A 72,089-nucleotide genomic window follows, 5' to 3' on the forward strand; every position below is an offset into this window, starting at 1 on the left:
AGTATCAGAGTTCAAATATCTTCATGAAAGAAAACTTGTAATAAAGACCTGTGTTATGAAAAATAGATATGGAATGGGGAATAGCTGACTGGGTGATAGTAGAGGATGAAGGATTGTAATGGGTGACAAGTCAGACATGAGGAAGCATTTTGGCTGTACTGTAAAAATGACAAGCTTCAAATCAGTAGAATTGTCACACACAATATACAGAGAAATTTTTAACAAGACTTTGGATGAAGAACTGCATCTAGTTTAGGCACAACACAACACAACATAACACAACACAACACAACACAACATAACACAACACAACACAACACAAGAAAGATATTGACAAATTAGAGTACTACGAAGAACAATAAGACTGATAACAAGTCTTAAAAACATGAACTTTAGGGAATGGTTGAAGTCTGTTTGTTTAGTCTAGAACAGACTGCGGGCAGATACAACAGTCTTCACAATGTGAGAGTCTTTTATAAACACGATAACTCTTCTCATTTGTAGGGAAAAGGAAAAATAAAAGGCATATATTCATGATAGTAATGAAGTAATAGGATCCATTACATAAGGACAGTCTCCTTCATTGCAGCTTTTTAAAAACAAGGTAGACAAATACATTTTTCTTTGATATTAGGTCTCCTGCTTGTAGGTATTTCTGTCTCAGGCCACAACATTTGCACTGGATCCCTAGAGATCCTTCTGATCCCTCACATATGCAGGCTTTCAGGATTTAATTTGACAAAACAGGAGAGCTTAAGCTATGAAGGGATCAAAAAACCTCCATCTGTAAATGTCCCAGAGCCTAATGGATATAAGCCAAAGAGGAGATGGTGATTCAGACTCTTTCATCTCTAGCTATCCAACCACTAAAAAGGTTTTCTTTCATTTAGTTGTGTTCCGTAGGGGCAAAGTATACTTACATCATTAAGGTCTGAGATAGGGGAATCCTGTTTTCTTTCATTTTTGTAAGGGTGTAGCTGTTTCTTTTGCACTGTCAGTGCTGATGTGATGTATGCCAAAGCTGTAAGCACACATGAGATTTAATTAGGCTGAAGAGTTCAGAAGAGATGTTGAATGGTGGTCATACCAAAACACTAGATAGATGCTTAGTAAGGAATCTCATATCCTACAGTGACTGAATGGGCTTTGGTGTACCAAAGCTAAACAATAAAACATCTTTTGAGAAGATTTAGCTTTTTCATTACATTATTCTTGTGCTCAGACAAGCTTAGTGCTTGTGAATGGAAGCAGATATGACAGTAAAAGAGATAGACACAATTTCTTTATCTGCACAGGCACAGCATGAAATACAGTGCTATGCTGATGCTAAAAGGCTTTCTCAGTTTATGGAAAGATAGTTTAGTCTTCAGTTTGACACAGAAACAATTACTTACTGAGACTAACGATTCTGATATGGGTGTCTCCCCAGTATGAAATGAGATTGAAAGAGAAGTTTAACCTAATGAACAGCTGTCACTAATGTCTTGGAATTTGAACCCATAATTTAGAACAGAAAAGTAACACCCATTGCATGTTACTGGTCTGTTCAAGCAATCCATTTCCACCATTTCCACTACTAAAACATTTTTTATAAGCAGAATTGGTTTACATACACAGTTTTATTTCAGCTGAATGTAATACTCCCTAATTTTAACTAAAAAAAAATGCATCTACTTCCAAATTTTTACAATATTTATCCAGAAGAATCAGATTCAATAGTGCACAATGTATGACATAATCTTTTCCAATAATTTTTCTTGTTATGTGTTTCTGCTGGCTTACATCTCTTTTCCATCTATCACTTGCAAAGAAAATACTTCAAAGTGCTATTGTGTGGCCTCGTCAGATGAAGGAATAAGTCAAATAAGACACCTGATTTCAATGCTCCAGTCCTCCAAACTCATGCTTATCAGCTAGCTAAAACAGTTTGAAGTCCATAGATGCTTATAATTTTGGCTACTGAATTCTCTTGAGTAGATAATCTTTCTGTGGTATAACCATAGTGTGTACACCATGAGTACCTCAAACTTCACATCTAAGTCTCATCAAGGTCTGCTAACAAGGCATTCCTTTGCTTATTTTGTTTTGACATTTCAATCCAGAAAACAGTTTCAAACTTGCTTAATCTATCGGTCTTTTAAAAAGAATAACTAACAAAGGTTGCTCTCTCTAGCCATCAGGCACTGTTAATTTTAGGAATGAGGTAATAGAAAAGGGAGGAAGTTCTACCAATATGTTCCTAATAAGCCAATAAGACTCTGAAACCACACAGCATCTCTGGTTTTGTGGCGTACCATAAACTAATGGATGCCACTAAGGTCCCAGATATTCATATATGGACTTTGTAGTTCCAAAACCAGGTTCTTTTTGGAAGAAGAGTGTTCTTTCAGAAGGCATAGCAATCAAATAGTAGGGCAAAGACCTTATGCCTACCTTTGCTGGATCTCAGCCCTATGAAAAGTACAACGATCCCAGTGTTGTAAAATTGACATTAAAGTTACACACTACACATTAAATCAGATTTGTTGATTGGCCTACATTGGCCTTTCAGCTTTGGACACTGTGGTTTGAAGTTGATGAAAACTCAGGCAAACACACCTGAAAGACTAAAAGACAGCTGCTTTTTTCAGTGACTACAGTATTACTCCAATACCACTGTGAGGTTTGCAAAGATATAAGCAACCATTCCATAATATCAAATCACTAATATAAGCAATAAATTATCTACACTGCTACATGCCAGCAAAAATCTAGACTAATGAGAGCTTTCTTGTGTTTAACTGGCAGAGTTCTTCCTACTGTACTAATTTTGCCAGCAGAGAAATTTGTTGTCATTAAGTTTGGTGTACTATTTCAGGTGTAAAGTGAGAAATATACCCTAGAAAGTACACCATTTTTAGCCACTGAGTTTATCACTTTCATTGCCAAGGAAAATATTTTCAAAATTGAAAAACATGCAGCCTTTATTTTCATACTTGTTGAAAAAAAATTTCCACTGCTACACAAATACAAACACACCCGTGAGCACAAATCCTCAGTGAGGTAATGGCAAAGCTCAGAAGCAAGTCTGCAAGAACTGAGACTTGCTTATGTGAACAAAAAAATATTAAATTTATAGGCTGGGTGGCTGGCTGCTGTCTTCCACAGGTGCCAGACATAATTTAGCAATTGATTTTTTTTAATTACTGCATTCAGGTTTTATTTCTGTTTGCTGGTATTTATAGAATGTACCTGTCAGAATCTTCCTTTGATCCTAATTACTATCTTCTAATTACTCTTACTGAGGTCCTTTAATTTTAATGGATATCTGTATTTGGGCTGGAGACTAGTGGATCAAAACAACAAACTCAGGCTACGGTTTGCAACCATCATGTTTGCCCTTATGTGGCATAAGGGGAAATGTGGTCCTGGTAGGACAAGGGGCAACAGGTACAAGCTGGAACATAAGAGGTTCCAAAGAAATAAAAGGAAAAACTTCACAAAGAGGGTGCTGTAGCCCTGGCACAGGTTGCCCAGATAGGTTGTGACATCTCCTCTCTGGAGGGATTCAAAACCCACCTGGACAAGTTCCTGTGTGACCTACTCTGGTCCTGCTCTGGCAGGGGGGGTTGGACTAGATCGTCTTTTGAGGTCCCTTCGAATCCTTAAGATTCTGTGGTTCTGTTATGGAGAACAGCCAGGTTATTACTGTAAGCAGTATGTTTCATCTGAAGTGACTTGGAAATATTTTTTTAATTAAAAATTACCTTTCTTTTCATGAAAAAGTTAACTGTATAAAATATTGGGGGGAGAAAGTTTTTAGTATAATTTTTACTTTTAGAAATGTGAAGGTTTTTTACCTTTCTATATAATTTGTGACGTAGTAAGCAAAGAGGAGCAAAGATCGAGAAATTATTTTCTTCTCTCTCCTATTTTCACTGAAAATGTACTCTTTATTAAGTTGTAACCTGAAAACCCAACAATTCCAAATGCACTCTCAGGCAAAATGGCTATTACCATGCATATAAAAAGAGACAGTTCCAAGAATATTTTGTCTGTGGTTTTCATGCAAACAGATTTCTGGGGACAATTTGATCCCTCTCCAAAGGAAAATTTCTGCGGACTTATGAGCCATTTTGAGTTACAAAATAATACCAGTGATGATTGTATTTGTCCATGGAAAAGCTTGACTTACCTAAGGGATAAGGAGCCTAATATGAAAAAATAGAGACTATACTGAAAACAGTTGCTTGATATTATTTAAAACTATGTATACAATAAAGAGATGGTAACAATTTAGCTGTCTATACCATGTCAGATAATTTCTAGGTCAAAACCAAAATGTAAGACCAAAATTCCTAATACAGCAAAATTCTTCATTTTGCTCCACTGTAACATGATAATTTTTGGAATTATTATTGCATAGAATGAATACTCTCCTATCTATTAGGGTTTCAAACTCATCACTGAAGAGGCTTTGAACCAATGCCAAATGGAAGCAGTGGAAAAGCTAGGACAGACTTGAGCGACTGTTCAAACAGTTTTCGGAGGAGGAAGCCTGTTGTGAACAAAGTTGCTTCCTTATGGTACGTCCTTCCTTAAATGGATGCATATTTCCACAATTAAAACTCTTTTCATTAGCAAGGTACATAAACTGCCATGGGCCTTAATGAAGCAGAGAAATCGACAGTCCTGCATTACCGTCTTTGTTTTATGGTATAAGTATGGTTGCTACATCTCAAGTAATCTACTCACAACTACCTGCAGGGAGGCTTTTTTACGATTCCTGAAGGAAACAAGAAGGTAACAAACATTTAGAATGAAAATGTATAACTTGAATATCAAACTAGGATATTGAAGAGAAAGCTAGCAAAAGTAACACAAATCTGATAGTGTTTTCTACAGCAGCGAGATCAGAAGAGTTCAAGGTCCTTAATTTCATACACATACACTGAAATAATTTTAGGTTCTTTCTGAAATTATGCTTTCTTCTGTCCTGCAATCCGGTTGGTATCATCAGTTTAGTACTGATGCAGTGGAGGAATTGATGACACAGGAGGATATTTGCCCAACCCAAACGAGTCTATGTAATCAATTTTTTAGCTAACACAGATTTTCCTGCTTCTCTGGTAATCCTTGCTATGCAGGATATGTTTCTTTCTTAAAGGAAGAGATATTCCTTAAGTTCAAAAAAACACAACCCTTTGAATGCAAATAAAATGACTAATGCTTCTTTAAGCTCAGAGTGGTTCCATGCAGTAACTTAAATGAGAGGCTATTAGTTCATCTGTGACTGAAAACCAAAACCAGATGGATTAGCTTGTTAGACTTCTCACAAAATATAGCTATGACTTATGGTCATGGTGGGGAACACATTTCTTTTTCAGTTGCCTTCTTCTAAGCTTCTCTTTCAGCTGTTTCATTATACTAGGCTTTCAGAAAAATGTTGCAGATAATCTCTTCTAAAAAGTCTTATTGAGTAAGAGGGAAGGAGCAGATGTTATTTTGAAATTTAAAATCTAGCTAAAGGATAAAACACAAAATTTCTAGGGAGAATTCATACCCATACATGTCCTACTACTCTTCTGTCAAAGAGAAGCCAAATATGAAATACAGTTACAAATACTGATCTCCTTTTAAAAGCATATTCTTTTTTTGAGTCTACATGAATTTAGGACTAGTGATTTAATGTGGTGGTACCTGGGCTCTGTGTGTACCTGAATATACCTAGTAAAAAAACCCATCTTATCAAAGGAATTTGGCATAAAGATACCAGGGCCTTTATCAGGAAACAGGCAGTTAGATACCCAGCTTGGTCGGGACAGTACAACTGTATGCATGCCAAGAAGCACAACTTTATGTGTGCAAAGAAGTTTTAACAGGAAAATGACATGTACTGCATTTCAACTCATAAATGCACTTTCTTGGTTGTAAAAAGCTTCTGCTCGTTCTGGCACCAGAAGTGTCCTTTTGAGACCCTCTCCTGTTCACTCTGGAGTCATTGGGAAGGCCTCCACTGCTGTTGGTGAGAGACTGAATTTGTTGGATCATTCAGCATGTTTTAAGAATGTTCTAGCCTCTCTCAAATTTCTTAGAATGCAATAAGCAGTGCAGATGCTCAGTCCCTCACAGAAATTACAGAACAAGTTCATCAGAACTCATGCTACCAACACCTTTCCACCACACAATATGCCTCAACTGCAACGGTTAGGGTAACTGCCATGTCTCAGCCCTCAGCTGATGGGATAACTGCCATTTCTATTTAGACTTTGCTTGGTCTACTGGTACTACTGAGTAATCTCCCATTACAGAACTTTGGAGCTGGCACATCAAACGTCAGTTATTGTATTATACAATCTGAGTCTCAGGTACAAATCTAGTATCAACTTCATTGGTTTTAGTGGGGAGGTAGACATCTATCTACAGGACTGAGATATCAAAGAGGCATTACATGAGAGTATGTTTTGATTCTGACTAGCTTCATTTTTACTTAAAAAGAAATAAAGCACTTCAGATAGTGTCAATTTGGAAGGCTGTTCAGTCTCCCAAGCTATTTATTACACATAGCTGAGCCGACTTTCATCAAAACCCATAAAAGACTTCCAGTGTCTTCTGTGAAAGATGAACTAAATCCTTTCCAAGCTCACAAATGCGTGTGATTCCTCTCATCTAATTTCAGGGACTGAATTTTACTGCTGAAGTATCAGTGCAGATTGTGATTTTTAACTTCTCAATATATTCAAGACATCTGGACAGGGCTGCCAGGAACAACAGGTCCTGTGAGAAAGATATGTGCCCTTTTGCTGACCAGAAGGGAATACCCTGGAGCAGCTCAAATGGCAGTAGATCTGTATGTGTGTGACTGAATTAAATCCAAAGTAGCTGAAATGTACATGTCTACCTGTAACTTGGATGTCCAGGCTAATCTTATCATCAATAGAGTTAATATATGAACAAAATACAGACAATTGATTGTCTAACCTGAAAGTAGGCACCCATATTTGATCAAATGAAGTACATTGATGATATTCATCAAATGAACGAAATGTTCTGCTCTTCTGTAACTCAAAGTCCATAACAGAAAAAATAGCTGAAGAGCCTTTGTTTTGTGATTGGCCACTGATCTTGTGCTGAAGTTTTCATTTCTCTGGCAGTGCCTCCAGACTGATACGTAAGGATTTTCTCTCCTCAGAGAACTGTTATGTATCTCCAGCTCATATAATTTTCATTCAAAAACCCATTTCAACCTGACACAAAACAGTATAAAATGATACGCCTAATTGTTGGGAAAGTTAGCTATGGATTGAAAAGGGGTTGATTTTACTTGACAAAATATATAATTTGAGTGAAGTTCATTGCATCCAAGTCAGACAACTAAACACACACAACAATTATCAATATAATGTAGGTTGATTTTAGAAATTACCTACTAGATAGGGTGTCACGGAAAGGGCTAGAAGGGAGATAGGTATTTTATAAACCCTGTCCCTGAAGTAATTATTTGGCATGATTAGACTGCTGAGCACAAATATTGTGTAGCATCAAAAGTCTAAGTATCTACAGAACTTTACTAGACTTATCCTGATGTTTTTACTATCCTAAACACTAGACAATAGAAACCATATCCCATCTAGACCCTTGTGTTTTTCTGGTCAGAGAAAATGGTGAGTGCTCGCAAAGACAATTGCCAATGGCTTGTTTCTTTTTTTTTAGAAGGTGAGATGCGAGTGGAAATTCCCTTTGGTGTGAATGGCCCACAATTCTGTTCCTCGCTCCTAGGATGAGTTCTCCAATTGGTATATTGCTGTGTAAAACAAGACCAAACATTCTTCTTCTCCAGTAGAACTTCTGAAGAGAAGAATTAATTAAATGTGCAGTCAAATTAGACACTTAGATGCCTAAGTGCAGAAACAATTTCAGTCCTGAATTTCTTTCCCTGCAATGATTGCCAGCCAGTAATGTCACATTTGGCATATTTCTAAAATTTTCAGCTACCTGTTTGTAAGGAATTCCACCTCCTCTCAGTTTCCCACGTCTTTGTGGCACTGTGTTATGCTGAGCAGCTTCTCTACCACCTTTGAAAACTGAAACTCACCCTAATCCTACTAAGAGAGCATTTGTGGGTTAGTGCAGTGCCTTCTTTCTTCTGTAAGAACTAGGAAGGACTGAGGAGAGAGGGAACATAAAGCTTTGAGACTGAGCTGACTGAGCAGCAGCTCAATAAGTTCATACCACCTGGGACCTGACTGGTTCACTGCTGCTCTTCCTGAATACCAAGAATTTGGCAGATCAATAAAAGAACCTGTCCTTCCAACTCACCCTGCCAAAAATTAAAATGTTTGTCTGTGAATATGCTTCATGACTCTGTACACTGCTATAGATGGATTTTTTTGAATCCTTGTTTTCCCTTGCAACAATGATCACGTTATTTAAGTTTCTTTTCAGATTTGACCTCAACTGCGAACACTGTTATATTCATCTTGTTCTCTTCCATATGTAGTCACTATTCTTTCCTAACAAGTCTGAAATGCAGCTGCTTCATGACAAGTAAAGGATGAGAAAACAGACATGCATGACTCCTTGACTAGTAAAATTTTCCAAAGACTGGGCCAGGAGCACACAGAAGTCCTGGGGACAGCAGTAAATATACATTCCCTTGGGTTCTTCGGAGTGGAGAGAGGATAAGTATCTCTTTTTCCTTCCTCAAATTAAAAATACCCCTTAAGATCTACACATTTCCAAATACATTTTATGCTCTGATTTCACTGTAGTAATATCATAAAGTAATTTAATTATACAAATTCCTCTAACTTAGAACACCTGATACTTACTCTTCTTTTATCCAGTCATCACCAAAAAAAACCCAGTTTTAAGCTATTTGGTTAAAGCACATTGATAAAAATAATTTGGTGAGAATGTTGATTAAACCAACATTTTTCAGCATGAGAAACTGCAGATTTCATATACAAGGCACTTATTGGCCCTGAATGGAAGAGGAGTGGGAAGGAGATGTGAAAGAGGTACAACACCCATCTGTCTTTCACTGTGGTTTCGATAATGACAGGCAGAATTTCAACAGGCATCTACGTAGAGTGGGTGGCAAGCAGAAAGCCTTGTCATGACTGCTAGTGAGTTTTCACAGTCATTTGTAGAGACAAACCAGAAAAATGTGATTAATGAGCTGGAATAACACGATCTTGAGTACTGTAGTTTGTGCTACAATGTTTCTTCACACTGCACACATCTGTCACAAACAGGCTGATGAAATCAGTTGCCATTCGCTTTATCTGCAGAAACATTCTTTGTGTGCTGACATCATCCAAAACGTGCCAGGGTAAGCAAATAAAACCCTATGGCAAATAACTTGGTCTAACAGTAACACCTGTCTTCTTAACTTGCTTTGGCCAATTATTTCACAGGGCTAAGCTGATAAAAATGCTTAAGGCTTGGATAAGAAGGTCCTAATGACCATCTTTGCAGTCTAGCGCTTTCACTCAAGTTAGCCTGTGTGCAGTTAGGCAGAGGATTCCAGGTTAAAATGTAGTAATGGTGACAGGACGTGAGAAAACTGCTGCTTCCAAGTCAGCATCACTGTCTAGCATGATAAGCTTCAGTTCAGACTTGCTCTATTCTCTCCAAGGATCTGGTTTAAGTCACCATAAATGAGGACACTAGTCCTTTGGGCTGATCTAGAAAGACTACACTTATGTTCTTATCTTCTCTGCATTTGATCCATTATTTCCTACCTTGTGGTTTCACTCATTCTGTCAACCTCCTTACACTTGGCTTTTGACTTCTACCATCATTCAGCCTTCACAAGGAAAATTCAGGCAGTGTTATAATTTTCCTCCCTATGTTGTCTTTTTCTTTAATTCCCCAGAAGCAGCTCTACTTACCTTTAAGTTCTAGGCCTATAACTCAAACAAAAATTTCTGACTCTTACAATTTTATGATAAATCTTAAAAATGTAGTGCTTTTCTTAAAAAAAATAACTACTGCAGTAAATTGAGAGTTTTCATTCCATGAAGGGAAGATCAAAAATGCAACTTCCAGGCTTATAAAAGGAAGACTAATACTAAAATTCATAATTAGAAGGCAGCTCAGGAGTTTGAAAACTTGTTGGCAAGACTCCTAGACCCACCTTTCTTGAGCAGTCTTCCTTTGTACTGGCTGTTTAATTAGATAAATTTGATGAGAAAAGCATCATCCACCCTAGGCAGGCACCATTTTTACAGTAAATCCCTTTACCATCTCCAAGTGAAATTGAACAGTTTTTCCTTTCATGGATTAAGTAGAATAAAGCTGTCTTAATGAATTTAAATGCTTTACTCTGATTTCTAGAATTAATTCTATATTTGTTTCTGCAATTAATTCTATAGCTCTGTTTCAGACTTCCAATCCTCATTGCTCTTGGCACCCACGGAAAGATTGGCTGATATCCAGAGACATCCACACCACCCTTCTACAGTGCCAAACCACCATAAAAAGATGCATAAAATCTGCAGGCCCCTGAACCTTGTTACTCTGCCAGCAAGGAAAAAAACAGTCACAGAAAATGGGATGGCATCAACAAGAAAAATTAGGGAAGAGATGGAAGACAGATGGAAGTTGATTTTGTGACGTTTTAGAGAAAAGCCGTAGTTATATACTGAATACCTAGTGATGCCAACAACAATAGTCCAAAGGAAGCAAGTTGGATTAATACATGGAAATTGCACATTTAAGAGAGTAACTCATTTACAAGTCTTTTCTTACTTGCCGAATAGAATTTAAAAGAATACCCTTGGTACATCTCTATCCTCAGTAAATTCTCCTCTTGGCAAGGTTCTCTAATCTTGCCAATCTTTCCAGGAGACAGCAGATGCCATCTGGAACAAATGATTTTCTTTTCCTCACCCTCCCATCTGTTATATATTTCTCTTTGATCTCTCCAACCTCAGCAATTTATCCTCTGATCATCCCTAGACCTCAAACTTTAGCTATGCAACCGTTTTCACTTTCAGTCTCACTGTATTTATATATGGATTTTGCCTTGTGGTTTTATCACCCTACTGAAACTGCTAGTCCGTAATAGTCTTAACTGAATCTTTCTTCATCTCTAGTTCTAATGCATCTCTTTCTTTTCTTTTGAAATTTTGAGTGAGCTTCCTAAATTCATTTTAAGACTTTCATTATCTGATGATATACTCTTTAATTAGGCAGATGGTCTGCATTATGGTCACAAAATCAGGAAAAAAAAGTAGGAAGAAAGTTCAAGATCATAGATTGGTAGGGTAGGGGTTGGAAGGGACCTTTAGAGATCATACAGTCCAACCCCCCCCCATCCTTGGGTAGATCCTACCTACCCAAGGCAGGAGTAGTTTTTTCTAGAGTAATTTCTGAACAATAACTACGCGAGCTCTCTTATAAAGGAGACTTTAAAAAACAAAGAGATTTCAGATTCTCTCCACAAAACTCAATTCCAGTGCTTTGCTATCTTTATATTTTAAAATATTAGTCCCTCTATATTTAAAAATATCTCTGTAGTATCAGTCCTAAAGTTCTCTAAGCAGCATTTTGAGTGTTTTTCTTCTTAAGCTCCCCCAGTGAACATGGAGAACAGTTCATTACTCTATTCTTTCAGCAACCTTTTACATATTTGTATACTCTTATCATGTCTCTTTTCTGTCTTCTTTGTTTTAGACTAAACAATTCACAATCTTTCAAGTTTAGTTTTAAGGCATATTTCGAAATCTCTAATGATTTTACACTCTGTGAATTCTCTCCAGTTGGTTTGTGTCTTTTTTGAAACAACAAATGCAAACCTAGGTACGGACCCTACCAGTAGTGAGGAAAGAGGAAATATGAGGCATGTTTTGGGTTTTTTTGGGGGTAAGATATACAAAGGTTCTATATATTGAACAAGGAAGAGAGGCTTGGGTGGTTTTGGTGTGTTTTTTCCTTCTCAATGTACAAGATGATAGTGTCTCATAAGCTTGAAAACTTGTACGTGGAACTGTATTGAACGAGTCAGTCCCTATTTCATTATTGGATTGCTCATTACTTGTGCCAAAGCATACTAGTTTGTACTTGTCCTCATCGAATTCCATCTTATTTACTAGAAACATTTCTCCTTTAAAGAAAAAAAAAAAATCAATTTTTCTATTCTTTTGTCTTGAAGTCAACTGCAATTGTAACTAAGAACAATGCTGGACCTAAGATATATCCCTATGGAAACACTTGACATAATTTCAGGTAGACTAGGAAGGATTGATGACTTTTTGGACACCGGAATTTCAAAAAAGTTATACATCAGGAAGCTTCACCCAGACCTTCATTTCACTGTTTGCTTATAAAAAAATATTACCAAAGAAAGTATTAAAAATATTAGTAATGGCAGTGTGTACTTATATGAAAGCCACAGCTTTTTTACTCAGTCTACAATCTCTATTATTCTATTACAGATGAAATTAGTTTTGTGAAACATAATACATTCTTAATCATAATGTCTGTTACATATTACCTTATGGTCTTCTCAAGGCTTATAAGCTGACTTTATTTTCACTCTACTGTATGGTTGCTTCTGACAGTTCATAATGAGCATACTAAGGCAAAATGTATTGGGCCTAGCTAAGTAGAAAACATCTAAAAATGGCTCTTTCCCTGTAACTCATTCATTTAAAAATCATTCCTCTTTCTTTAATGCATTGTATTCTTTCTTCATGTGGCAGGATCTTGCAGGATATGTATATTCACGGGGTCACATCAGCTGGGATGAAATTACTCAATATGCTAGGCAGTTGTTCAACAGCAAAGCAGAGCACAGAGCGGAGAGACCCAAAATCCCATTTACATTTGTATGGTTTTCTCCCATGCACTACAGTAATTTACTAGAAGAATAAGAGTTTCTATGACTCATGATCATTTCCAAATGACTATTGGTTCCACCACTTTGAACTACACACACAAATCTATGAGCTAGAGCAGATACAGTGTGGATCTGGAAACATCTTGCCTAAAGAACACTCAAAAGCATGATTTGAAAGGAAGCAAAATTCCCTTTCAGACAGCCCCACATATACAGAACTGATAGCAGTTGGTGTCACTGTATCTCTGTTTGGAGAGCTAATATGAGGTAAGGAGCAGTATAGAGACATATTTAGAGAACTACAAACTTAGGTATCCTACTGAGCAGTGCCTTGGCCTTATGTCTGCCTAGCCCATCTAATTGCTCCTAGCAGCTAGCTGAGCTTCCATGTTGCAGCTTCAGTCAGCTCTTGCCAAATGGCCTTTCACATAATGTTTGTGTCCTTTTAATGGAATGGCCCAGAAGTCCATTGAGGAGGGTGGGCTGCAAAGCAGGAAACCTGCATGTGACACTAGGTTTGCTATTTCTTGTTTTCTGCATCAAACCAAGGCTTCTAACACCATGTAAGAAACTGGATTCTTCCAGAGTAGATAGAATATTTACCTGCAACACCAAGATATCAAAGCCAAATCCGTGCTCTTGACCAGAAAGATCAGAGAATTAAATCTGAGTCTTCTACAACGCAGAAAATAAAAACCTGAAAGTTTGGCTCTTAGCTCTTCACAGAGGTCTTTTGTTCTTTCATTCCCCATTATTCCCTCTTCAGCGACACATTTTGACCAGATCTACCCTTGTCTTCATATACACCTCCTCACATATTAGACAGATCTTCCAAACACAAGTTGTCATGCTTTGTTCCTCCAGATACCTTTGTTTTTTATGAATCAGTATTTTTTAACAAAAAGCCTCTTTTTTTTGTTGTTGTTTCCAAAAATCTGTTGAAATACACACCTTATATTTAATGTCAAAGTTTGAGACACCATCCCCCCTCTACAGCTAGAAAAAGTCCTGTTAAGCCTGTGACAGAATTCGAAGCACACAATTTCTAGGCCCATTCTGTTATTAATGGTCTGAATCTCCTCCCTTGAAACATACCAACACAAACTGTTCTTCAGGCTAGAAAGGGAGTAAAGAGCAGAGCAAGCTGTGGCATTTCCTTCAAATCATCCTGTCTCTGTGCCAAAAGCCTACCTTTTTTTTCTCTTGCACCAAATGCAATGAGTTCAGAGGAGCTGTGTGTCATGTTAAAGGAGAAAAAGTTCTTGATTTTTCAATTTGCTTTTAGTATACTTTGAAAGTATCTATTAAATGTATATCTAGACTCATTAATGCATCCAAAAATATTTATTTGCATCAGTTTGAGCAGAACAGAGAGAAGAAAAATGTTCCCTGCTTTTCACCTATTGTTAGGGGGCAGGAGAAAAAGAAATAAATTGCCTTTAAAAGTTATTTCTAAGGTACAGCTTGCCTGGATTATGAAGGTAGCTGAGAAAGTTCTCGCTTTGTTTGAACTGATGTGTTTGTGAAAGTCTTATTTCTCCACTTACCTCTTCTTTTCTTCTGCAGTGTCCAGTCTTGAAAACAAACTGACAGATGTTCACTTGGATCAGCTTGTAAGACTTACAATGTCAGGAGTGCCAATGGACTTTAGCTGTTTAGGTCAGGAAATGAGATGCAGACAGTCTGATAAATAAATGGTGCTTAATACTCCAGTTTGAAGTGTGCTTTGGATTTCTTTTCAAAATACCCCTACAAGGAACTGAGGATGAATATTAAACATGTGCTCCTAATTTAGAGAACACAATGGCGAGGTCAGAGTGGTCTTTAACTTACACAGTTCGTACAGTGATGTTATAACAGAAGTGAATGTTTCTGAACTTTAACCATATTAAAGAAACAATTAAAAATATTTGGATTACATAGAATTTCATTCCAACTTGTAAGACTTATAAATATACAGAGATTAATTAGAATAACAGGATTTAGGACAGTGTCTGAATTACAATACTTTGATTTAAATTGAGAGACAGAGATTTAAATCAGCTGATACATCATTACTCAGTTTTGATTGGGACAAGACAGAGTGAAAAACATTCTTATGGTCAAGCAATTGAATATGCATTTTAATGGTCATGGGGTCATAAATTTAGATTTCGATATCATCAAAATGGCACACTCTTTACCAACAGCATATAGATCCCCAGTGCAGAACTAAGGCAGCATTTCACTATTAATGGTGTAGTGTCACGTGCCACCCTACTTCTCTGACATGGCTACATGGACTACACAGCACAGAAGAGACAAGGATCCATGACTCTGACCATATGTGTGTAGCCAGGCAGAAGTAAGACCAGCTAGCTACCTGCCCTGCATGTACACCAGGAGATGCAAACAAGCAGGTACAACACAACAATTACCTTCATAAAAAGTCAACAAGGACTTTTTTACCTATCATGAGAAAGGGAAGAAAAGAGTTTAGAATGTAGTATGTGACTTTTGGAGCTAACTCCTGATATTCTCCAAAGGGCAATTACATGCTTCACTGTCCTTTGGGACTTGCATAAAATCACAATTTGGCTCTCAAGAGAGAAGACAGATACCCACTGAGTCACCAGTAACATTTCCTGCATTGCTCTGGATTTGTCTTGAGGCATCTCCCTTCCAGCCATGCAGTAAGCCTCATTTCCACCAGACAGAGGTGATTCAGAACCCATGAAACGGTCATTTTTCCAAGTGATGGAGAACTGTTATTGAACAAGTTACCACTGAAATAGCTTTTAGTGCCACATTTGAATTCAAATCCTAGTGAAAGGCATTCAACAAGTAGCATTGGCCCATAAAACCTCTTACTCACTATTCCCAGGAGGAACGCCCTATACTTGTTGTGACTCTCATTTTTTCTCCTAGCCTTACTCTCTGGATTCTTTTATGTTTGTTTTGTTTTTTAAATATGAATTTTTAATTCATTCATCTGAATTTTGAAAATTCATTTTCAAATGAAGTCTGAAAGAAAAGAAATGCTTGCAGAGATATGAAGGTATCTCTTCTTGTTCTTGTTTATCTCCTATAATGAACTGGAGCCTGATCAGTAACCTCAGAATATAATTAATTCCCAATCCTAGCAGTGGCAAAACTATACATATACTATGTGAGAGAAATGATGCCATCTGCTTTATTTTGGCTATGAGACAACAGTCAGCAGGAAATACCTTTCAGATTCTTTTTTAATCTGAAATGAATGAGATGCAGACTGATAAATCAATTACGAGAGATTCTGTGAAATTCCTTATTCTCATCCTAGATTGCAAACTCTCCAGTCAAAGTTGCTATATGAACCTGTCCAGATTCACTGTTTTCCTGCATCCTATTTAGAGGGCTTCAAGTGTGACTATAGAAAGAGATAACTAGTAGGAACATCTACACAGCTATGAAAGTTTGTGTGGTCTAACAGCAGTAACTCACAGACTGTTACTTGTAATTTGAACCATTTTCCCCAACCTCTTCTTTTTAACAGTCACCATAAATAATGAAAATATTCATGTCACCTACACACAGTGTTCTTGTTTCATTCTGATCCATGTTTCAGACCTGACACTTTTCATTTTTATTAGTCTCCCGTTTCCTTAAAGGGCAAGTTTATATCAAAACACTGACATTTTGTGTATTTTAGATGTTGCTCTGTATTAGAGAAAGTTATTTAATAAATCTTACCTTTACAAAAGTGGCAAGATGCATTCTACAGCAAAATTTTAGTTTTCTTGTCAGAAGATACGTAGTGTCTTTAGCTGTCATGTACACCTTTTTTTTACATAAGTGAGACTGCAGCTGTTTGGAGAGGAAACAACAAAACACTAACTGAAGGGATTCTGGATGATACCTAGTGCATTCAAGAGGCTCTTAAAAAGCAGCATTCTAACTTCTCCTTCTTGTGATTTTATAGCTAAACGCAGCTGGTCAGTAAATTGTGCCTACTTAAACTTGGTTCATGGGATCCCATCAGGAGAAAGACTGAGGTAGTACCTTGCAGGATTGCATGAGTTTTATCTCTTGAAATTAAAAAAGACAGAAGAAGGAACTGCTGGCACAAGTCAAGGTTGAAAGTGCCATAAGCAGCAAGTAAGACTTGCCAAGTTTGGTATAGTGAGCTATGTCAGAGGTCTTTCTCCTGAAGTCAGATTAATTTTTGGGGAAGCAAGCTCAACTCATACCTAGATTAATTAGTTTGAAAGTTATGACTAGTTGCTACCTCAGAGCAAACGAGAGTGTTTTACTGATAAAGATGGCACGCATAGGTAAGGTTTACTCTGCATGTTATGAAGGCTGTGTGGGTGACTAGTTAAAAGAGCTCGACAGATGTTCTGTTCCATCTGTTAGTGTTACTGAATAACTTGTGATTAATAATAAAGAACACAAAACCTCAAGAATGAAGTCTTTGACAATACTTTCAAATACTACTATATAGATGCTACTAAATCTTTTCAGGAAGAAAATTATGATGAGGAGCCCCGTGGCTCCTCTTTGACTCTTGGAAAGTGTCTTGTACAAGTTGCCGTGAATGGGTGGCTACAAGGAGTATGTTTAGTTCCACATGCCTCTGCTTCAACACAAAAAAAGCGATTCATGTCTGAGTGCTGTTGTGTTTAATGACTGAGGTCCAACCTTAATTACCCTGTGGTGGCAGTGGTGGCAAATGTCCTGACAACGTTAAAGTCACGCACGAAGGAAGACAAATGACTGCCGGCTTTCCGCCCCCTGCACTCACAGAGGGCACAATAGCTCTCTTCACATACAGTCTCTTACATGTAACTACCTGCATGTTGTTTACCCACGGCGCGCACCCACACCCACAGCCAGTGGCGTCGAGAGGATCGCCCCTGGCCCGCTCCCGCTCTGGGTGGTGATTTACCAGCGGACGGCTGGCATCTACTCCGCGGCCCCTCAGCTGCGGGGAGCGCCCGCCCCCCTCCCCGCTCTGCCCGCCCAGCCCTGCCGGAGGGCTCCCCTCAGCCCGGCCCTCCGCGGCCCGCCGGCCCGCCCCCGGGGACCCGGCCCTCCCCGGCCGGGGTGGGGCCTGGCCGTCGTTGCCGCCGCGACGGTAGCGGGAGGCGGTGGCGGCCACGAGCACGTCCCACAAATAGGTCTGCCCGGCACCGGCCTCACAGCTTTCCGCGGCCGCTCGGGGACGGCGCTCACCTTGCGCGGCAGCTTGGCCATGGCTCGGCGCCTCAGCCCTGCCAGCTAGTCCCGGGAGCCGCTGAGCTGCCGCGCTTCGCACGGACTGAGCTGGCCTTGGCCCTGCCGCTTTATACTCCAGCCTCTTTCCTTCCACCCATCTGCTGCTCTTTCCCGCTCCGCCCGCAGCGACTCTGCTCAGGGCAGAAGACACTTTGCCGCCCCTGTGTGCATAAAGCCTGACTTTCCCTTCCCTCGCTGCACCGCGATCGCACCTTCCTCGCCTTCGCCCCTCGGGCCGGGCGAGCTCTCCCCCTTTCTCCGCCGCTTCCCCCGTCGGCCGCCCGCCGAGGATGCGGCTGTCGCTGCTAAGCCCGTTGATCCTGCTCTCCCTCAGCTGCAGCCCGGGCGCCGCGGACCTCTCGGCGGCCCGAGCCAAGTGCCCTACCCGCTGCGATGTCTCCAAGTGCCCTAGCCCAAGCTGCCCCAGCGGCTACGTCCCCGACCGCTGCAACTGCTGCCTCATCTGCGCCGCGGGCGAGGGGGAGTCCTGCGGCCGCAAGGAGGACCCGCCCTGCGGGGACAGCCTCGACTGCCGCTATCCCATGGGCAAGCGCTTCGCCAAGGGCGTCTGCCAGTGCAAGCTCAGCGCCCAGGTGTGCGGCAGCGACGGCCGGACCTACGACAACATCTGCCAGCTGAAGGCGGTGAGCCGCAAGGCTCTGCAGCACGGCCTGCCCGCCGTCGCCCAGGTCCAGAAGGGAGCCTGTGAATCGGGTAGGAGCATGGCGGGGCCTGCTCGTGGGGCAGAGGGTGGTGGGGAACAGCACAGGGATCTGCTGCCTTCCAGACTGTGACTTTTAGTAGGCTGGGAAGACTGGGGTGCCCCAGGAACCGTATAAGGCTACAAGGTCAACTCATCCCTATTGTGGCGTGGGAAAGGAGTGCTCAGGTCCTTTCTGAATGGCAAAAATCCTCCCTTCTCCATCCCCAGTGCAGGCTAGAGAGCTTGGCCTGGGGTTTGGGAAGGTGTCCCCTAGGTAGCAGGGCAGTGGATGTCTTGATGTTGTCAATGTTGCTCCTGCAGGTGTCCCATGAGCAGGAGGCAAACGCTTTTGACAGCATAGCAGTGAGCTCGAGGAAGGCATTACACTGTCAAGACAGGACTGTGGTTATTTCCTTGACTGTCACCCTGTCTCAGGGCAGGGCATGCTGGCGTGGCAGTGGTACAAGCTTGCTCTCATCCTGCCGACACTACATTCGTTTGATAATGTTGACACTCACTGCTGAGGCATTTCAGTGGTATCACTTGTGCAGGTTGCACTGCAGACCCATTACACGGTGGCATGCATAGAGGACCCAGGAATGCTTGTGCTCAGAGGCTTTCCCTGGCCCTGTATGAGAGGTTAACTGGACTAATCTGATGGACTTTTCTAGACAGCAGATAGCCCTTAAAGCCATGTAGCTCAAACAGAGCAGAAAAAGCAACAGGTAGTATGTAAAACACCTAAAACAGTCTTTTGACGATTTTGTTTTCTTTTCACAAGAAATTTTGCAGTCTTGTAGAGTCTAAAGGGGAAAAAAATACCTACTAACTTCCTTTGAAGTTTAAAATACTGACACTCAGGGTATTGAATGGTCTTCTGGCCTTTGCTCAGATCTGATATGCTATGGCAAGTTCAGGCTTGGTTTAATTTCAGAAAGTTTAATAGTCACTTAAGTTGGGGTGTTTTTTTAAGTATTAAAATGGATCACTTTATGGAAGCATTAATGCTGCTAATATCTTATCATATACTTACTGGTATGTTATTTTACAGGTGTACTTCTGCTACCTTTCTTAGTGTTCCTAGAAAGAAGTCATATGCATAATGGAGTTTTAAGTCATGCCTTAGTGTTTCCATTGCGTCAGGTGAACCAGTAATCATGCTCTTTATCCATAGATAGCAGAATTGCCAAAGTTATTGGGAGGGGTCAGAGGGAAAAGGGCTACTGTTGTAGACTTTCTGTGAATAGGGGAACTTTCATATATCCAGGTCTTGAGAGAAGGTGCAGAGAGGGAGAAGGTCAAATGATATTCCTGGAGTTCCTTTAGGAGTGTCATGTCAGAGCCAAGAATTGCTCTGGATGCCAGCCTGGAGCTGCAATGATCAGTCTCTCCAGTATTTTGTAGTTATAAATTGCCGTTTGCCTGTTCTTTTTCACATCAGCATCCATAGCTCTAATATTCCTAATACTTGTTTGGAACTTATCCATGTGAAATCAGCATTTTTGACCCTGATCCATGTGAAATAATCAGGATGTTCAGCTCAAATGAGTGAGATGGCCTTATCTAAGGGCTTGAGGTTTGGTATATAAGACATTCTCTTTGAAGAATTGTCCTGAATGTACTGTTAATAGGCTTAGGAATTTGGAGCCATGAGGTAGAAGTAACTTGTTCTTTTTCAAGCAACTATTTTAGCGTTCATTTTATTTTGGCTTTATTTTTTGTCCCAGAGAACTTCATCTTAGATGAAGCATCTGGTTCTCTGTAAAGTTGTTTTGTTTTTTTTTAATTCAATTCTACAGCTGCACAAACTGAAGCTCAAAGAAACCAAGTGTCTTGCCCAAGGTCAGACTGAGTTGGTGGTTGTCAGGAATAGAACTCAATTGTGGTATTTTTAAGTTTTGGGTTTTTTTAAACAATAACATGAAATGGCTATAATGAAAGGTTTAGAAGAAAGTTGTCAGTTTAAAATTACTGTTGAGTTTCTGTCTTTTCCATGTTTTTGAGAGAAATCTGGCCTCAGATGACTCAGAGTTTGAAGGGCTAAGATAACGAGGAAGTAAATCCAGTTTTACTAAACCATACATATATTAATCTAAAGTAACGGTAGCCTTACATAGTGTGACTTAGGTCATTTTCAGTACATGAAACAGCTCAGGGGAGCAGATTTTGAAATGTCTGTTCCGATCGATTTCAAGAAGCTTATGTTGATGCTAAGTTAGATTCTGACTCTGATAAACCAAGATAGGCTGAGAAAACTTAGCTGTGGTTTCCTAGTGATAGAAGTCTGGTGAAGGAGAAAGTAGTGATGGATAGTAAAGAATGAAGGAAGGAAGGGAGGAAAGAGATGCCCAGGGTGACTGAGTGGTAATTCCAAAATTGCCAGAATTTTAGTTCTTTTTTCTCTTGTTCTGGGTTAGCTTGAAGAACAGCAAGCCAAATTGCAAGTTCTAGATAGTGTACTAAAATAGGTGTGTACTTCATGGAGACAGAGGAACTCTATCACTGATGTTCTTCAGTACACCTATGCCCTGAAAACTTTCTCATACAGTTAGCCTCATGCATCTGAGCAGACCCATGGACTTTTCTGAGATACTAATAGGAACAGTCTGCAAAATGCCTACACAGATTTAAACTATATGCTACAAATGTTTTTATTTTTCCTCTTCAACACTATATACCTTAATGTATGGGAAGCTTCTGAAGGGGAAAGCATTTTCCTGCCTTCTGTCACCTACTGTGAGAATGACAAACCATTACAGACTGGTGTGTAAGTAATAGCGTAAATATTTATGGAAGACAGTCTCTGTAAGCAAAGACCTGTTTTTACAGAGACCTGTTTCTCCCTGCAGTTTATAACAATGCCATGTATCAACCTATTAAAGTGTCAAACTCTTCACTCAAAGGATGAAGACAACTGACCACCTGCAATCTGTCAGACTCTTTCTTACACAAAAGGCTGTTCATGATCTGTCAGTAAAACTTTCTTAGTACTGTTAATAATTTCCTGCAGTGTTATTTTGCTAATGGTTACTGTGAGGACAGCTCAGATGTCCAAAGATTTTTGTTTTGTCACCTAGGACGTGTAAGCAGAAATTTTTTGAGGAATAAGGGTGCTATTTTGTCAACAAGTGCAACAAGGAAAACTGAAAGACTGATCAGAAAACCTTTGAGTAAAAGATGTTCCAGAGAACAAATACATTGGCTTCGACACTGATCCCTTGCGGGTTTTTGCATGAGAATGTCCTCATCATTGTTTAACTGAAGTCACTTTCGTGTGGTCATGATGTAAAGCCTCATGTCAGTCAAATCTTTGCAAGATAGAAGTCTGAAAGTTCAGTTCCTTAAAAGAAATCTTTGAAATATAGTTAGTTAATGCATGAGCAGAGTCATTGCACGCAGCTGTATGTGAAGTGTTTGGAGTGTACCTGCATGTAACCTTGAAGATACAGAGTAATTACCAAGCGTATTGTCACTTACATTTCTGATAAATTGGCTGATTAAGAGTTACTGAAGTCTCCTACTGGTATTATTGTCACCAGACAAAGCCTTACAGCTGCTTCCAGCTGTATTTAGGGAAATGCACTGCAAGGTATTGCTGGAAACATAAACTCTAGTCACATTCCTTTACTGATTGTTTTCTGTATGTCTGAGTTTATTTTGAGTTCCTGTAGGTGACGACAAATATTGTACTGTGTTTGGTACATAATTTGAAGAGTAGCACCTCACTGCTTTGCATAGGATAGCTAACAGGAAGCGGATTTCTCATTGCTTCTCCTTGTGTCAGTTAGGAAGGAGAAGTAAGAAGCATCTGAAGTCAGTGAGGCAGGAAAGTGTCTGTGATGGAAGGCTTATGCCAGTCTTTCTCTGGCTGTTGTGATTGCTGCTCTGCACAAGAAAGGCACTTTGGTGTTGGTTCACCAAATTGTTTTCACCTGTGCAGGGTAGACATCCATTGTATAAACAAGTTGCCTGAACCATAATGTGGCATGAAACTCACCAAGGCTTTATGGTCAGTGCACAGCTATGCAACTTGATCTGAATGCTGAATTCATCAGAAAAGCTGCCCATGAACCTATGTTTCCAGCAGATGTTTCTGTTTTTTAAGCAGAGACATTATAATCTTTTATTTGTCTTTCATTTCTTTCCATGAAAGCACAGTAGGAACAGTGTTTATCCCTAGTGATCAGATCTGCCAGGTTGCAGTCTGCCCTTAGACATAATAATTTTGCTGAACACACAGATCTTTTTTGAAGCTGGTTTTAAAAGGGAGGTGGGGAAACAACCTTAGAAGAATGAGTTTCCCAGGCTCACAAATGCTTAATAAATATAAAATTGTGGATTTTGATACAATGTATCATCTTTAAGAAAGCACTGAATGTAATTTGATTTTATTCTACATGGAGTAAAGTTGGCAGAAATTCAGAAACTTTCAGTCTTTTGCAAATGTGAATTGGTCTAGCTTTATTGTCTTCACTGGGTTTATGATGACTTATTTCTGCTGAGTTTTTTTTCCAGCTCTCTTAATATCAGGTAATTTGTTGGAGTTGTTTCTGATTTACAGTGGTGTTAATAAGATTGGAACAGGTTTATTGTCTTGGCCAGAATGTAAATAAAACACTGTTAAAGGAACTGGTAACCTGTAGATAACACTGCTGTCCAGGAAAAGTCTTAAGCTGATAATAAAGATACACCTACAGGCCAGGGACTTAGCTTTAGGCATGTAAATCCAATGTAGTTGGAACCTGTAGAACTGGAAACTTTTACAAAATAGACTGAACATCCTTAACTTCAGTTTATGTACTTAGATCCAAGACTTGGATTTTGAGTCTTCTATTACAGAAGCTAGAGAGCTTCTGAAAATATAATCACTTAATTGAAATGTTAGGAGTTAAAGTCTGCTGAAAATCTCGTTGGTTTGTGGCTGTGTAGCAGATTGGGAAAATCTAGTTCTTTTTATTAAGAAATATATAGACGGCTAAAGACTCATACAGTATAAAATTGTTTCTGCTTCAACTACAACCTGGTTGCAGCATCTTTGATATCTTGGTTATACAACAGAGAATTAATTGGATTGCATGATGGCTTTTTGCCAAGGTAAATTAGCTTTGGTTAATATGAGGTGATTTTGAACATTCAGTAATCACATGGAAAATAATAGATATTGAGTGACCTTTGCAAAAATATGTGGCAAATCTCAGTGGGTCAGTAGGTCAAAATACACAAAGCTACTGTAAACTCAGAGCTTTTATGTTCACCGTCCAGCAGAGGTCTGAGAGCTGCACGAAAGTCTGCAAGACAGCAAGAGTATCTGAAGGGATGAGGAGAAAGAAAGAAAAAGACTTACATTTAATTCTTTGTTTCAGTGGGTGCTAATGCAAATGGGAGAGTGGTCTGCCGTAAAGCCTTGGTTCCACTACTACACTTACAACACTTGTTTTCAGGGTGACTGTATGCAACTTATACAGTGTTGGATGTTGCTTCCGTTTCTCAGGCTGCAATTCCTCCCTTTTAAGGTATAGTGAGAACTTCTAATGAAAACCAACAGTTTAATGATTATACACTAAAATATTATTAATAACCAGCATTTCAATTCCCTTAAATAGGGATGTATGTGTGAGAGTAAATGGTAGTTTGCAGTTACATTGTCTTAAGTCCGCAGTTTGAGTTCCTGGCATGTCATATAATGTGTTTAAAGGTTCTCATCACTCTCAGCTTGTAGAAAATTATTATAGAGAGGTCAATTTCTATGGAGGCATCTCACCATTGTAAGTCAATTTTCACCATTATTTAGTTCCCAACACACAATAAGAACAGCTTATCTCTAATCAGGCCATGAGATTTTCAGCTACTCATTTCTTACAAAGGTTTCATGTCTGTTATTCTTGATCCTCTTTGGTTTCAGATTTCCCTTTAATATATAATGCAGATTTGGATTTAAGCTTCAGGTATGAGTATTCATGTCTTCTGAGTCCAGCACAGAGGTTCTTAACTTCTGCTCAAACTGATAAATGCTTTTTATGGTATGGAAAGAAGACAAACTGTGCTAAGAAACTTTTAGTCTCTTCTCTGTATTGCTGCATTTTATCTTTCTTCGTCTCTTTCCATGTTTCCACTCATCTGCTACCTCCTTCAGAATTTACCTCTCTGCCTACCCCAAGTCTTACCAGGAAAGCTAGTGCCACCCATGATGTTTTTCTGGTGCAAAACTGAGTTCCTTGGCAGGCGTTCTCCTCTGGTTTTGGCCACGTGCAGTGCTGTGACAATTTGGCACAGGCTCAGCAGATGCAAAGGGACTTAATTGCTCTGACTCACAGGGAGCTATGCTGATTTATACCAACTGAAAGCCTGCATTCACCATGCTTTTCCCCCTCAATTCTCTGCTAGTTCATCAGCTGAGGGACTAGCCAACTGTCTCTCATAGGCACATAGCTCATTTCTATTAAGATAAATGTGATGATGATGTTATATCCCGTCAGTGAACACTGCTGTGTATGCAAGCATTCAAAGTCATGTTAGTAGACTTCAAAGGGCATACTGCATCATCTGGCAAGCTGCTTGTGATCTGAAGGTAAGATAAATCTTCAGTGACCCAGTAAGCAAAATAAATAACAGTCCATTGTGATTACATTTGACCATCCTTTGTGATTTCTATTTGCAGTGTCTGTCTTAAACTAAGCACTGAAACAAGCATATTCAATTGGTTAGAGAGGTTTTTCAGAGTGTGTGAGAATGTACATTGTAGACTGAACCTAGTCCTGCCAAGTTGTTTCTTCTGTTTATACCGTATCATATAAATTTAGCTTGCTAAATGCAAGCATGCTTTCTTCCCCTTCAGAAGTATATCCCATGCCCATTAACATGAAAACGAACTCAAGAACTGCTAAGGAGAAAAACCCTAATTGTTTTGATCTGGTTTCTTCAATGCATTCTTCCTTGGTACCAGTGTTCAGTCTATTTCATAAGTTCCTGGCCTTGCTTCTGGTCTTTTAGATACTGTAAGGCTACTCACTTTCTGACTTTGTAGGTCCTTTGACACTTTATTGTGAAAGCTTTCTGAGGGACTGTAGGAACTACAGGAACTACTAGTTCTTTGTCACACAGTATCTTAATAGAACAGGCAGATCGGTGAGACATCTTTTTTTTTTTTAAATAGCTTATGCTCCATTGTGCTGTAATCTTTATATTCATCACATGTAATTTTCAAGTTATAAGGTTTAATGGTAAAATACCTGTAGATAAGAATTGGTGAAAATTATCTTTGAATTAAGAACTACACAGAATACTAAAGTGCATGAGAACTCTCTTAAACTACTCCTTTTGTTTCTGTGTCTTTCCTTTTTGTGTGATGCCTCCTATCTCCTTTCCTTTTAAAGACAGACAAAGGGCAGATGATGAAAGAAAAATACATACTTTCAAAAGACAGAATCTGTATCTATTACTGTGTTATGTAATCTAGAAATAGGCAAATGAAGAACCCTTAGGACCAGGTGTTGTCTTGGTGCATGAGTGCTACTGTGGATTCTGTAGCTTGAGTTGAACTTAGAGCAAATTGATGGCACAAAGCATCACTTCTGAGGAGTTGACATTGTTTAGAAATTAAAGCCTGTCCCTCTTGACTAAATGACAGAAAAAGATTTGTATCTCCTGGAGTAAACAGTGTACTGTTGCACTAAGTTTGAAAAAAGCTGAAAACGGTTTTCTTTATCTGATTATAACTCATTTACTCCCTTCCCTAGATCTGATGGTTATGAACATGAAAGATTGTTATTTGAGTGTGGTGGGTGATACGTCCCTTAGCATATATTTAACATGTCCTTTATCAAACATATTACACGTGTTTGTAGCATATTAAATATGTGTTTAATATGTCCCCCTGTATTAGGGACTGTTGAATGTACAACATTCTAGCACAAGCAGTATTACTACTTTGTGATGTTGTGATGGTAGAATCCAGATTGTTGTAACATTAAAAGCCAGGATACTGAGGGCATTTTTCCCTCTTGAAAATCTTTGTTCCAGAGAATTATATTCAGTATTCATAAATGCTATGTGTAGTGCTCTTCAACATAGTACCACACTGGCTTTTATCAGAATGCTTAGGATTTCGTAACCTGTTGCTATGCCCAGCTACCTGTGACAGCTTAAATGCAAATTTGCAAAACCTTTTAGGTGCAAAGGTTAGCATTTGCAGCAGGTTTGTAGTGTGTCTATTTCGAGAACTCCTGACTTGGGTTGTAAATGTGGATTCCAAATGCTACAGCTGTACTACTCAGTACTTGTTAGACCATGTCTAGAGTACTGAATCCAGTTTTGGAGCCCTCAGTACAAGACAGGCATTGGCAAACATTGAGTGAATTCAGGAGAAGATCGCAAGTATGAGTGCAAGGGTGGACATACCTCATGTGAGAAGGGGCTAAAGGAACTGAGCTTATTCAGCCTGGAGAAGAGAAAGCTTCAGGGGAGCCTAAGAACAGCCTTTCTGTACTCATAAGGAAGTTATCAGGAAGATGGAGCCAAGCTCTTTACAGTGGTGCATAATGGGAGACAATAGGCATGAGCTGAAACACAAATCTCAACAAGAGACGTTCAGACTAAGTGTAGGAAAAACTTTTACCTCATGACGGACAGCGAAGCAGTGGGACAAGTTAATTGCCTGGAGAGCTTCTGGAGTCTCTGTCACTGGAGGTTTGCATGTCTCAACTGGACAGAGCCTTTGAGCATCATTATCTGCCTTTGTAACTGACTCAGCTTTGAGCAGGAGGTTGAACTAGAGACCTCCTGAGATTTCTTTCTGACTTATCCTGTGATCCTATGTGTTTCAGATAATAGTTAGTAGATGTCCTGAGAAAAATAGTCCAGACAAAGCTTGTTGATTTATAGGAAAATAAAAGAACTTTTAGCCAAGTGATAGTGATGTTTAATTTTCTCAGGATCGAGCAAAATTCTGAACAATTTTGATAACTTTGATTTCTTTTCCAATAGCTGTTTGGAAGCTATCCCAGTAGGAGAAACAGCCAATCCAAAGCATATTTATCCCACCTACTTGGTTAAAAAAAAAAAAAAGAGTATTGTCCTTTTAATGTCTCCAATTCTTTCTGCTAGTATAGGTCACCTACAGTCCAGCAGCCCAAGATATAAATTCAACTTCATAGCAGATGTGGTGGAGAAGATTGCACCTGCAGTTGTGCACATTGAACTTTTCCTCAGGTAACACTTTCAGTTATTTGTGCTTTAATTGTGTTGTTTAAAGTTTCATTTTGAATGAAACTAACATTACATTACAGCACATTACAGCAAACCTCTTTATCAGAGAACCATGTATTTGTGTGTTTTGTTACTGTTTAGTAGACTTATTTTATTGGTCTGGCTGTCTTTACAGTACTTCACAATATACATTGCCTGGCATAAAACAAGTCTATCTTGTCTTTGGAAGTCTCTTCAGCCTCCACTAAAATGTGTTTCTTGTTGATTTATGTGTATTATCTTAGTTTACAAAACAAGTCCAGACAGTAAGCTAGAAAAGCAAAGCTCCTTGTTTTTATTCTGCTTCCAATGAGAGGTGATTTTATTTTGTCAGAGAAAACGTTGAGAGGTAGTGTGTTGACCAGAGGTAACCTATCTAAACACAGAAGTTATTTCTGTTAGGAAAAAAATGTACTAAATTTGCTGACCAAAACATACCAGTATTCAGTGTACTGAAGCTAGAGCTGAGGCAGCAATTTTAACATTGAGAGTTCAGAACAACCTGGAAGGCAAGTTTAACAGTGAATGCTCAAACCAGCCTACTCTCAGAACAAATTACTGCAAATTTATCTGTACTCTGTTGCCTGAATTTCTGCTTGGAGTACTCTAATTTTGTGTAGGTTTAAGAACTGGATAATTTTTAGAGGCTGTTTTTAACAAGCAAAATCAAGGTAATCGGATTTTCTGAGGCATAGCTTTGTGCACATGGTGATTGGTCTTTTGAGAGAGTGTTATAGTTGAAGATGTTTAACATCTTTGCAAATGTAGTTAAGGTTGATTGTTCTTTCCCTACAAGTAAATATTTGTCCAATGGCCTGCTGGGCACTAATTCTGATACTGCCTTCTGTTTGGAATTGGCTCCAGTTCTTTACTGCTGAATAGCCCAGAACTTTTCAAACAACTTCCTAATAAGGACCACAACTGGGAGGAAAGAAGAATTTGTGGACCTTTTCTCATCTTTTGCTGCCCAACACTTTCTGTTCCCCTAACAAATCTAGGGTCATTACAGCAATTGTTCTTAGAGAAAAGTCACAATACTTCAAACAGTTTATAAAGTCTCTGAAGTGTCTATACTGCAACAAATGTTGTTTCCCACCCATGTTTCACCCTTTCTTAGTGTTTTTCATTGCTTTTCTTTCACATTCCTAGTCCTTTCAATTTCCAAACATGCTTTTTCTTGCCAGTCTACACTTGGGCTTCATGATTCTCTGCAACACCACCTGTTACATTACTCCTGTCTCCAGCTATAGGGGTCCATCTTCTTCCCTTTTTCCCATTAGAGGTTCAATCCGTATGTCAGCCCTACTATTTCCTGTTGTTATTTTCTTCCTATATGGAAGTAGCAGCTGGTGGAATTACATGGGATTATAGAAGACTATACAGATAGAATTGGAAACCGAAGGAAAATGGACCCTATGGGTTGTCTGAAAACTTCAGTTTTTTTTCTCTCTGGCTGACAAAGCAGTCACAATTTTCAGCAAAGGATCTTTTCTTTGTCCTTTTTTTTTTCAAATGTAATTTTTGCAAGGGTTGTAACATGTCTTCAAGTGCTTTGTTGTTTCTCAAGGTAAAAGGTGGTAAATGATTTCTAGTGAGTTATAATTACTTGCTTTTTGTACAGGCACCCTCTCTTTGGTCGAAATGTCCCACTTTCCAGTGGCTCTGGGTTTATTATGTCTGATTCTGGTTTAATTGTAACTAATGCCCACGTGGTGTCAAGCACCAATGCTATATCAGGGAGACAACAATTGAAAGTGCAGCTACAGAATGGAGATACTTATGAAGCAACCATCAAAGACATTGACAAGAAATCTGACATTGCAACAATAAAGATTCACCCTAAGGTGAGAGGCATAAATGGATGAAGAGATTAATTTGGGGACCCTATTTAAATTTCATTTCGCACGGAGTGATTGCCTGGATTAACATAAAAAACTATTTCACTGTGAAAGTAACAGAGCAGTGGCACAGGCTGCCCAGAGAGGTTGTGGAGTCTCTTTCCTTGGAGGTCTTCAAGACCCGCCCTGACATGTTCCTGTACGACCTGATCTAGGTGAACCTGCTTCTGCAGGGGGGGGGTGGACTAGATGATCTCTAAAGGTCCCTTCCAATTGCTACCATTCTATGATTCCTTGGAAATATATCCAGGGAAATGATACACACATAGAAATGTTCCACATTTTAGAATTAAATTGCTTTGTTTTCTGTGCTAGGAACTGCTAAAAACAAGCAAACAAAAAATACAGCTCAGTTAATATGTGGATAGACTCTGCTGTCTCTGCCTGAAAACCCAGGCTACTTTGGCTAATTCTGGCCTAGCTCTGAGCCATACAGGGATTGCAAGGTGGTACATAGCATATAGAGAGCAACAGGCTGGTCAGCAGCTGCTTTGTGTGCTCTTTCGAGGAGGAGGAGGAAACAGTCTGCTAAAAAACAGTCTGTTTTGAAATCTTGCTGGCTGCTTTTTTGTGGATCAAATTGCAAGGTACTACTGATAAGTTGTTTTTTCTGAAGAAAGCAGCGTAACATCCTACAGATGGGAAATTTCTCCTGGCCTAAGTTTTGGTGGGGGGAGTGTGTGTGTGTGTGTGGAAAGCATGTTCCTAACTTCTTGCTAATTTTTTATTTTTCTAAGCAGGTTTTTTCAGGTACCAACTAACATTTATTTCTTTTTCTTCTGGATTATTTAAGAAAAAACTACCAGTATTGTTACTGGGACACTCTGCTGATCTGAGGCCAGGTGAATTTGTGGTGGCAATTGGAAGTCCATTTGCCTTACAGAACACTGTGACAACAGGAATTGTCAGCACTGCTCAGCGAGATGGCAAAGAACTTGGCCTGCGGGACTCAGATATGGACTACATTCAGACAGATGCTATTATCAATGTAAGTACTAGGTATGTGAGGAACTGAGCTTCACGGTCCTGGGACCTTGAAATCCCCACCTATTCAGCAAGGAAGTTTGTGCTCTGAAACATGAATCCACTAAATAAAAGCAGCTTTGTTTAAAATCAGGGATAGGCTCTCAATAAAAGACTAGACAGTGTCTGTAAGTTGCAATCAGGCATTAGTGTTGTGAAAGAGATGTTAAATAAAACTGCCCTCTTTGAGGCTGTCTATGAAGATGTTACATATGACAGACTCTTCTCATTCTGTAAATCTCGTGTGGTAACATGTGGCTGTATAGACCAACAGTAAATGAAAACATTTCTCTCTCTGCTTGTTCAGATGATCTGGCCAAGCAAACTGTAGAATAGAGCCAAGGTTTCTTTCATCTCTAAGCATTAGAACCAGATGGAATAGTCAAGTTGATAGTATCTACTTCAATTTAATGTCAGGACACCCAAGTAAGAACTTAAGGAGAGGGTTGGGATTTTTTTCTCTTTTGTTCTTGTTTTCTTTGCACATCACATATTCCACCTAAGAATCTAGATGTGAAGTAACAAAGTTTGAGACACAGTTTGGAATTAGGAGTCCTAGTGCTGCATGTTGTATAGAAATACATGACAATAATACCTCTTCAGAGCAGCTTGGAGGAATCCAAAAAGCTTAAGTAAAGTCCTTGGGTGTGTATATAACTTGTAGTAACGCTAAAAAGAGTGCTGCACACATATCAGAGGTAGAAAATAGCCTGAAATTTTGTGGCTTAAATCTGTTTACCATTGAAAGGAAAATATTTTCAGCATTTATTTTCTGGACCTCAGTATCAAGTCTGACAAAACAAGTCATAACAGTGTTTTACACATGCAAAGTACTTAAATATTTATTGTCACAGACTTGTTGAGAAAGTCTATGAGAAGAAAAACAAAGTTTATCTCTTTGTGCTAAGATATGATACAAAAGTGAGCTTTCTCAAAAAGTTTCTGTATGATCCAGTAGCTAAACCTCTTAAGAGATTTAATTGGAGTTACTGTCTTAAGTTATAAAAGGAAAGTAGGAAAATTTATTCAAAATGGGTTACTTGAGAGCAGACATTGAATTGGTGGCAGAGACAGAATTAGAACATGGGATTCTTGACTTTGCGCCTATACACATTCCTCAAGATCAGACTGCTTCCTTCAAAATACTTATGCATTCACTGTCCTCAGAAGCTAATGAGCAAGTTTAGACAAGGACAGCAGTTTGTCAGGTAATGCTAGACCAAACAGCATAGTGATAGTAGAAGAAGTAAGGAAAATGGCAATATATTTGAATTGCTTTGCTATCAGAGACCAAAAAATATGGAGATAGTCCCTGGCATAGGAATGCTTTGTGCTTAGCTAATGCACTGGTTTTCTCCTGAGAATGGGAGGAGTTTGAGAGCTGTTCTATTCAGAGCATTCCTGTGGCTCAGCCAAGACTTTCCTGCAGGAATGTGCATGCAGCTGCCTTCTGAGAAATGCTAGAACTGCAGGAACGTGGGGCAGGAGAAAACAGGGCCATACGTTCCTAAATAGAGCTATACTACATGTGCCCAAGTTCTTCTGTTGTCACATCCTTCAAGCAGAGAACAAGTGAATGAAACATAATGTGCTGAGGAAGGCTGAAAAATCATCATCTTGGTTCCTTTGTGCCAGTCAGGCACAAAAATCAAGCATGTTGCCTCTGATCACTGAAAAGATAAAACCTAAGAAACTGATCTTTGTTTAAACTTGAACTTTGAAGCAATTTTTAAAAAAAAAATAATGTCTGTTTTATTCTTCTGAGAATCTGTAAGGTTTGCCCAGTGCTATCAAAGTGTAAACAGTTTATATGGCTCATGTTGCTGTCATGCATCACTTAGCTTTTGTTTATTTTGAGTGGTAAGTTGCTGCTTTTGGCTGTTCAGTAGACCTACTTGAAAACTCTGGCCTCGGTCAAAAACAAACTTATTGAGCCAACATGAAGATAGACAAGGAACTCCTCCAACTCCCATTTCCTGTAGTCCTGTTGGATGTTTCCTTTGAAGGCCATTAGGTATTAGGCAATTTCAGACTGCTCAGAGCTGCTATATGTCCTCCCTAGAGAGGGGCTGCATGTCTGTGGTTACTGAATGAATCCTTACGTAATGCCTACCTCATAGCAAATAAACACCTAAAGCACTGTGTTCTTCTGTGGTGAGAATAAGAGAGACTGACAGCATTGCAAACCAGTGATGAATAAAACTACTGAGGTACTGTATGTGCACCTCACTGAAATGAACTTTAAATAGCAGTTAATTCAAAACCTTGTTATGACAGTCTTCAGAAGAAACAAAATACTTGTTTTAACTATTTAAGGCTTCTTAAACTTAGGATCCAACTGTTTGGAGTGGTAAGTTGCTGCTCCTAACATAAGGCCTGTTTCTGAAAAGAAAAAAATCCCTAACCATGAGGTGTGAATGGGTAGAGTAAGACCTACCTGTAGTCTTCTATGGTCAATGTTGTGTCCTTCAGCGCTGCCTAAGAAATGCTCTGCTCTCTCTCATTTACTTGCAAACAAAATACTGTCTGAATTTCAATTTGCATTTCCTACAATCAAGCACCAATTAATTGTTTCCTTGTGTCATCTTTGCAGTACGGTAACTCTGGAGGACCTCTGGTTAATCTGGTAAGTCCAGGTGACTTGGTTTGGTTTTGTTTTGTTTTATTTCAAGAGCTAGTTTGAAATAAGATGGGACCTGGTTAATCCTCACAACTGATTGTAAAATAGATTGCTTTAAACCAGCACTGGTTTTTCCAGGTCACTGAGCTGTAGCTGTAGTGGTAGTAGTGACTCCAGTTGCCTGCTCAGTGGAGGGAATCTCTTGCCGAATGATTGGGTGGACCTTGGATGAACAATCTGTACTGTAGTATCTCTGCCCATCACAGTTAAACGTGAAAGGGATTGTGAATCAGAGCCCAAATCCTCAGTTACAAGTAATGTTTATTTCTTGAGTGACTACAACACTCTAACATTTCTTAGACTAATTTTTAACATGAAATGCCAGGCAGTGAGCTGAACCCTGTCACTTAGGAGCAAATTAATTGGATGCTGTCTCTCAACAGGATGGTGAGGTGATTGGGATTAACACCTTGAAGGTCACAGCTGGAATTTCCTTTGCTATTCCTTCAGACCGCATCACTCAGTTTCTCACAGAGTCCCATGACAAGCAAAATAAAGGTAGGGTCTGCAAGAAACAGTGACCTTTTCAGACTATTATTCTGATCTGTCAGTGAAATGTCAAAAGACACACGTCTGGAATCTTGTTACTGAAAGGAACAGCATTTATGATGTAAACCACCATACACTTAGAAATAGAAAACTTTGCAGAATTGGGAGAGACGTTTTATTACTCAAATCCCCACAGAGCTGACAGTATCTGTATAAAGCTGGGAAAAGGGCCTCTGAGGAGAGTGAAGATACAGATGAGTCATTACAGGCTCAAATGATCTTGAGAACAGATGGTGACTTGTTCAAGGAGTCTTATCGTCTGTTTCCACATATTGTCCAAGCAAAAAGGAGATTAAGGTGTAAAGCACTTGTCCTCAGATGGAGTGTAATGTGGTCACTGTCAGTGGGTGATCTTAGTTTTGCCACAATCATCTATATCAGTGCAATATGACTGGATATTGTGATAGACTCTCAGAGCCCAATAGAAGAAGAGCTGTGTGCTAAATCCTGAAGAAATATGTAGGGAAGAGGGGCAGAGGCAGGAAAAAAAAAATGGCCTCCACACCAAAGAGCACATCAATCTAAATATACCAGCAACTGACAAGTACAGTACTCTGGACTTCTTTTATGTGCCTGCCTTGTTATCTGCCACACTACATGCTGCACAGCCAAAACTAATCTAGTAATGCCTCATCCAGGCCAAACCTTCCTTTCTCTTTTGCTTGCCAGTTTATCTGAAAACACGCTATTCATCTTGTATCATGACTGCTGGCTGCTGCTTTGCTTGAATCTTTTTAATATTAATCTTGTCTTCTTCTGAATTCATCTAGCTGCTGATGCCAGGATTGTTTTCCTCCTCTTAGTATTCCCTCAGATACTGTTATTTCAGAAACTTCTCTTAGTCAGAGGTTTGAAAGGCTGCGAGGATATATGAGGAATATGAGGAAAGGCTGCGGGAACTGGGGCTGTTTAGTCTGGAGAAGAGAAGATTGAGGGGTGATCTTATTAACATTTACAAATATCTAAAGGGTGGGTGTCAGGAGGTTGGTACATCCCTTTTTTCTATAGTAGCTAGCAACAGGACAAGGGGTAATGGAGTGAAGATGGAACACAAAAAGTTCCACTTAAACGTAAGAAAAAACTATTCCACTGTTCAGGTGAGGGAGCCCTGGCACAGGCTGCCCAGAGGGATTGTGGAGTCTCCTTCCTTGGAGGTCTTCAGGACACACCTGGACATGTTCCTATGTGACCTGATCTAGGTGACCCTGCTTCTGCAGGGGAGTTGGACTAGATGATCTCTAAAGGTCCCTTTCGACCCCTACCATTCCATGATTCTATGATGATTCTATGCAAGCTATGCGTCTCATATATTTGAGACATCACAGTTCTGATTGGCCTCTTCATCTGTGTTTTGCTGAATTTCTCAAATTAGATTATTTTTACTTGATTGGGGGGAGTGAATAAGTTGTTAATTATGTGCTGAAAAGTGCCTTTAAAAGTAGATGACATAATTTTGTTTCAGCCAACAACTCAAAACCTCTATTTATTTACCTAGGTTAGTAACTGTTGGCTTCTGAGAGAAGCACTTCTGTGTCATTGGTGACATTACTCTTCTGAAACAAGTGCTCGTCTCAATGGCTCACCCTGCAGGCACTAGCTCTAGAGGCATGAAGGCAAGCCTTGTGCAGAAAGCCCACCATCTGCCAAGGGGTTCCTGGTAACTGGGGCTGGAAAGTCAGTGAAGGCCAGAGATGCCAGCACTGAGACCAGCCACCTTTCTCCTTCAGGCACCTTTGCTTCCAGAGAATGATGAACCCGCTGAGCCCAGCTAGCGGGCTTAGAGATAACTTTGCCTATGGAACCCTAAGAAAAAAAGAAATAACAAAAGATTCATCTCATGATTGTTATGTACTGTTTTTTTTTTCATCTTTCTAATTATCTCCTAATGAAAGGACAAGGATTCACACTCTTAGCATCTGTGACAGTCTGCTTGGCACACCCTGGCCACAGGCAATATGAGAATTTTCTATTTTTCAGTTATTTTTTTTCTCTTCTGCAGTACCTCTTGCATCTTGGCCACAGGCAGCACAGCAGCCATGTAAAGCCCTTGATGCATAGAGAGAGAATTTCTAGGAGATATTTTCACCATATTTGAGACTTACTTTGCATTGTTTTAGGCCCTGAGTTCTAGTTTTCAGGTTTGTTGTGTAGGCATTATTTCTGGAGATAAAGGATTTAGCTAAGCAGTATTTTTGGGACGTTTCCATTATGTTTTGTTTTGCTCCAGTTACATTTCAGTGGGATCCACCCTTATGGTACAATTAGATCATAGAAAGAAGTTTAAAGGTATTACTGTTTTGCTCTAAATATCTGTTGCCTGAAGATGGTAACATTCCCTTAGGAAACTGCTCTTTCCAGATTGTCATATAGGAGATACTCAGAATCTTGTTTAGTAAGCTTGACCTTAGCCTTTTAATTCTCAGTTGATCAGATGACTACCACTTTTATATGGAAAGCATGTCTTTTTGAAGTCTCATCCATTGTATGTAACTGCAAATATGTGATCCTACTAAAGTACAGGAGATTGGGGAGGGGGAAAGGAGTAGAGGCTGGCAATTGAATGAATTATTTGCATTGATTATTATTATCTAAACAGTCTGCCTAATGCGTTAGTAATACATAACAAGACCTAATGTATTTTTGACCAAATGTTTACCACACTCTGCATAGCGATAGTTATCTGTTAAATGATCTGAAAGCCTTTGCTAACTTTCAATTTATCAGTAATAATGTTAACCTCCTTTTAGAGTTAGGAGTTGATAAACTGGTGTGTGAAGTTAAGCATCTCCATCTATATTTCAGTTTTAGCCATCTGTGGATTCTGTCTTTACCTCTGGAATTCATCTATGTACTTAAGCATTGACTGAGTTTTTTTTTTTACTTCAGTGCCTTTTGTTACCATCCCATTGGAATTTCCCAGTTTCAGTCAGCTATCTGTGACTTTTTATTAACACAAAACAGATTTAAGTTTCAACTGATAGTTGAGGCTGGTTTGCTTGGCTTTACACTACTAGAACCAGTGTTTAATCTGGCCTAGTGTTTACAAAAACAAAGTGAGATTTGAGTATCTCACACTGCTGTGCTCTACTTCAGCTTTAAGCTGCAGTAGTTTCACACTTGTTCAACTTCATTGTTCCAACTTAACCATCTTATTTTGACTACTACTGGGACTTCGTCCTGGAGATGTGTGGCTTGGATTTGCAATCTCACTTGATTCCGGTTCTCTTGATTATTTTTATTCTGCCCCATGACTGCACAAATTGACAGGTTATGAGACTTTTTGTTTACAGAGCAGGTGTAATATAACAGTGGTAGTTTGAGGTGCCACACGCTATTCTGTCAATGTGACTTAAGCCTGATATGTGCCTATCCTTTGGGAGGATAAAAACTAAAAGTGGTTTTCAGTGCCTGCTTGGTCTCTACTGATAATTCTAAGAAACTGGACAATTAAATTCCGTCTAATTATAATTGATGAAAAAAGTTGAGGTTTGTGTAAGATGTTTGATTGGGTTAAATTTGAATGGAATAGAGTTTTGCAAAATAAAAGGCCTACAGTTTCTTTACCTGTATTCTCACATACAAAATGTCTGGGGGGTAGGAAGGGGAGGAATCTAGACTCTGCTGCTAAAATAATCCATAACTCATAGCTGTTAGTTTTACTTTATACAATAGCCTGCTACTGTTTCAGTACGAACCATGATTTACAGTGTATCAAACATATTTTGAGGAGAGGGCAGAAAGCCATTTTGAACTTTAATGTATGAACAGGGATGCAGAAGTACCTCAAACTTCCCAAAGATTAATATGAGATGAGACTTTTAGTTGTGAATAAGTCTGTAGTTACCAGATGAGGGGTTATTTTCCCAGAGCCTTCTTTTTACATGTATCATTAGCCACTGGGGAAATAATTCCCTTTTAGATCACCAGCATTTCTGGTGTGGTTTGTCATTCTTGCCCAATCTTCTTGCTGTTTTGTTTCTTTCAGATTGATTTCTTTTGTCCTTTCTTTAATTTTCATTTTTCTTTCTTGTAAACATTCCTAACTCATCCCTCAGAGTATGAATTGTGGTTCTGCATATTTCTGCATCACAAAGGCAATGACCAGCAGCAAACTGTTTAATGCCAACAGTAAACTGTTACCAGAGAGTCTGTTATCTGTGTAACTTGAATTGACAACTCCATCATTTAACTGTTCACAGTGAAGGGGCAGGAAGACTATTTTCAAGTGGGAGAGTTACGAAGTTTGGATAAGTTTTTAAAAGTGAAAGCTTAAATTTATGCCACATAGACTAAGGAAGACTAAGGAGTGACTGGACTTGTGACACTCTTACTGTAGGTGATTTTCATAGAATCATTCCAGCTGGAAGAGACCTCTAAGATCATTGAGTCTATCCTTTGTCCCAGCCCTATCAACCACTAGACCATTTTCCTAAGTGCAACATCCATCTGTCTCTTAAACACCTCCAGGGACAGTGACTCCACCACCTCCCTGGGCAGCCCGTTCCAATGGCTGACAGCCCTTGCAGGAAAGAAATTCCTCCTCGTATCCAGCCTGAGTCTCCCTTGGTGCAACTTGAGGCCATTTCCTCTTGTCCTATTGCTTGTTACTAGGGTGAACAGACCCACCCCCACCTCGCTACAACTTCCTTTCAGGTAGTTGTAGAGAGCAATAGGGTCTTGCTTGAGCCTTCTTTTCCCCAGGCTAAACAGCCCCAGACCCTTCAGCCCTTCCTCATAGGAGACGTGCTCCAAATCCCTTCCTAGCTTGGCAGTCCACCTCTCCAGCACCTCAATGTCCTTCTTGTAGAGAGGGGCCCAAAACTGGACACAGTGTTTGAGGTGTGGCCTCACCAAAGCCGAGTATAGGGGAATGATCACCTCCCTGCTCCTGCTGACAACACTGTTCCTGATCCAGGCCAGGATGTCATTGGCCTTCCTGGCCACCTGGGCACACGGCTGGCTCATATTCAGCTGCTGTCAACCAACACTCCCAGGCCCCTCTGTGCCTGGCAGCTTTCCAGCCACTCCTCCCCAAGCCTGTAGTGCTGCTGGGGGTTGTTGTGGCCCAAGTGCAGGACCTGGCACTTGGCCTTATTGAAACTCATGGAATTGGCCTTGGCCCAGCCATCCAGCCTATCGAGATCTCTCTGTAAAGCTTCCCCACCCTCAAGCAGATCGACACTTCCACCCAGCTTGGTGTCATCTGCAAACTTACTAAGGATGCACTCCATCCCCTCATCCAGATCATTAATAAAGGTGTTAAACAGAAGTGGCCCCAATACTGGGCCCTGGGGGACACCACTTGTGACTGGCCACCAACTGGATTTAACTTGACCACAACTCTTTGGACCCAACTATCTAACCTGTTTTTCCACCAGGAAAGCGTATCCAAGCCTAAACAAGCAGTTTGCCTAAGAGAACGCTGTGGGAAACAGTGTCAAATTTTGATCTCATTAGTTTCACTTTAAAATAGAGGGGAGGCAGAACATTTCAGGGAAAAGCAAGGAAGGCAGTTTACAGATGTGTACAGAGCATAGTAAATGTGATGTTTAGTGGCTGACATTTTCAGGAACACTAACGGGAATATTGGATGTGTAAAATTCAGGACTAATTCCTTTACTTGGGACTGTTTTTCCTGGAAAGAATAAGAGTTCAAGGAGACTCTGTACATCTCCTTTTGAAACCTTTCCCTCACATGAGAACATGGTGAAGCTCAAAGAAATTGTGAAGAAGTTAAGCTGGAGCAAGTAAAGGGAAGTATTGCTTCGCACCGGATATAACTGACTACTGAAGTACTCACTTCAGGAAGTCATCAAACTGCATTTTTTTTCCTAGACAGCTGTTCAGTATCATGACTACTAAAGCCAACTACAGAAACATAGTGCTGTTCCTGAAGGAGTGAATTTTCACCATTTAAAATTCTGTAGAGTCCTGGCTAAGGTCTATGGGGTTTTCTTTAGACTTGATTTCCATTCTTTGGGGTAGGAATAGCAAACCCTTTGCATTAGAAACAGTATCAGTCCTTTGGTTGTCCTCTTTCTCAAACGTAGACATTTTAACTTCTTGAAATCCCTTTAAATCTTTGTATTTTCTTGAGAACACCATCTGATTTTATTGTCTTAACTGGTTTCAGATGAAATGGTAGTTACAAAATTCTCTGTTTGTTGAAGTCATGTGATACTAGATCACAGAAATTTTCCTGAATTTCTTGAAGCAAAACTCTTATGCAATGTATGTGAGCTTCTTTCTCACCCTCACTTGCAGGGAGAGGGATTGTCATTCCCTACACCAAGGCCAACCAAAATAGAAAATGACCTCAGAGTAGATGTATATGATTTCTGTTTAGTTTTGTTAAAAGCTGATACATCCAATTGTAATTGTCGGATGGTTTGGGTCATCAAAATAGTTATTTTTGTCAGTGTTTGCCTAATTTTTTTCAATATCCTCTATGTTTTTTTCAGATGGGAAGAAACGTTTCATTGGCATCAGAATGCTGACAATAACTCCTGCGTAAGTATCTTCAATGGGTCATCTGTACGATCACACACACAAAATGTAGCCAGTAGTGGTTCAGAACATTTACCTTTCATTACAAATCTCCAAAGAATCCAGAAGTGTGTGTTAGCTTCTGTGAAATCTGCAAACATTTTAATGCTGTTGGTGAAATACATGTTCTCAGACCTGGAAAATCACTGCCAGTCATTCTGTAAATACTGATGACAGTGGATGCCCTATTGATAGCTGAAGGAATTTAAGAAGAGCCTGAATACTGGCTTTGGTTCTTGACAAGGCTGCCTGGAGCTACAGTAGGTTTTAGGTAGTATTTAAAGGAGATGCTGCTTTCAGGTGACCATGAGTGTCAATGACAGGTGAGTTGCCTGAGGGTTTGGCAGTAGTTTTGTCAGTGCCAGTGGAGGCCACATGATGTGAGACTTGGTGTCTAATCATTAAGTCAAAAGAAAGTAGTTGCTAAAGCTTCATGCATCCCTGTTAAAGCTAGAATATGGACACCCTCCACCAGTTCTTTGCTATCTTTTCTCTTTCACGTTGCCTTGCATCTTACTGTTACACAGATTTATTCTGGGATAACAAATGAGGTCTCTTACACTTGTGTTCTTCCCCAGCAGTAGGCACATTTCCAATGTGGCAGTAGACTACAAAATTAAACAAGACAATTTCCAGCTGTGGTTGTAGTAAAGCCATCTTTGTTTATTAAATTACACTCTTGCAATCCTCCCCAAAGGGTCAGATCCTCAGCTGGAACAAATCAGTGTAATGGCATTAACACCACTGGGCCACCACCAGTGGAGAGAAACTTGGAATGTTTCTCTGCATAATTGTGAAATTAACACGATGTGAGATTTTACTGCTTTTGTGGCATTTAATGAAGCAGTGTAAGATGTCTCCAGGCGTGTTTTCAGGAAAAGGCTACTTCTGTTGGGATATTTGCTTTAAGCTGTTAGCTTCCTCAGTACAAAATCAGATGAAGGGAAGCTGTGTGTGCAGCCATTTTGGCTTGATTTCTGTCTGAGGGACAGCTTTTCACAGCAGAGTAAATCCATCATTAGTTTAACGCCCCTTCTTCCTAGAAATGAATTTTGACCCACACTGTACACAGACCTGAAATGATGTCATCTCCTCAGAAATGAGAGGATGTTTTTAGTCTGTATTTTGCAGATGGTTCCTGTCTTCTTTCTTTCGAAAAAGATGCACTAACAGTTCCTTAAGAACACTTAAGGAAGCTAAAGTCGCCTTGAGAAACTGTCCCAGTTCTGATCTATCTGATGACTGAAATTATCAAAACCTGTATTGTTCTATATAAAGACAGATCAGGAATGACTTGCAAAATCGTTAGCAAATTTCTGCCCCATCTCCATTGTTAGTTATTTGGGGAAGGAATGTGTATTGTCCCTGTACAAAAATGAGGACAGAGAGTGCTACTGACCCTGTGCTCCTCTGCAGTGCCCTCTGTGCCACTCTACAAACAGCAAAAGTCAGGTTCTTGCAGGAGATATATGAGACCATTAAATATTGTGTCCTTTGCACAGGCAAATTGGTTTGACTCTCTTAAATTAAACCTGTGTTCCTTCTTGTGATCCAAATTCAATTCCCCTACATTCTCATCACAAGAACAAGAGACAAATAATCAACTGTTAAGTCATTTATTTTTGGTCACAAAAAATTAAGGATAGATGAGGGGACAGAGTGTGCCCTCAGCAAGTTGGCTGATGACACCAAACTGGGAGGACTGGCTGATTCCCCAGAAGGCTGTGCTGCCATTCAGCGGGTTCTCGACTGGCTTGAGAGTTGGGCAGAGAGGAACCTCATGAGGTTCAACAAGGACAAGTGCAGAGTCCTGCACCTGGGAAGGAACAACCCCATGCACCAGTACAGGCTGGGGGTCGAACTGCTGAAGAGCAGCTCTGCAGAGAGAGACCTGGGAGTCCTGATTGATAAGAAACTAAACATGAGCCAGCAATGTGCCCTCGTGGCCAAGAAGGCCAATGGCATCCTGGGATGCATCAAGAAGAGTGTGGCCAGCAGGTCAAGGGAGGTTCTTCTCCTCCTCTACTCTGCCCTGGTGAGGCCTCATCTGGAATCCTGTGTCCAGTTCTGGGCTCCTCAGCTCAAGAGGGACAGGGAAGTGCTGGAGAGTGTCCAGCGCAGGGCCACCGAGATGATCAGGGGACTGGAGCATCTTCCTTATGAGGAAAGGCTGCGGGAACTGGGGCTGTTTAGTCTGGAGAAGAGGCGACTGAGGGGAGATCTTATTAACATCTATAAATATCTAAAGGGTGGGTGTCAGGAGGCTGGGACATCCCTTTTTTCTGTAGTAGCTAGCAACAGGACAAGGGGTAATGGGATGAAGCTGGAACACAAAAAGTTCCACTTAAATATAAGCAAAAAACTATTTCACTGTTGAGGTGAGGGAGCCCTGGCACAGGCTGCCCAGAGGGGTTGTGGAGTCTCCTTCCTTGGAGGTCTTCAGGACCCTCCTGGACATGTTCCTATGTGACCTGATCTAGGTGAACCTGCTTCTGCACGGGGGGTGGACTAGATGATCTCTAAAGGTCCCTTCCAACCCCTACCATTCTATGATTCTATAAATAATAATTTCCACTGCTTTTGTAGTAGACTCAATTGCTATATAATTTTGTCCTTTTAGCTTGGTGGAAGAACTGAAACACACTAATGCTGATTTTCCTGATGTCAGGAGTGGAATTTATGTACATGAAGTTGTTCCAAACTCACCTTCTCATAGGTATGTAGAGCACATTCTTTTCTTCACCAGAGATAAGTCTCATCGGTAATATTTCCATTTATATTCAAGTACTTCGTCAAACCAATTGTGATTTGATTTGTATTTAAACCATTCTAAATTGTGCATTTAGGTAAAAAAAAAAAAAGTTGAAATATTTGTAGTAAGATGCTACTCATCCTCCAGAAGTGACGTGCTTCTCTATCAGAGCTTTTAAAATGATGTTAGGAAACACTAACAGTGTGCAAATTTCAAGAACACCCCAAATACAATGAACCAAATACTGGTTTTGAAAAGTAAGTTGAATATTAATAAATAGAAACTTGGGTGGAGTTTAAACAGGAAACAAGGTAACACTTTCATAAGACACTGTCAAAGCTATTATCTGAGACAATGCTTTATCTTAGAGGAAGAGACTATTTCATAGAACAGTTGAAAATAAATAAGATATTCCTAAAAACTACTTTAGGAATTATTAAGAAAATATCAAAGGCAACAAAAGCAACTATTCTGGATTATGTTTAAACAACAGGAGAGAAGTAATTCACCTGTAGCTCAGCTGGTACACTTTTTGAGACTGGTTTAATTTCCAATGCTCGAAATACATACTGGTGAGATAGAAGCATGTTCTTGCAAATGGATGGAGTGGAGTAAGTCAGTCATGGCTAAAAGTCTTTTCTGTTTCTCCTTTGCTTTGTGGAAGACAAAGAGAAAGCTAGACTGCTGTCACAGTTGGTACGTTTTTGCTGTTTTAGGAGGAAATCCTCCGTGACATAACATGAGCCTGATTTAGCCTTTAGTGAGTACTGCGAGTTATTCATTCACAGTCAGAAGGCTGAGAATTACTTTCATTGGAAACTGAACCAAGGAAAATTGATCACATTGGCCAAAGAGATGGTGAACAGTCTTTGCACTTTTCCTCTGCATGGAATCATTCCTTACTGCTTTTTTTTTCTTGTTGTCTTTGCAGAGGAGGGATCCAAGATGGAGATATCATTGTTAAAGTCAATGGGCGTCCTTTGATGACTTCCAGTGACCTGCAAGAGGCTGTGATGAATGAATCACCTCTACTACTTGAAGTTCGAAGAGGAAATGATGATTTGCTATTTAACATTGAGCCTGAAGTTGTCATGTAAATAGAATTGAGGAAGCTCTCACCATAATTAAACTCACTTATTCTGGAACACTAGATACCTCTTTTACAGCTACAGTAATTATACTTCCTGTTGACTAATGACAAGGTGGACTAACTTAATTGCCTGAGCCATTTCTGTACATAGTAGCTAGAATGAGTTCAGTTATGCCATTTACAGAAGATTTAACTTTCAAAGAAAATTAAAAACTGTCTTCTAGGGAGGAGGAAAACAAATTTTGAGTAGTTGGTGAAAATGAGGTCCACTTCCAGATCCTGCAGGTTCAGGACAGATTCAGTTCTGTATTTTGAAAGACCAAAATACTACTGGAAGTGAGTAAAAGCATGCCAGGAGGGGAAATTATTCTCAAACTGCAGTCATGGCTGCAGCAGACTCAAGCTATCCTAATGGACAATTGAGGGGTTTTTTATGTAACTTTTCCAATGTGAAACTAATATTGGCAAAGCTTGTTTGTTCTTACTGCTTCTGTGCTACATTCTGTGATTCTGTGATTCTGCATGTCAGTGCAAGGTAGATTAAATCTGTAAATATCTAAAGGAACAAAAATGGTATCAGGCTATAGAGTGTTACACCTAGGTCATGCAATTTTGGAATATAGTAAATGATTCTTATAGAATTAATGCCTTATTATATATAAATCAAAACGATGTGCTGAACAAAGTTAAGTTTGAGAAAGTGCACAGTTTTTTAAGAGTTTGATACAAATTAGTTTTGCATTTTGCTGATAAGCTTGGCTGTAAAATTGTCATACTACTTTTGGCTTGTACTGTGTATGTTTCTACTGTAAGGAGATTAAAGTTTACACAAATAATGTGTTGCTGTAAACCTCATTTCAAACAAGTATGTCTTCCCTCCTTCTTGTCAAACTAGAATAGAATCTAGAGAAAACTAGAATAGAATCCAAGAGAAAGTTTTCTTACAGAAAACCAGGGCCTGATGTTATTAAATCCTTTGCAGTTCTATGATATAATTATTCTACCTTTTTTTAGCCTGTGTTTAGAAATGTGTTGCACACAAGTCATTTATTTACACTGTCTTTTTTTTCATCTTTATGCATTGTGCTTTGATGTCATTTAGAGAGCGTCTAGTTAGGATCCTGTTGTCTTCATTTCTGCCTGTATGTGGCAAGAGGGAAAAAGGAAGTACTACTAACCCTGTTTTACAGCCAGAGTGAGACTTTTATGTAATAAATCCAGGACAGAAATCGCTAAGAGCTAAACACAGGTCTCCTGAGTGCCTTGAACCACACAACTATCTTCTCAGCAAATATTGCCACTGTTTCCCAAAGAGACAGAGCAGTTATCTGTTTGTAGAGCATTTTCTACAGCAAACTCTACTTTCTAGACTTGGTTCTTGTGTTTTAATTCCTTTTTGAGTCAGAATAGACTTCCTGGTTATACCAACTGACTTGTTTGTGACACTCCTTGCACCTTTGGGTTTGCACAACACCAAAAAGAGCAATGTGTTAATTACTTCTAGAAGGGGGTTGGACTAGGTGATCTCTAAAGGTCCCTTCCAACTCCTACCATTCTATGATTACTTGTTGGCTGGCTTTGACTGCAACTATACAGTTGGAAGGTGAATGGAGTATATTGCTCCTAAAAATGAATACTGTTTCTTTCCATCAAATTATTGCCTATGTGCTGTTGCTGAAAGAAGAGCTGTTTTCATGCCTCCATTGAAAGGTACTTAGTTGTGCCTATTAAGCATTCCATATTCAGAGGGATCAACGCCTTTCCATTAAGATACGACCTTAGCATCTGAGCTGGCAAAAAGCAGAAGCTTATTCTGAACTTGGGACAGTGTGGCATGCAGAAGGATGCTGTCATGGTTAAAGTCAAGCATATCCATACATGTGTAGCATGTTAGGACTGCCAGTTTACCTTTTGTGAGGGGTGTTTGATCTCTGTGCCTATAGATTAATATTAAGCAAGTTAAAAATATTTCTGTGAGTTTGTTGCTAATTTTTCAAATGCTTAACCAACAAATTGGTAAGAAGACCCACATAATGATTAGTAAGAGAATTCTCTTACAATAAGAGAAGCTTTTTGGCTTCCATATAACACTGTAAGGACTTTGAAATAAATTGCATAACAACCCTTATTGCAATGATACTGAAGAGTCTGAAAGTGACATAGCAGCATTAAAATTAAACAATACACTGTTGTTGGCACTGGCCAAGCGTCTTGGCCTTGTGGTTGTGACACTGTGGAGGGGAGAAAGGCAATTTCCTTACTCATCAAAAACTGTTGTATTCTACCATCAGTCCCTTTTTTTTCTAAGCATGTGAAGCTCACAAATCTTAGAATCTGCAAGTCCTGTTCCCATTGTAGCAGATTTCACTCTGAGAGGATAAAGGTCAGATGAGGTTCTTTTAGAAAGAAAGCATTGTCACTTCCTTTGGCTGCAGGAGCATCTGTGTCATTTCAGCTGTGGTGTGACCCTTAGCTGCTGAGATATGAGTAGACTTCATTAATTGCTACTCATCCCCCTGACATCAGCCAGAGCTGCAAAGCTTAATCACTCAATCTTAGAGTCAGCATTTGCTGATGCCAGTGGTTAATGTTAAGTCTATAACACAACCTTGTTATCTTTATTTCTTGGCTAAGATATAATCAAATGGCATTCGATGTCCAAAACAAAACATTCTGGCAACTTTTCTGTCATAAGCAGTTACTGGCTGTGTCTCAGTCAAAAAAGAAGTGTGATCTTGAGCTCTCAAAAAACTGGACTGACAGCTGCAGTTTTTCCAAGTCAAGGTTGGATCAACAAGATGAATGCTTTTATATTCATTAGTCTGACCACCCTTTCATTACCACAAAGATTTTCTAAAGCCTCTACATTATTTCTACAAGGCCTAATCAGCAAAATAAGGAAAGAGAGAGCTCAGGAATGGCAATATGAGAGGTGTGAGCATTTCAGAGTGCTTTTATGCTGCGGCCCAGTAGTCTGCAGTGGAAGCTGCACAGCTCTAGCAGCAAGCTAACCCTTGCAGGGGTGCTGCCTCTCATCTATCCTGCCTCATGTGTCTGCTGTGGGTCTCAGCACCTTGAAGACAACGTTTCTTCTGTCTCAGTGTTCGGTAGCAAACAGGAACAAGAGAACACCATGCATAATACAACAGGATTCATAGAGTTGGTGGCTGTTGGGAAGACAAGTTATGGGTGAAACAGCAAATAAGAAAGGGAAACAGCATAGAATAACAAGGAAAAAAAACGATAGAATTCTTTTAAAGAACATATGTCTGATAGTTTCTTTTATATAATTAGATGGGCATGACAATGGGCCAGATTGCTATACTGCTGCCTGAACCAAGTACTTGAAGGCTCCCTTCTGCAGGGCTGGCATAATCTATTTGTCTCTGTACCCCCAGAGCTGCTTGAGATAGTAGGAATGGGTAACATCCAAAAACACCAGTGACTCTCCACAAGAAGAACAGGTAATGGAGATAAACCCTTTAGATGCAGTCAGTGTAGCACAAATTGTGTCACCTTTCCAGAATGCCATGTAGCAGCACCTATGGCTGATTATTGGTGGCTATTTGCTCACTATTACACAAGTGCTCCGTCACACTTGTGCCTCGGAAATCAGTTCAAAATTATGATATCTCTGGAAAGAGAGGCTCTTTCTACTTGCAAGCATGAAAGATAAAGATAATTCCTTCCCTTACAGGGGATCTTGCATCTCTGTCCAGGAACTGGATGTGGACATGAGAGGTGCATGAGCCTTGGGGCTTCCTGCATGTAGAAGGTTGGCAAGGCAACTGGTGATTTTCAGACTGTGGTTGCTGCACTGCACAAAGCACTCTCGTGGTCTTGCAGCTCCAGGAAGTTTGGCCTGTGGGGGTCTGAAAAGGCTTGAAAAGGCAGCAGAAATCTGAATTATTGAGGTGTTTCAAAGGCCACAGAAAATCAGTGCACAGCAGCTCTTCTGCATAACTTGTTCTCTGCTGGCTGTGCTGATTGTTCTGCACAAGCTACTTTGCATGACCACATACCAACCAGCAGTCCCTCCTTTCTATGCATCTCTCATGTCTGCCTCTGCACCAGCTATTCTGTGCAAAGCTTTTCTGCACAACTCCTTTCCCAGGGCCTGTTTTGCACTTCTGCATTTTGCCCTTCACAGCAGCTGCTCTGTTTGCTCTTCTACGTTGATTTTGCACCAGCTATTCCATACCACCATATACTATACCACCATCTATCCCAGCCTGCCATCTCACACTCTTGATTTTGTTTCAACTGCTTGTTTCTTGCTTAAGGCTTTGTTAGTTTAGCAGAAAAAATGTGAGTGGAATGTATTTCTTTGTGTTTCTTCCCAAGCTCTGAAGTCTGGAGTGCTGTGCTGAGCATTTCAAGTCCATAGCATAACATTAGGGTGGTGTGTTGCTGAAAAGTTTACTTAATCACAAGACACTGCACGATATAGAAAGTGATGGTGCCTCTGTTTAGGCACCATCAGCCAGGAACTGGTCTTCAAAGACATGCAAGACCCCAGAGGGGGTGTGTATGGCTAGGATGGATATGCATTCTATGCCCACATATAGAACTAAAGCCTGAGGATTGCTTTGAAGCAGAAGGAAGGCTTTAAAAGGGAAGGGGGTGTACCACATTTATTTTATTTTATTCCCCTTATTTACTTGGGTTTCTGTAATCTTCATTTAACTGGGGAAAGCATCCAGGTCTGTGTTTATTTTGATCCTTCTTCCCACAGTGGCAGATTATTTTTGCAACTTTGGTGTTCTTCAAATAGTAGTTTTGGTCTTTTATACAGACATTTCCAGTGCTTGTGTCAACAGACACAGATTGGTGGAGCTTTGCTCTAGAAGAACTTTCCAGGTCGTTCCATGGATTCTAAACAAGAAGTTGAGGCAGAATTGCTTATAAGACCTTGCTGACTGGTCAGTTCTCTGTCTTCAGGAAACCATGAGAGACAATGTTATATTACATTCTTCTACTAAAAAATGTGCAACAATATATTGCCTGGCAGTGAAGTAATGTTTAGGGAGCACAGAGCATGGATACAGGAGTGGAGCTTCAGGCTGCAACCACCACAGACAAAACAAAAAAAAGAGGAAAAAAGTATTTACTTTTTTTCTTTTGATTTTTATCCTCCAAGGAGAAGGGTCAGACAGAGCTGGTCGCCCCCATCCTCCCTTCCTCTTCCCCTCCCTTTCTGTCAAAAGGTTCCCCTGGAGACTGTGAGAATATGTCAATATTAAACAGCATTTTTCCTATAAAGATCTCTGGAGAATAATAGAAGCAACTGCTTGCTCCTTCTTTCTACAATAAACATTGGTCAGGCCTTCACAAACAGCCAACTGAGGCATAGTCAGGAAAAAACAAGTTCTTAGAGGAAGCAGTCGCCAAGGAAAATAATTGGGCAGCACGAGGGGTTTGGTGACGCAGCTGCACAGCTGCTAAGTTCAATGACTTCTCGATTGCCTCCATCTGAAATTGTGTTCCACTATGAAATGATCCTCTACCTCTGTTACTGTAAATATCCAGGCACAATGCTTTGCTGTTTGAAATCCCAGAAGCAGCTTGGGGAAAATATCAAAACCAAACCCTAACAACTAACAAGAAGCCTTCAGCTTTCTTCTCATTAAGATCCTAAGTGTCAAGGAGAGACAGTGAAGCTAGAGGGTATAGTTCTGATGCTTTTGAAGATGACTTTCTAGCACCTCGGTTGGCCAAGAAGATGTGTAGCTCTACAGCAGTAGTGCCAAATGCTCTGTCCTTCTGTGAGAAGAAGGACAGATAAGGGTTGGTGTTGCATAGATTTCATCTGAGCTACTTGGCTAGATGTCTCTTAGGATCAACGGAAAGAAAGAATAGCTTTCCTCTTCTCAGAAAGCAGAGGTTCAAAATGGGTCCAAAAAGCTGTATCCTAAAAATATTTGCTATAAAGCCTCCTTCCTGTGAAGAGAATCCCAGGTGATCAGAATCGATGCACATGTCTGTGCTGTACAAATCCCATGTTAGGTGGGATGACTTTCAACCCTACAATCTTAAGCTGGTTTCAGAGTAATGAAGATTTTGACTTTGGTTGGTAAGCAAGTTCCAATTCTAATTTGGAATGAATGAAAAACTATCTCAACTTTGTCTCATTCAGCAGAAGTAAGCAGAAAGTTCTGGGTCAATGGGCAAAGTGAACTTTCTGAGTGTAGCAATATGTGATATTTCGTAGTATTGTCTAGGTTTGTCTACAAGAGTATCGGGTAAGTTTTTCAATCAAAAGTAGCAAAATGATGGATCTTGCCTCACTCAGGTGTTAAGCTCACCACACCAAGAAATGCCTACCACAGCCACCTACCAAAAGCTGTCTGATCAGTTTGAAATGCACTGATTACACTTACATTTCTAGCTGTTTTACACCTAAAGGTGTTTCTATCCCATCTGTAAACTCAGATGCAAGGAACATGGGAAAACAAACCATCAGAAATGCTCCTAAACACCCTTTTTATGCACATAAAAATATCTGAGCTTGAAAGTCTATCATGTTGGTAGTCTTTGTGATTAGACACCAGTGCTTTGTTCCCCACTGCAAGTTATGCTGGTCACCTCCTGCAAGCTGTATATCCAATTGGAAAACTGGCAATTGCTTACATTAGAGGTGTAAAGCTGCCAGTCGTGTCTCTACAGAAAGACTTCAGCATTTGAAACGTGTTACTCCTCTGGGATTAAATATTGCCATTCTGGTGGACTAAAATATTGCTATTCTGGCCCATAAATCTTACAATGAAATCCCCCATTTAGGGAAAAGCAGAGAAAATTTTGTGGCAGGTTAGGGGAGTTCTGATGTTTTGAAAGGCTCTTTACAGCTTCTCAGTGGTTTGGGATGTCAGATGTTACATGAAGAGGAGAAATCAGTGGGCAGAATCTGAGGAAATGATATCTGAGGAAGCAATGAGAGGTGCAATGATAAATATATACCATTCTTTGGTCATTTTTTCCCCTGAAAGTTCTGTACATATGGTGTACATGTTTGCTGGGTTTGTTGCAGTACATCTTCTGACTGCTTCTGAGACTTTTTAAAGGGAAAAGTTACCTGTTTTCTTGCTTCAGTGTTACTTGCATAAGGCTAAACAACCACAAACATGAATTGAACATGGCATGAAAGCTGAAGGAGATGCTTTGGCAGCTTCCCATCTTTTTTTTTTTGCAGCTTTTTTTGCTTCACATCGTAACAGCAGCTGCAGAAAAAGGCACAGAAGTAAATCCTGAAGTAATTAAAAAAAAGAGCCCCCTCTAAAAGCAGCCTGGCAAAATTCTGTAAATCACCATCACCCTTTAGAATAAAGCAAACTTTTGTACAGCTTGCTTATACCATTGAAGCAATTTAATGTTTGTGATGAAAAGAAAACCAGTAATCTCCACACATTTTGCACTGGTAAGCATTGCACATTTACAACACTCGCAACACCTGCAACACACAACACTATGTGCACATCTTACTTTTCAAACTGTTTTACCCCTAAACAAGGCACGTAATTAAAGAAAATCAGTATTAAGAAAAATGTGATCAACCTGGTAGCCTTCTGTGAGAGTATAACTGGCTGGCTAGACGAGGGGAGCATGGGTTCATCATCACAGGTACACCCTCTGTGAAATCAAGTTTTTATGGTCCTTCTTTTTACACAGAGAAAAAGAAGAAAGGAAGAAATGAAATTAAATGAAAAATGAGCTACACACCATCCTACTTTCTGTATTGGCATGGATGAAGAAGTGAAAGGCAGCCATGGGCTGAAGTGTCTGCTAGCTCTTCCTGGGGTTAGGAGTGGTTGGATGATACAGAGGTTTATTTAACTGTCTATGCCCATATACAGTTCCATTCCCATGGCATTTGAGGTCTAGATTCTCCAGATGTAGGTGGCAGACCATGAATACCTCGTAGATTACATGATTCACTGTGTGTGGCTGATGTGTACTATATTTCCAAGAGAGTGACCATAAGACAAAATTTTTATGCATGTGGCAATATCTGACACCCCAGCAGTGGTTTGTGTCCTGATTTAAGGGAGGAAAAGTCTCAATGTAAACATGTTTCTTGGAGCAAAGATTTCCTGCAAGCTCATCTCAATGCTTCCAATCAGTGACACATTTTGATACTCATTTATGTCCCAAAAAACGCAGCAGCAGTTTAGCCAGAAAGAAAATAAGTTAAATCACAGAGCACACAGAGAACCTGGATAGGAGGTAGGGTGAGAAGTGACATTTTTATTTCTCATATTATAAAACACAGAAACTTGTTATGAAGTACATAGTACATCCAAATCCCACGCTCTGTATGAATAGCAAATAAGGAAACCTTACCAGCATCTGGCAAGCAAAAGACAATGATCATGAGCATATTTTGACATTTCACACAATTTAATGGCAGCTATATATTAATAATAACAAAGGAAAAAAAATTGTTTCACTCTGTAGTAAATGTCTTAAGCTAAAATTACACCATTTTGAGAATCTGCTTTATGTCTAGTTTTTAAATTCATACAAAATAGGAAAGAGCTGCATGAAATTGAAGAGTACTGCTTAACGATGTGTAGCAGAAGTCTTTCTGCTGTCAGAATCTAAAATACTTCAGCTCATTCTCACTGATTACACCTCTATTTGTGCCAACATTAACAAATAGAAAGTCATAGTGATTGTAACGTACTACACAGGGTGGATTTGGTTTAGATTGAAATTCTCCCCTAAAAACAAAAAAAAAGCCCAGTCAGTGTGCTGTGTAACTTTCTTTTGTGTGTGTGTGTGTGCATAGAGATTAGGAGGATTAGAAAAAGGGTCTTAGCAGCATAGAGGGTGTTTTGGGTTAAACCCAAGATCTAATCCCATGGCTATAGCAATAGTACTTTGAAAAATCATTTTTCAGCTGCTATGGTAAATGTTTCTAAAAACAGAGGAGAGGTTTACAATCTGTTACAACAATGAATCAAAATAACTCTGCTAATTTTCCATTCTAAATCTCAAGAGCCTTTGTAAACACTACATTGGCACACTTGGAACAGGAGAATGATTGTCAATGTAATGCAACCAAAACCTGAAAGAGAAAACAGGTAGATTAATTATCCATTAAATTAATACTCATCTACTCCTCAGAGTTTCAGTCACCAGAGCTGTGTCTGCTTTACAAATAAACTGTCTGTGAGTCGAGCACACATTCACCATGGAAACCTAGGGCCTGATTCTAAAATCTGTGAAGGAAAACATGTGCTTGAAGTTAAGCACATGATTAATACATCGGTGATCGCTGAAATCTGGTCTGTGCTGGAATTCTCATGATGTGAATATTAAAACATTCCTTCAAATCTCTGCAAGCGAGTGATCACAATTTGCCAGCTCAACACATATTTTATCTGCCGTTGGTAGCAAGTCCATAGTAGCCCTGGTCTCATGAGTGATGAAGATATAGCACACACACCTAATTAACTCCAGGGTATATACACTATAAAATATATACGATGCAGTCACATGTATTCATTTGGCCTGCACATATGCAGTCGATACAAATAGAACATACAAAAAGGGGAAATGAATACAAATAAGCATTGAAAAATTGTACAAGTATTCACCAGGGAAATGCAAACATGAAAGAGAGATTCTGTGGCTAGCAGGCATTAAAAAATCTGACTCTGGGAGTTTTAAAAGAGCGGTCCTTAACCTTGATCTGTTCAAAACCCTAGTGGAAGTATTAATGCAGAAAACATGGTCTAACAGATATTTGAGTATCTGTGATTGGAACAGTGGTATTATAAAATGAGAAGATACCAAATGTGGCAGACAATTCATATGATTATGATGAAATACTTCAGTTTAACAATAGCTCATGATAAAGTTAGACAGCTGTATCTAGGGCTAGGCTTTTTTTTGTTCTTTTTTCCCCCTCTTTGTTCCTTTTTCCTTTTTCCTTTTTTATTTTTTTGCTTCTTGTTTTATCATCAGGTTCAGATAATTTGTAGCCATTTTAAAAACTGTCTAAGCTGTCTAATAGCTTTAATTTTCCTTAAACCTTAGAACTGTAGTGATGGTCCATGAATAGTTCCAAGTAAGACTGGAAAATCTCTGATTTTTTTAGAGGTTTCTAATTGATGGACATATAAACAAGCATAAAAGAGTGCATTTTTATGGGATTTTGCATCAGACCAGTCACTTTGAAGCTGATAAAATGAACTGAAAATGGAAATTTTATATATATATATATATATATATATATAAAGATGATTTGGATTGCAATGAGAGTCACGTGGCAGTAAGAGAGTGAGGGTGGCTCTAAATTAACTATGACTTTAATAGAGATAAAATGTGAGATTTAAAAAATACTGATAAATCACCATGTATTTTGCAACATGTTTTGTTTTCCTGGCTCAAATTCATGTTCTATGTTTCCCTTTTATCAGAAAGAATCAATTTTCATGGGTTTTGTTGTGTTTTCTCTGTGTGTTAAGGCTCAACTAGAAAATTCTTGAAAGATATTAAGCTTCTTATAATTTAAAGACTGATGGTAAATATAATGTATCCCTTAGAACATTTCTTTTTAACGTCTGTAAACCAATGCTATAGAATCATAGAATCATAGAATGGTAGGGGTTGGAAGAGACCTTTGGAGATCATCTAGTCCAACCCTCCTGCAGAAGCAGGGTCACCTAGGTCAGGTCGCAAAATTACTATACTATACTATACTATACTATACTATACTATACTATACTATACTATACTTTGTATCATATGAAAAGTTCCAAGCTAATATGTCAGACAAGATGAATTCAGCCTTGCCAGAAAGATCTTTGAGTTGAAATGCTTGAGTCAAAACCAGATGTCAAAGGGCAAGGATGCCCTCCGTTTGTTATAGAGTTTGGAGGACAAATAAATTCAAAAAGGTGTTTGCTTCCAATGAGAAACACTTTGCAAAAAGTGACCAGCTGTTCTCTTAATTATATGATAGTAAAAACTTGAAGTCACTTATGAAAGATGTTTGCTTGAATATTTAGATTTTTAGGCTCATTCATTTGATCTTTTGTCATCCAAAACAAAAAAAATAGGTAGCAAGTCAGGGCAGGTTCTTGAAGTTTGTGCTGTTGCTCATGTCTATAAGTGGTATCCAGTGCTTTTGATGTCTTTTTAGAAAGGAGTCTTCATTATCAGCTGGCTGCAAAGTAACTCAATGTTTAAACAGCCAGGAACAGAAAAAAGCCCTATAAACATCTTTTCATATTAACAATGTGTTTGATTCTGAAACATCTGGGAGCTGTTGGGGTGTTGGCACTGTGAAAACCAGCTGAGGGTTTTAGGATGCACTATAGAAATGGTTAAATATGAGTCACCTGTCAACCTCCTTGTAAATCTGTCAGAAAGCAGAATATGCCTAGTCTGGCTGGCATTCTCTGTTTTCCTGCATGCAATAGTAAAGCAGCAGGTGACTTTAATATAAGGCAAGTAATTTGTACACATTATACAGTATAAACTTATCAGGTCACTATTTTGATACTGGCAAGACTTCTGAACAAGTCAACTTTGGGAGGAAAATGGACGACAAGATTTATTCCATTGTGTTTGATTCCTCAAGATGCAAGAAAGCATTCAGCCCGTCTGCCACTAAAGCAATCAGAGGACCCATTAGGCATCATACTAGACCTGTATGTTATGTGCTTCACTACTTAGGTTAGGTCATTAAATTAAATAACCTCTAGCTTAGTGGTCCCTGTCTTTTTACTCCCACTCATTGCTTTTTGCCAAACTATCTTTTCCAAGTAATTTCAGCAGACAAGCTTAGGGAAGCATCAGGCAAAGAAAGGGAAGATTTATAAACAGAAATTCTGAGAAATTCTTTTTAATGAGAATTCCTCCATTGTTATTACCTATAGACAATACTGTAAGTCAGAGGATGAGAAGCAGTGAGGCAAGCTTTGTTCATTAAGTTATCATGAGAGGAAGCTAAATAAGGAATCTACATTAAAGCATAGAAAATAGAAATTTCCTCAAAATACACGTTTATTTTGTGGGAAAAAAACTTCTGATGAACATTGATGAACGCTATTTTTAGTGGTGACACTGAGAAGCAATATGAAGAAGACAAAGAATAAATCCAAACACCAGTAAGTCACTTCTACTTTTGTTGCAAATACAGACAAGGTACTAGTCTTTGTGATTACAATTACAAGCTGCTGAGAACTGGACTAAGAGCAACAAAGTCCTTTTGCATTTGTCATGAAACAGCTATAATTTTATGTGAAGGAGTGACCTGGATTTGAGCCAAATGGCCAGATGGAAAATATACAGCCAGTTTTAGGATCTGTATAAAATACTACATGACCCTTTCTGAAGAAACAAAGCTAAAAGTGTTCAAATCCCTTTGAAACACTGCAAGAATCAAATTGCAGATATATCAAACCAAATGGAGGACAATTTAGCCCTGTCCTGCTCTATCCTCTCCTACCCACTAAGTGGTAATAAATAAAAATGTGACAAAGCAGTTGCAAAGTGTTACTCTCTGCCACTCTTCTCAAGGAGTGCATACAGATGTAGAAATACTATGATTGTGTAATGGTCTGAAGTTTGTTGTGGAGATGGGTATAATGATAGAGAGATCCAAATTCAGTGATTGGCCTTAGTCTCTTATAGCCTGGAGATACATTTTTTGATACACAGTGAAATTATTCCTGTGACATCTCTGGCAATAATATCTTATTGTTCAATCGGGATTTGAATATGAAATAGATATATCTTTTTAACCCTACAAGTTGTGTCAACTCTTACACTACAACACATGTTTTGCTCCTCTGAGAGAGTCTCCCAATTAGTAGTGGCCTTTTGTAAGAATGATTTTTAAAGTGATGCTTTTTAAATCTTTGGCTGAAGGCTGAAAAAAAAAATAACACAAAGCATCTTAATGTTGCCTTGAATCTTGAGGCTGTACTTACTTCTACAATGAGATCAGCCCTTATTCCAGTTACTTTTCTAAATCCATTTATGGTGATGCAGAAGGCAATATGACCAATGATGGAAGATTAAGAAGACTCCCATAGAATAGCCTTAATCCAGACCTCAATAGTGTGCAATAAAATTCTATCCTTTAAGTAAAGAGTTATCAGATATCAGAAAATAACCTTTACAACCCTACTTTCTTGTTCTGAATAAAGTAGACATAGCTGTGATAAAACTATGATTAGGATTTTCGTTTCTAGGGCATAAATTAATTTGAATTCCCCTCTTGAAAAAAAGACATCTAACTGCTGCATGTACTGCAGTGAATTGGGTCTCCTTTCCTGCTGTGGACTGGAATCTCTTCAGAGTAACAACTGACTTCACTCTATGCATGCACAGCCTGAAGCTTACAGCCAGAGCCCAGCAACTACTGAACTCTAAATAAGCACACTGAATCACACACACACTCTCCTTAGCCTCGGTTTGTGGTTTAGGTTTCCCAAAGACCTTGAGAATTTAGTCTGAGATTTTCTGCATGCCTGGTATATGGCTTAATGCACAAACAAGAGTGTGGGAATACATTTTCTTTCTACCTCTTCCTCATCAATAGTAAAAGACTTCATCTGTGAAGTTTTCTAACATAGACCAGAGCACAACAGTGGAGCCACAGAGGTAGAAGTCAGTGGGATCAGTCCTATGGCTTGCATACAAACCCTTATGTTCCTTTCAGCACCTTTGATCTTCTGTTGAAGACTTTATCCCAATGTGAGCTACAGGCAATATCTCTCAGTCTACTCCACAGAGCAGATGTTCTGCAGTCAGCAATGTGCTTACTCATTAAGAGCAAGAATGGACAAAAATTTCTTCATTCTTTCTTTGTGCTTACCAGAACACAAACATTGTGGAAAGGTGGGGTTTTTTTGGTTGGTTGCTTTTTGCCATGTCTTTTATTTCCTCCTTTCCACATAGGAGATGAATTTAGTTCCATTCAGTTGACTTTTAAGCTCCCAACAGATGTCTGTCATGAATTACAACAAATGCGTTAGCTGATTGCACTGGAAGCAAGAATGGAAAAACCTGGAACCTCTTACTCAGTGTCCTGTGAATGCTCTGTGATTCCTGCCCCAAGGGGAAAAATAAAGACCTGAATGAGGACTAGGGTCTGAGAAGCTATCTATCTCCAATGAGTCTTAGGTAGTGATGTCCAGTATTGCAATATTGGAACATCTTCCTCAAGTGCCATTGATGCTGAGAAACATCTAAACTCCAAAGATGTGCATACTTACAGCTGCATCTCTGCATCTATCCCATGTCCACGCAGTTGTGATGAGACTAAGTACTGTAGTGAAGCCAAAATCTATGTGGGATATCAGAGTCTCTGCTCCACAGCTTGCTCTTGTAGGTGTTTTTAAAGGAATGCTATACTGTGGTATTTTCTGGCTCCTTGTGGTGTTGGTTTCCTCTTTCTCATAAAACAAACCAAAACAAAAACACCCCCTCTCAAAAAAAAACCCTCAAAAAATATGTGTTTAGGAGGAAATACACCCTTTCAATGCAACATACTTATAACACTGCCACTTGGCCAGGGAATATGGAACCAGGCTTTTATTCCATTCACTGCTTAAGACAATTCAAACTAACATCTCATAATACTTTAGTTTAACTAAGTCACTGTTGGGGAAAATGGCAAAAACTCCACTTCTGTGAGAAAAAGGATTTGAGAACTATCATTTCTGAACATGGGCATAGCAACAAGCATGACCTGAGCATTGTTAGCAGAGTGACTTAGGCTTGATTCTCGGATCTTAATGAATTTTATCCAAAGCCAGTTTTAATGGAGCGTTCCTCAGGTGCTTGGGATCTTGCACAGTGTTCAGGGATTGCTTCTGGGAGCAGATACTGCACAGCAGGTTACCTGAACATGAAGCCCCTGTGCTATTGTTAGCTTTAGAGTTCTCTTCCTTTCACCTGATCTTTTTTTTTTAATCTGTACTGAGTTACTGGACATTTTTAAAGAGCTTCCTCTGAAAGCAGTGGAAGTGTGCCCTGAATGGAACAAAGTCTTAAATCAATGTGAAATTCTCGCAGAAGGAGATTGTCCATACACTGCTTTTCTTCTTTGTGGGTGGCTTCAAAGAATAATGATCTTATTTCTTATGCAGAGGCAAAAGGACAAGACAGGGACAAATAAGTTGACCCAACTGTAAGTATCAGTGCAAGCAGCTCAAGCGGATGCGGGTAATGCAAACACAGTTCTGTAAGATGAAAGTCACTTTATTAAAAGCATCTGGCATGCAGAGAAATAGGGTGTTTTGGCAACATCAGAAACTTTATCAAGACTTAGCCATGTAAGGCTGCATTGATTGTTATTTATAGCATCAGCTTGGAGGGGGTATGGAAATTATACCAGGAACCTCATTAGTATCAGCATGAAAGCTGTGGCAACTTTCCCTGCTCTAGAGTGACTGTATTCTTTCCATTGCAGAGATACAGCAAGCAGCCAGGGAGACATCTCAGTACTTTTCAGCCTTATTATGGAGGAAACATGTAAAACTACAAAATTGACCTGGCAAGACCTTTTAGGGATTGATACCAGCCTTTTCTAGTCACAGACATATACTGACATCCCACCTTCCTACCTCTCCAGCAGAAGGCAAATTTCTGTTTTCTTCAGAAATTAAGCCATTGGAAAGAGGAAAGTTTCTAGAGATAAAGCTGAAAAATCCATGTTTTCTTCAGAGGAGAGTGTACTAGAAACTGAAACAGTCAAGGAATGACTCATATGCCATGAGCAGATGTTCAAGTTATCTACTGCAAGCATTCAGAGTGATGAAAGCTGTTGTTAAATGGTTTTAATTGTACATCTCTTATCACTTTGAGAACTTTTCAGTCTTACAAGCACTTACTTTCTTTAATTAGGTCACCTGATAGTAAGCCAAGTCTGAGATGGCTGATTACTTGTTTAAAGCCAGATGCTGACAATTACTAATATTACCTATAGAATACAAATACCATTGTAGGTGTCACAGGTCTATTACTTATTTTCAGGCAGTATGTATTTTCTACAGTCTCATTTTGAATGTCTGGTGTGTCCATGGGTTTTACTTCCAAAAGTCCTTGTTCAGGTCCAAGCAGCTGGTGTGTCTGTCACACCAGCTTTTGTCAAGAAAAACCCTGAAGGAGGCTTGGTTTTCAAAGGGTTTGAAGTACTGGTATTTACACTTGAGGGCTTTTGTGCTTAGTATGTTTGCAGACTGTATCACCACAGAATTACAGAGAAGGCTGACTGGACTTGAGGAGTCTCAGTCTGTATAAAGAATAGAGCTGCACATATGCTATTGAAAAGAAAAATCATGGGTTGAAGGGCAGAATTTTCCCTATTTGCTTGCTACTGCTCATTGTCTGCATTTAATAACTTATCCAGATTTTTGAAAATTCAGACTCCTGTGAAATCTGACTTTAATCTACTAGTTTTATATCAGGTAGATGAATGGAAAAAGATATGCAACAGCACCATAGTTTGAAATTTTGCATTCCTCTGTGAGTCTGTTAATTTTCAAAGGTTACAGTTCAGGCTCTAACTGAAGGACTGGGATAGAAGTTAACAGTCTGAGAGCTTCAGCTGAATTGGATTAGAAGCTGGAGTTTTTTGATCAAAGTTTATCTTTAATTCTATACCAACCTTAATAGTTTAATTTACTAAATTGATAGTAAACCAAGTGATGAAATGCCCATGAAATACAGTCATGTCAGTAATTGAAACATTTGATTTAACCATCTCTCCTGTTTGGTGCAATCAACCCTAACTGCTTATCTTTGAACTTTTCATCTCTGTGGATTAATTATCCAGGAAAACTTACCCTGACAGCCTCATATCTAGAGTTACATTATGTTCAACCAGTGCATCCATCCAATTTTTTTCTTTTTTTTTTATTACAAGAAAATATTAAATATCTAGGCCTTGGATTTGCCCTTTTCAGGGGAGTTTCAATATGCAAGTTTGTTTTCTCTTAAACAAAATTCCAATGTGATTTACCTTTTGCAACAGTTCCCTTTGGGCCCTAATAAGGGTTAATTAGATCTACTACAACATGTACATCTGAACTGGCACTTAAAAATTTATGCTTCTTAATTATTTCACTATATTGTTTAAAATCAAGTGGAGTAATACTACATATTTTCAAATGACTAAATGGTAATTTTCTCATTGACAGTACAGAGAACTGTTGTGGTTTGGCCCAGCTAGCGCAGCAGCACCAAAACAGTCTCTCGCACGGTGCCCCCCATTCACTCCCACCCTCAATAGGATGGCAGAGGCCCCAGAGAGATGGGAGGAAAAAGATAAGCAGGTTGTTGTGGATTGAGACAAGGAGTCTTCGTGGAGACGAAGGCTGGGGCCTGCTCCGGGGGGCTGCTGCTCTGGGCACTGTGACATCACAGAGGGCAGGTTGCTTTGGGAGCTGATCTGGGAATATCACCCGCAGGCCCAGTGACATTTGGCTTGGGTGATCGGTGAGCACAGCACACCATGGCTTTGGCAACTGCCCTCATCCTGGCTGCGCTGTTCGGCCAGCTAGGCACGGAGACTGATCCCCTGACAGACGTGGCCACAGCTGAGAAGATGGTGCAGCGTGAGGTGTACCTGGGTCACCAGATGAGTTGGCTGCTGCAGGATGTTGAAGAGAGCAGCAAGACGGCAGGAGCCAGGCTCCTTTCTGGCTTGGAGCCGTGGGCGCTTCCGACTGCTGCGGCCGCCGTGATCCTGCTTGCTGTGTCCAAGTGGGTGACCAGGAAAAGGAAGCTTGTTTTGGCCAGCACCAGTGAGCAGGACAGCTGCAGCTGCAACAAGGAGGAGGATGACGAGGAGGAGGAGAAAGACCTCAAGGGTGCATCCAGTGGCTCCAAAGCCTTAAATGTCCACAGCCCGGCGCCAGCGCAGGGCCCGCCGGTCATGTGCGAGAGTCTGAAGAAGCTGGTGGGTGACCTCCTTGATGTGTGCCGGGTGCTTTCCAGGAGGGCTTCCATGCCGCTGATGCAGCCAGACACTGGGATGGAGGGCGCCCGTGAAGTCTGGAGTGTCCACGAGAACAGCATCGGCTACTGCCTGACTGTGATCCTGCAGCTGCCTGCCGGGCACTCCTTCAGCCTGGAGCCGGGAAGCACGGGGCAGCTGTCAGCCAGGTCCTCCAGCATCCGCGTGCTTCTGGACTGCGTGTGCTCGAGGGAGCAGCTGTGGTGGGGTAGCCGGTGCTTTCTCCACCACCCCGAAGACGACAACCTGCCGGCGGACCAGAGCTCGTTCCTCCTGCGCACCCTGTGCACTTGCTCCCGCTTGGACATGAAGAAAATCATCCGCTGGGTCCAAGGGTTGGTGAGCTCAGCCTGGCAGCTTCTGCACCCGTCAGAGCAGTGGCAGCTCACGGCACTGCCCTCCTCCCAGTCCTGCAGGTTCCAGCTGACGAGCACCTCCGGGATCAGCGTCTGCGTGGAGATGACCTTTGGGGTGCAGATAGGCAGCTCAGGCACCTGCCTGAGGCTTGAGTAGGCAGAGGGCAGCTTTAGCAGCAGCGCACGTGGCTGCAGAGCCGCGCTGCTGTCGAGGTGCCGCCTCTCAGGCTCAGGCGAGGCGCAGCCAGCAGGACAGTTCCCACCCTGGAGTGTCTGATTCTTAGGGAAATAGGTGTGAATATTAGTGAAAGATGTAGTTTAGTCAGCGTATCGTTATTAGTGAAGACAGATGCTGTAAGAACGTATTCTTCTGCTTGTTCAGGGGCAGGCTGTGAAACCAGCTGCCTGGCCTGCTGTGAAAATAGGTGAGCAAAGCCAAAGAGATACCAAACTCCCTTGGTTCCGCCCTGAGCCCTGGCCAGGCTCCGGGTGGTATGTCAACGGAGTGTGAAACCAGCTGTTCCCGCATTTGAAGTTGTTTATTCAATGACAGATCAAGCTGGGCCCTCTTGCAGCGACTTTGGAGACCTCACCTACGAGTGGACGCACTGCGTAGGACGTCCCAGTTGCCGGGACAGGTTCTCCAAATCCTCGCTGCAACAGGGGCTCCCCAGCGGCCGCGGGTCTGGGCGATGGTAGTTAAGGCAAGTTGTGCTCTGTTTTCTTATTGACTCTCGCTAAATGTATGCAGTAACAGTTAGGTGCAGTCTGGTCTTACTCTCTCTGCTGTTTTACCAAATTTGTTGCATTATTTCACTTGTTATCTTAGTGCTTTAGACATAAGTAAAAATCAGCCTGTTTCCTTTTCACTTGGTGCCGGTGTCCTTTGTGTTGACCCCGTCAATTAGCAGAAAGAACTCCATCCTGTGGAAAGAGTCAGTTCTCTCCAGGACCCGTTTGCCATGGAGAGACGGAAATCAATTAGCTTGTTGTAACCAACCCTCTGTCTGTGAGTGTCTCTACAACCTTTGCTTAGGGAGTGTGGGCAGGGGAGTTGCTCCAAGCATCTTTGTGACAAGCCAAGCCCCAGGAGCCCAAGTGCACTGCTCCAGGGTGAGCCTTGGGGACACGGATCTCACCGTCCCCCTCTGCCATAAGCCCTCTGCCCGGGGAACAGGTACCACAGCGTGGAGTGGGGCTCTGGGTGCTCTGCCTGTGGTGCAGACTTGGTCACAAGCCAATGCAGAGCAGCAGCTTGAGAGCTGCAGGCATAGCTAGGGCAGGCCCCGGGTGGGAGGAATGTCCTGCAACACCAGGCGCCTCTCATCCTGCGCCTTCTCATCACCAGTCAGAAATAGAGTCTCCTTCAGAGCTCTGACCTTTCACTATGACAGCAAGGACAGAGACTGTCACAGAGAGTCCCCATCCCACCACAGGGATAGACACAATTACCCCCTGCCTTCAGTGCCACGAAGGCTCCAAGAGCACCGTCACATCTAGAGGCTCAAAGGCCAGCCCCAAGGAAGCCGTTCCACCTGCACAGAGTGCCAGAGCAGGAGTGAAGCATCCTCGGGCCTCACTGTCGCACTTTGGCCCTGCTAGCTTCTCTGCACCCAGAGAAGGACGACTCCTGACATTCTTCCCCTGCTCCGATATGGGGTTCTTCCCCCGGGACACAGTTCTTAACCAGACTTCTCTGGTGTGGGTTGTTCTCAGCAGCAGCTGCGGCTTCTGCCGACACAGGGTCCCTCCCATGGGACAAGGCCTCCTCTGGCCATAGTCACTGCCCCTGTCTCAGGGCCTTTAGTGAAGTGAGTCACTGCGTCTGGCTCAGGGTTCTTAGCAAAACGAGTCTCTGCCTCTGATACGGGGTTATTGTCAAAATGAGTCTCTATCACTGATGCAGTGTCTTTAAAGAAATGCAAACAAATCACAGCTTCACCAGTCCTCTCCACAGAATGCAGGGGTCTCTGCTCCAACACACCTCCTCCTCTCTTCCCTCAGTGACCTTGGAGTCTGTATGGTTGTTCCTCTCACTCTTCCTGCTCCTTACAACACTGCCAGCCAAAGAAGAGACAGAAAAAGGAAGAAACAGGAAGAAGAAGGAGGAAGAAGCTCCTCTTCTGGCTTCTTCTTAAAAAGTGATTCTGAAGACGTCTAATTGGCTCAGCCCCAGAAATGGGTCTGGCTCAGAGCTGGGGAGAGTTTTGGGCAACTACTTACAGGACTCATCTTTACAGCCCCTTTCCCCCTTACCAGAAAAGGCTGTCATGTCAAACCATGACAAGAACCTGACTGTCATTTATCTGTGGTATTGCTTTCTCTCCTGGACATTATTACATTTGCAGACAAACGAGGATTCCTAGTAGGCATTTTTTACTGAGAAATTACCTGCAATATGCATTGATCTGTAACTCTGAAAGAATGTCTCTTATTTCCTGATAATGTTTAAGATTATGCTTCTGCAATCAGAAACTTTCAAATCCCCAAAGACCTCTTATAACTTATTCTCTTGTAAGCTGTCAACAGGTGATTGAGTTTATGGAACTATGTCTTTTCTGGGCCACAACTGTTGTAAAGGGAATCACCTTGCTATTCTACAATGAACTGTTAAATAATGATAGAGGAGAGTATGGTTTCTGGTAACAACACCTAAGTGCAGCAGACAGATGTTAAACATCCTGTGCCTCCCATTTGTATAAACATTGGTTTGGGAATCACTCGGTTCAGTAGTCTTCAAAAGCCTTGGTAACCACATGGCTATCATTAGAAATTAGATGTACAAGCCTGACTTAAGGACATGAGTGACCACTTGGGAGATGTGGGTTCAGGATCATGCCCAGGCTATGACAAACACCTGGGCTGGTGGGGATGCTCTTCACAATTCCCTTGATAAGGGCAGAGAGAGGGGAACAGAACATAAAAAAAAAAAATCAGTAACCAGGATCAATGGCAGTATGATTTATACCTTGCAAATCATCACTGGTTTTAGTTCCTTAAACATTTAGCTGAAATACAGAACCACAAAAGAGAGAGTTTTGCTTTCCTAAAGGAAATGATGTTTCCTACATGGACACTTCTAGGGCCCTTGTGTCACATATTTAGGATTGCTAACGGGTATTCACTATCCTTAATAACTGTAGCTAAGCTAGAAAAGCATTGTTCTCCATAGACTCTATGGGAAATAAGAGTTTCCAAAGATACATGTGGATGGTTGATATATGAATATCTCCCTTTGTAACTTGTTGTTGGGTACCCATTTGAATGTGGTCAGGGTAGCACTATGCTTTAACTTTTTAGCCCAGAAGGAGGAGTTAGGGACACAAAATACTTTCAAGTATTGACTAGAGTTTCCTTGTAGAGATAATGACAGCAAAGGAGAGAATTTGATAAAGTGGGTAAAGGAGGAAATGTTATTAGGCAAATTGGAAACTGAGTAATGTGGTGAAGAGGAACAGTCTGAAGAATGGAGGAGTGTCTGGCAAATGTTATATAACTGAAATTACTCTGGGTAGAGAAGAGCCAAAACTCAGAGCAGGCTCTGATGAGGACCGCCCAGAAAGAAGAACTGGAATGGAAAAAACTTGTGAAGCATTTTCCAACTGTCCCAAATTCCTTTGTCAGTAATGCAAAGTGCTCTTTACTGATTGTCTTGGATGGGATTGGAAGTGGTGAGGTAGTGTCTAAGCTTCAGCGTGTACCTACCATCTTCTGTGCATGTGCAAGCTGGACTGGAGGAAAGGAAAGATGATTCCCCAATATTTCTGCTAAGAAAAAAGAGAAGTTCAATTTAACTGCTCAATTTTGCCTAGTTTGCCACTCAGCTCATTGTCCAGAAAAAAATGTTACCAGGAGAGCATCTGCAGTGTTTCAGTGAAGCATCTAAAATTAAATCACATGGAGCTGTCTAATTTCTCATTTTCCCATTCCAGTAAAGCCTGTTTTCTGGTCCAAAAACATCTTGAGTGCCCTCAGCTTTTCATGACCTACATTCCATGCATTAGATTGTCTCTCTCCCTGCCTCCACCAGCGACAGACACCCAAGGACAAAACGTCAATAGTATTTTCCCAGAAATAGAGATGATGCATATGTGAGTCAGCGACAGAGAAACCAAAGGGTGAATAAACAATACAAGCACAGAAAGATGGCAATGATGCAAGAGAATCTGCTGGATTTGTGGCCTTCATAATTTTACATCAACACTCAATATATTCAGTATCAAAGTGGTGGTATTTGCCTATCAAATTCTTGGTGGTTAAATAACTATTGTTTTGTCATTTTAGCTATGATGAAATTAGCTGTCATTCTCTATTATGTAAATTGATCAGAGCAATTGTTTTGATGTGTGATGATGGATTTCTAATTATTTACCTGGATGGTTATTAATGACATCTATCAGCATGACATATGGGTGTTTAACTACGTATCAGTTATATATTCTTGAAACATGTCTAAGCAGTGTTGTTAGTGAAATTGTGAAGCAGAGGCACAAAGAGATTTAATGACAATCTAGAAAAATCAACAATGTAGTACCTTGAAGCTGATGACAGCCAGAAAATACGTAGATCCCTTAAATGTTTAAGCCGCCTATTCTGTCTTGATTCATGTGATTTAAGATACCACACTTTGAAACATTTAGTTTTCTGGATAGTACGAGATTAAAATTGTGATTTAAATGGAGATGACAGTGGTAAACCTTGTTTTTAAGAACAGGAAGCCAGTTGATGAACTTTAGGGGCTAGGGGGAACAGAAAGAGTAAAGGTCTGTTTAGCTAACAATCTTCTATTTTTGAGCAGACAATAACATTTTGATAAGAAAGAGAACAAAAACAGGGCAAGTAATCAGTGATACTTAGACCTTGTATAATTTTTGCAGCAAAATAGTCCCCTGTAACTTGGAAAGTTTGAGCTTCAGGTTGTATCTGTTTTTTTGCATGTATACAATAATATTCCTAAAAAGACTTCTCTTTCCTTAATTTATCTGGTTGCTATAAGAGAATCATTCTATGTACTCCCTGTTTTAATACAGTTTCCCTAAGCATCTGCTGGGTATTCTTGAAGACAAAATGCTAGATTACACAACCAGAGTTGATTCTCTGTTTGGGATGGTGTCTTCCATTCAGCCTTAAATTGTTTGGCTTCTTTGGTTAGATAGACTCATGGTTGCACAGTTGTAGAGTCTTCAGTCCTGGAGGTTTTCACGGCTAGGCTGGATAAAGTTACAGGTGTCTTGATTCAGCATTGGTGCCCATCCTGTTTGCAGTGGGAGGCTGGACAAGATGACCTCCAGAGGTCCTTTGCAGATGACATTTCTATGGTTCTGTGATAATTGATGTGGTTGAAGGAATCTGAAATAGGAATTTAATTTCTCGTGGTGAAGCATTTGTAACACTTAGGATAGTAATTGGAAAATGTGGATGAATCCAGTGTAAATAGTATTTATCTCTATAGTCCCATTTGCATTAAGGAGAAGTGATTATAGGTCGAGATATTAGCAAATTAGTTGCACAGACTTCCACAGAATATGCTGGATGTCTTCAGTGGTTGGATGGAAAAGTGTTTCATGGGAATTGCAAAGTGGCAACATTCCAGCCAGTGCTTTGCTGTGACTCTGCTACAGGAGAGCCTTTATGCCTCCATTTCCATGTCCAAAAAAATTGCTGTTTATATTCTGTAATATGCTTTGCAAATATTCTGCTTGTCACACTAATAAATTGTTTTCCTGTTTTGAGGGTATTGAGGGGCTATGAGTGTTTTGGGAAGGCCAAGTAAACCATGATATCAATTTTTTTATATACAGGGACAAGAAATTTGATGATGTGAACCTATCCCATAGGTCTCTGACTTGGTTTCCTAAGAGGACTTTGATGCTGTTAGACACCATCATTTTTATTTCATTGACTCTATGAGTGCAAAGAATGAGCATGTGTGAAGCACATAGGCTCCCTTTGAACAACAGGGGGAAAATTAGATATCTTGGAAAATACATAACACATGTATTAAGGAAGGAGAAGATTAATGCTCACCAATAGGAAAAATTAAGAATGGGGGTTTTATGTGTTATGAATACTATCCCTCTCCAGAGCATAAACTCTGGATTCAAGCCTACAGAATGTTGCATCCATCCATTTCAGAGCCTAGGGTCTTCTGTGGCTAGACATTTACATCTGGTTTTTGAAAGGATAATGCTTTTCTGTAAAAACAGAGCTCCTGAAGATGAAAATGATACCCTTGTTTTATAGAATAGTCTTATGTTTGAAACACTTAGCAGGGAAAGAGCTGGTCCAGACAAGCTCTGAATGTAGGGCATCCAACAGTGCTGTTCAAACTAGATAGCGGTACCCTGGCCTCCTGGTCTATGCTGTGGAGAACAGGAGCTTTCTCCCTCCACTGTGCCAAAAGGAATCTAAGATCCACCAGGGAATGAAGCTAGAAGGCTTATACAACTTGTGGCTAGTGGGGAGGGAGTGGTCTTGGGTTTTGGTCTGTCCTAGCACAGCTAAAATCTGACCATTTGACCAGAATATGGTAAGAAAATTTGTACTACATATACAATCAGTATTCTGTCTTTTTCGAGATTAGCATTTTCTTGACATTAGGAATCTCTAGATTAGGTACTTGGACTTTTTTGGGCAGAGCTTTAGGACTGGTTTGTTCCTATATCCCAGATGGTCACAGAGCAGGCAGCACCTAGCCTGAGTACCTTTGTTCCACCAAAATCCTCTGTTCATGGTCTAAGTTCCTCATTCATTGTATCTCTCAGTGACTTTCTTAAATCAACATTGTTTAAACCAAAGATAGAAACCAAATCACCTCAGTCTAGCCTACAGCCTTATCAGAAAGCCACTGCTGCTCAAATGCATACTGCTACTTTAAGAAGCAGCCTATGGGCTCTGAAGTTGGTGGATGATTTCCTCTTCTGACAATTTTTCTTTGATTTCCTCCATTCCAGGAAGGTGGAAAGATTTTTCAAGAAAACCCCAAACAATGCTTGATCAGAATCCTAGCAAGTCATTGAAACTTTTCTGTTGAGCCTTGAAGTATGAAGCCTTGGAGACCAAAAACAAAATAGAAGCTGCTTTAGCTCAAGATAAGCTTCAACCTTTCTGCTGTAGACAAGAGGAAGAACTTAATTCCATGGAGCACAGTTTTCTATGTTTGATGCTGAATGAAAAGGAAAGCTTTGCTAGTACTGGAGGAAACAAAGTAAAACTGTACAAAGTTAGAGGCCAATCCAAACAGTGGAAAAAAGCAGTGAATGGCTCTTCTTAAACTCAGTTGTAGGTGAAATAGCACCTTAGATTTTTCCAACCAAAAAGCCGTAAATCTCTGTTTTTTTGTTTTAGCATGAAAAACTCACAAAAAGTATCTGGAATGATTTGTCACTTTCTACTTCTGGTTTCATGTGGTGTGATGGAACAAATAATGCACAAGGAACAATTCATGTTTTAGAGAATTATGTGTCAACATACATGAAATCTTTAAAAATATTACAGGTAAATTTAGACACCAAAATCAGACTCTGAAATCTTAGACAATAATTATTTGAGCACAAGCATTTTTCTTTCATTGATATCATGCAACATTTTCCACAGTCTGACTATATTGTCATGGTATCAAATAAATTAATAAAGTCCTAAATATTATTTTTCCATTTACTTGTATTTTTGTACTATGTACTATTAAAAGTAGTTCATTATTCATTATGGTTTAGGCCATGTCCTAGCTGGAGATTGCTGTCATTATGAGTTAGGTGACTGGACTATGTGAATGCTCTTTGTCTGCTTTAATGCAACATCAGTCAAGTCTGAGCATCTTTCAGCAAAAAGTTACCAGAAATCAAACTGACATAGAAGTTTTTAGGCATTTAATCTGGTGATGATGCAGCCATGGGTACAGTTAAATCCACCAGAGGAACAGTAATCAACGTTTTGGCATGGAGGACACTGCCATCGTGAACTACATGTCCATTTCTGACTAGGCCTGATATCCTGTTTCTTTTCTTGCAAAAAGAATAGAGGTATTTAATTATAAGTCGTTGCTGCAGTTAAATAATTTATAGTAGAAGTAAATAGGTGGATTAGATGATCTTAAAGGTCTTTTCCAACCTAAAAGAATCTGTGATTCTATAAATTGACATAATTTATAGAGACCAGCTGTGAAGGAGCAAAGTGTGCATAGATCACCAATGGATTTCACAGCTATTCTCTGGCAATAGCAAATTATGAGGCTCAGGAAGCTGAGTATCTGTTACAGGCTAAAAAAAAAAGTTAGGACTCCTAACTTGCAACTTTGTGTGTCACCTCCAACATCCTTCTGTGACTGCACTGATTCTTCTGGGCTTCTTATTCCATGTAATTCGGTAAGCCCTAGTTTCCTTCCTCCAGTAAAGGTCTAAATCTTTGTTCTCTCATTTTCAGATGGAACATTTTCCCTTCCTTGATCTTTTTCTCCTCCTCCATTCTTAGTAAGCCATTTCTCATCTCTACTCCATTTGCATCACCTATTTTCCCCAAAAAGTGGGGAATCTAGAAGAGACAAGTACCCTATTTCTCATTCTGAAAGCCTAGCACTACAGAAGTTGTGAGAAGCTTAAACAGAATTGATGCTGTTTAGCTTTTAAACCAGAAGCTGTTTCTGCTGAACCCATTTAATCTATGATTTCATAGAATTTTATCTTGTAAAACTTTGACTAGGTTTGGTGGGAAACAGTGGAAAACAGTGAAAGTATGCTTCCTGTAAAAAAGTGTTGTTTTCCCTGTGTTTCCAACACGTGTTCTAGCATAGGCTTCTAGCTTCTCCAAGAAAATGTCTGTATATTTTTAATATTGAAAAAATGTTTAACTTTCCTAGTTTTGTTCTTGGAGAAAGCTGAACAGTTGCACAATTTTGGCTGATATTTGCCAGTAAAATTGAGCCTAAGGCTAAATTTTCTGAGCAACATGTAAAATTTCAGACCAAATGGTGCAGGTCTGGCAAAGCTATAAGCTGTTGAATACAGAGTGTTGTAAGTGGAAGTATTAGGAAAGTTTAATGGTAGGCAGTGCTACCAACTCCACCTATAGGATATCTTAAATGTACTATTAGGTCTATAAATTATATTAAAAATTATATTTATTAAAAGTAATACTAAACCAATAACAAACACATTTTTATCAAAATTAAATTGTCATAACAATCTTTACAGCTTTAAGCTGATCTATAAATGTA

General features: G+C 40.0%; 1 protein-coding gene across 1 annotated transcript; it reads left to right on the top strand.

Moving 5' to 3' along the window:
* Window positions 1-17,974: 17,974 nt before the first annotated feature.
* On the top strand, window positions 17,975-45,354 carry HTRA3 (HtrA serine peptidase 3). The gene is made up of 9 exons (XM_061992810.1): window positions 17,975-18,775; window positions 27,872-27,971; window positions 29,629-29,851; window positions 30,699-30,893; window positions 33,522-33,554; window positions 33,992-34,106; window positions 40,619-40,667; window positions 43,324-43,419; window positions 44,387-45,354. The coding sequence occupies exons 1-9, from the start codon at window positions 18,352-18,354 to the stop codon at window positions 44,550-44,552; spliced, it is 1,401 nt and encodes a 466-aa protein (XP_061848794.1). The 5' UTR covers window positions 17,975-18,351; the 3' UTR covers window positions 44,553-45,354.
* The last annotated feature ends 26,735 nt before the right edge of the window (window positions 45,355-72,089 follow it).

This window comes from Colius striatus, chromosome 3 (genome assembly GCF_028858725.1).
Source record: "Colius striatus isolate bColStr4 chromosome 3, bColStr4.1.hap1, whole genome shotgun sequence".
In the NCBI taxonomy this organism is placed as follows: Eukaryota; Metazoa; Chordata; class Aves; order Coliiformes; family Coliidae; genus Colius; species Colius striatus.

Excerpts from the sequence above, each read along its gene's own strand:
- HTRA3 (XM_061992810.1), top strand. The coding sequence starts at position 18,352 with ATGCGGCTGTCGCTGCTAAGCCCGTTGATCCTGCTCTCCCTCAGCTGC. Across the intron at positions 29,852-30,698 it reads CAATAAAGATTCACCCTAAG|AAAAAACTACCAGTATTGTT; the intron begins GTGAGAGGCATA and ends GGATTATTTAAG. Across the intron at positions 34,107-40,618 it reads CCATGACAAGCAAAATAAAG|ATGGGAAGAAACGTTTCATT; the intron begins GTAGGGTCTGCA and ends TGTTTTTTTCAG.